At 34.3% G+C, this 68,030-nt stretch overlaps 6 protein-coding genes and 1 long non-coding RNA gene across 12 annotated transcripts; 3 read left to right on the plus strand and 4 right to left on the minus strand.

The window, feature by feature from the left end:
* Nucleotides 1-5,174: 5,174 nt before the first annotated feature.
* Nucleotides 5,175-12,000, plus strand: LOC118063237 (BEL1-like homeodomain protein 2). Its single transcript, XM_035077222.2, has 5 exons — nucleotides 5,175-5,417; nucleotides 5,657-7,163; nucleotides 8,353-8,738; nucleotides 9,477-9,537; nucleotides 11,142-12,000. The coding sequence occupies exons 2-5, from the start codon at nucleotides 5,763-5,765 to the stop codon at nucleotides 11,763-11,765; spliced, it is 2,472 nt and encodes an 823-aa protein (XP_034933113.1). The 5' UTR covers nucleotides 5,175-5,417; nucleotides 5,657-5,762; the 3' UTR covers nucleotides 11,766-12,000.
* A 7,936-nt stretch (nucleotides 12,001-19,936) lies between these two features.
* Nucleotides 19,937-26,389, minus strand: LOC118063236 (BTB/POZ domain-containing protein At3g50780). The gene is made up of 2 exons (XM_035077221.2): nucleotides 24,575-26,389; nucleotides 19,937-21,170 (listed from the first exon to the last, which is right to left on the minus strand). The coding sequence occupies exons 1-2, from the start codon at nucleotides 25,208-25,210 to the stop codon at nucleotides 20,196-20,198; spliced, it is 1,611 nt and encodes a 536-aa protein (XP_034933112.1). The 5' UTR covers nucleotides 25,211-26,389; the 3' UTR covers nucleotides 19,937-20,195.
* Nucleotides 26,390-29,245: 2,856 nt separating this feature from the next.
* LOC118063235 (uncharacterized) lies at nucleotides 29,246-30,223 on the plus strand. 2 transcript variants are annotated; one of them, XM_035077220.2, is made up of 3 exons: nucleotides 29,246-29,544; nucleotides 29,811-29,972; nucleotides 30,081-30,223. In XM_035077220.2, the coding sequence occupies exons 1-3, from the start codon at nucleotides 29,460-29,462 to the stop codon at nucleotides 30,194-30,196; spliced, it is 363 nt and encodes a 120-aa protein (XP_034933111.1). In that variant the 5' UTR covers nucleotides 29,246-29,459; the 3' UTR covers nucleotides 30,197-30,223. The 2 variants fall into 2 exon arrangements, with proteins under 2 accessions (XP_034933111.1, XP_034933110.1); XM_035077219.2 differs by having other exon boundaries at nucleotides 29,248-29,544; nucleotides 29,649-29,972.
* An 835-nt stretch (nucleotides 30,224-31,058) lies between these two features.
* LOC118063234 (histone-lysine N-methyltransferase SUVR5) lies at nucleotides 31,059-41,807 on the minus strand. 3 transcript variants are annotated; one of them, XM_035077214.2, is made up of 13 exons: nucleotides 41,497-41,807; nucleotides 40,917-41,383; nucleotides 39,511-40,045; nucleotides 38,920-39,222; nucleotides 38,704-38,814; nucleotides 38,072-38,182; nucleotides 34,640-37,477; nucleotides 34,146-34,307; nucleotides 33,642-33,758; nucleotides 33,450-33,553; nucleotides 33,232-33,369; nucleotides 31,946-32,033; nucleotides 31,059-31,631 (listed from the first exon to the last, which is right to left on the minus strand). In XM_035077214.2, the coding sequence occupies exons 3-13, from the start codon at nucleotides 39,982-39,984 to the stop codon at nucleotides 31,524-31,526; spliced, it is 4,554 nt and encodes a 1,517-aa protein (XP_034933105.1). In that variant the 5' UTR covers nucleotides 39,985-40,045; nucleotides 40,917-41,383; nucleotides 41,497-41,807; the 3' UTR covers nucleotides 31,059-31,523. The 3 variants fall into 3 exon arrangements, with proteins under 3 accessions (XP_034933105.1, XP_034933108.2, XP_034933106.1); XM_035077217.2 differs by lacking the exon at nucleotides 40,917-41,383; XM_035077215.2 differs by lacking the exons at nucleotides 40,917-41,383; nucleotides 41,497-41,807 and having other exon boundaries at nucleotides 39,511-40,903.
* Nucleotides 41,808-51,907: 10,100 nt separating this feature from the next.
* Nucleotides 51,908-52,623, minus strand: LOC118063233 (uncharacterized). 2 transcript variants are annotated; one of them, XR_012170272.1, is made up of 2 exons: nucleotides 52,422-52,623; nucleotides 51,908-52,161 (listed from the first exon to the last, which is right to left on the minus strand). It is a non-coding gene; the product is annotated as an uncharacterized lncRNA (long non-coding RNA). The 2 variants fall into 2 exon arrangements; XR_004689880.2 differs by having other exon boundaries at nucleotides 52,342-52,623.
* Nucleotides 52,624-53,234: 611 nt separating this feature from the next.
* Nucleotides 53,235-58,566, plus strand: LOC118063232 (uncharacterized). Of its 2 annotated transcripts, XM_035077212.2 has the most exons (12): nucleotides 53,235-53,588; nucleotides 53,696-53,764; nucleotides 54,514-54,586; nucleotides 55,080-55,163; nucleotides 55,255-55,371; nucleotides 55,663-56,088; nucleotides 56,387-56,787; nucleotides 56,908-57,007; nucleotides 57,107-57,166; nucleotides 57,248-57,334; nucleotides 57,715-57,843; nucleotides 58,010-58,566. In XM_035077212.2, the coding sequence occupies exons 2-12, from the start codon at nucleotides 53,721-53,723 to the stop codon at nucleotides 58,310-58,312; spliced, it is 1,824 nt and encodes a 607-aa protein (XP_034933103.1). In that variant the 5' UTR covers nucleotides 53,235-53,588; nucleotides 53,696-53,720; the 3' UTR covers nucleotides 58,313-58,566. The 2 variants fall into 2 exon arrangements, with proteins under 2 accessions (XP_034933103.1, XP_073266399.1); XM_073410298.1 differs by lacking the exons at nucleotides 53,235-53,588; nucleotides 53,696-53,764 and adding an exon at nucleotides 53,790-54,321.
* A 1,010-nt stretch (nucleotides 58,567-59,576) lies between these two features.
* Nucleotides 59,577-60,125, minus strand: LOC118063231 (STS14 protein). Its single transcript, XM_035077211.2, has one exon. The coding sequence runs from the start codon at nucleotides 60,123-60,125 to the stop codon at nucleotides 59,577-59,579; it is 549 nt and encodes a 182-aa protein (XP_034933102.1).
* Nucleotides 60,126-68,030: the final 7,905 nt, after the last annotated feature.

The following is a 68,030-nucleotide window of genomic DNA, read 5'->3' on the forward strand; positions in this document are numbered from 1 at the left end:
TTGTTCGATCGGTACTTATTTGTCTAGCCCATGCTGGCTTCTATGAATTTATTTATATGTTGTTGGTGTACGGCTTTCGGTGACAGCACAGTTAAATCTTTAAATATATGTCGATATGCATAGGTTACATGTTGAAAAGACAGTAAACAATCTTCCTAATCAATCGTCATGTACCTCTCACCTCTTTACTGCGCCTTGAGGTATTTTCCATCTCCAAAATTCATCGTGCTGTGCTTGAAGGCTCGGGAGAAAACCAAAGAAAATTTATGAACACACAAATCCTAACAAAAAGTCTTTGGATATGGCAACACATCAATCAAAAGCAATCTCACATGGCAAGCGGCATGCTAGCCAACTTCTTCCCTCTCCCTCCTCCCTCCTTGCAGATAACTACATGCATCTAGTGAAGATGTATACATAAACAAAATTGAAAAAGATTCGCCACCTTTCACCCACAAGTTCTGAATCTGAAATGACAACGCCCCACTATCCCAATTAAGGATTGGAGATCGGTTTGTGTGCATAATTTGGAATGGCGTCTTGAAAACTATTTGAGCTATGAAAACTAGATAGTCAGTCTCTAGCCATAGATTGTCTAATTAAGTCTCCAAGTTAGCAGTATGTCTTTCTCATTTCTTAGTGATTTATAATGAACTAACCAGAATAGATTCGAGTTGATGGAAACAAATGTCTTTCTCCAAGAATCAGTCACTAGCTAGCTTGTCATGATTAAAATGATAATCCACTTTGCTAGTCGAGATATTCTAGGCAAATGTTGTCGTAATCAATAGTTGATTTATGACACTGTATTAAAATATGTTTTTATTAATTAGACGAAATTGGCTAAGAACTAAGTTTAGGTTAAATAATTTGACTATCACTAACTTTTTTTTTTTGGGGTAAATAATAGGTCTTTTCTTCCAGATTTCCATTTCTCTGTTCATTTTGATCATCTCTGAATATGACAGGTGTCTTTAAAATTAAATACAGGATTTGGAAGTAAAAAAAAACAAGAAGAAGATATCAAAATAAATTACAAAAGAAAAATTGCGATGAGTTTTGTTTTGATTTTGGAGATCAAAGTTAAGAGGATTTTTTTGAACATTTTTTCTGGACAATGCTTGAAATTTAATGATGATCTATTTTTTCTTTATTTTTTGTATATTCTTTTTATTCTGTTTTTTATTTGTTTCAAATAACAAGTTCGAGGTGGTGTTTTCATGACATGTGTCAAGTTTTTTCAACTACTGCACATGATCAAAATTAATCAGGAAACTATCATTTATTATAAAAAAAAAAATCTATAGTGTAATCAAATTAAAATTTCTAAAGATTAGAAGACTATTTCAGTTTGACCTAAAGTTCATGGTTCTTATCGATATTTTAGCTCTAAGTTTAAAATGAATAATATGCTATTTTAAGAAAATCAAATGTATAGTTAGGAAAAAAAAAAAAAAAAAAACAAGAAGAAGAAAGATAAAATAAAATTAGTGCATCCCATATCTCGTTTTCTACCAATAGGTTAGTTTCTTTCTGATTACTACTTTCCTTGTATCTATTGCTGTGAATAGCTAGAGTTTTGAAAATCCATATCTCTCTCCCTTTTCAATACATCACATTTAGAATTTATCAATTAGAACTTATTTCTTATTACTACATATATCCGATATCTCTTACACAACCTAATAATAAAAGTGATGAAATTCTAAAAAAATTCAAATAGTTTAAAAACAGGATAATAAGTTAATCTCTTGATTCTAACAATTTAATTTATTTTTCATATCCAAGATAGTTGGTGCTTGGTAAATCAAGGTAACTGATGGTTGATACTTACAAAATAATCTTATTTTATAAATTTAAGAATTCATCGATGCTTAAATAATATTTTTTTAAAAAAAGAAAAAAGTGCAATAATATTTTAAAAATATATATACTAAAAATATTGAAAATAAAGAAATTATGAACTTTGAATTTAAAAGATTCATATGGTATATATTTATAACACATTAGATTAGTATAAAAGTTCCAAAAACTACCAAGAAAGTATTGGGCTCAAGCAAGTTTTCTAAGCTTGTTAAGGGTGGAAAATAGGTTTAGGCATGCTAGGGATTTAATTAAAACTTGTTAAAAGAATCTCATCTTAATACCTAAAATATGATCTAGAATTGTCATTGAAAACAAAAGTGGAGTTTCAAAAATCCTATATATTTTGTTTTATTTTTTCCAAGTTTATCGTCTCCTTTATATTTCATCGCTATAAATTAATTAAACATGAAAAATGATTTACAAACTCAAGCAATTAATAGGTCCAAAGGTTACCAAAATTCGATCAAACAATTAAACACTTTAAATTAAAAATATTTTATGTTCATAAATTCTTATAATCACTTTTATGATAATGAAAATGTAAATTTAGAAACAATTAAACATTGTTGCGCCCCCTTGTTTCATGCAACAATTTTTTTTGTTTTTTTTTTCATTTTATATAATTTAAATTATTATCTTTATAGCCATTTTCTTAATAAAATTTTCAATTATTACAAGAAAAAAAAACTATTAAACATAAAAAAAAGCATCACAAAAAAATAAAACTAAAAATAATAAACACGTAAAATCCTATATGTTAAAGGAAATCAAAGGCCAAATGAAAAAGGTAATCAAACATGCCAATCTTGGCATTGCTAAACCGTAAAGCGGTTATATGTGCTTTTCATGCACATAAACCTAACTTTCCCTGAGCCCAACCAATAGCACGTGCCAACCTTCTCTCTTGCGTGTAGACTTTCCTTATTACTAATAAGATTAAAAAATAATAATAATAATAATAATAATAATAAATAAATAAATAAATAAATAAATAATAAAAATCTCCCTTTAATTTCCTCATGTGTATTAATTAGCAAATACTAGGTAATTGGCCCGTATTTCTCTGCGGATTTGAACTAAGAAAGATTTTAAATGTAAAACATAGCATTGTTAATGTATTTTTTTATTGTGAATAAAATCTTGATTATGAATTTAAGATTTAATGTATATAAAGTAAAGTTTTTTTTAAAAAAATTGAAATGATAACATCTTCGATCAATATGAGCTAACATGAGTTAAACTGTCAAATCTACAATTCAGGTCATATACTTAATTGGACTTAATAATATCAATTTTTAAATAAGTTTTATTTAATTATATAATAATAATATACACCATCAACATAGCAACTTTTTGTAAAAAAAATATAATGATAGACTCTAAAGAAAAAACTTTCTAATATTATAAAAAAGCTAGTATACTCTCATTCAAAAACAAAATAAGAATTAAATGATATTTAATAAAATAATATCTAAAATATATTCTTAATTAATTTAATATATTTATAAATTTATATTATTTTAAACTAATTATTTTAAAAAAATAATAATTTAAATTAAAGAAAAATTTAAAAGAATAAAAACACAAATAAGACAGGCCACGTGCCTAGCCTTATTTAAAAAGTCTAGGTATTAGGTCTTTTCCTAATATATTTTTATTTCTCATTTATTTTTATTTTAAAAAAAAAATTGAGAAATAGTGATACGTGACATGTTATCTATTGGACTACTTCCTCAAAATTTGACAACCACAATGATGGCTAAAAAATCAAAGAAGGTTTTGGTCTAAAAATCCATTTTTCCTTTTATTTTCACCTCATAAAAACCTCCATAAACTACTTATAAACCCCAAAATACTCTAAAATCACTTCAAAAAATAAAAATCAACTTGATTAAAATAAATCAAATGAACACCGATTTACTTTTTCGGTTATATTTCTAGGGAAAAAAACCACCATCATTGAACTCCTTTCAAGAAGATGAGCTCATTGACAAAAATATCCTCCTTTTTTAATGACTAGAAAGTGACCAACAAATAAATTTCTCTTTTTTTTGTTATTTTTCAATGATTTTATATCTTCTTTCTCAATCGAGAGACTGAATAATGAACAAAATAAGCTTTAAAATCAAAATAAAAACTAAAAAAACTTATAGATTTTTTTGGAAGAAATTGATATATATCTTTTAATTTTATATTTCTACTACAATTTAAAACTTCATTTCATGAAATTATGTCACAAAAGGATTAAATTAAAAACGAAAGTATTTAAAGATAAAATAATGATGAAATATTTCTTTATAAAAGAAAAAAAGAATAAGAACTTTATCAAAAGTGAAGCACCATAACAAAACTCATATCTTTGTATTGATAATGTTTTCTCTACCTCTTATGATTGTTTATCCATTTATATGGCTAGATTTGGTTGTGTTATCAATGAACAAAAATTACACCTTAAAAAGACCAATATGACCTTAATAACTTATATTGTCGTGGGTACCAAATAATCATATAGCTAGGGCATTGTGGTCATGGAAATCAAATCAAAAGGATGGTGGTAGTTAGGATATCATTGAGATGACTTTGTACTGACCTTATCTTTATTTTATTCCGTAGAGTGCGTTGGTTTCCTAAGGACTATGTACAAAATGACGTTAATAGCTTTAACATTTTGGTAATTTTATATGAAATAAATATAATTAAATTCACAAAAAAAATATAAATCATATGTAAAGTAAAGAATTGACCGTTTGATTCCTATAATTATTTTTGCCCGAAAATGTCAGTTTAGATACCCTTGACTTATAAAACCTAAAAGACTCAAATACCCTAAACTCTTGAGGGTTTGACGAGGTCATATTAGCCAAGTTGTAATAAACCCAATAAATTATACCTCAAGTCTTTGTTTTTAAATGTTTCATTTTCAAGTTTACTTAATAAATTCTGCTCTCTAATTTATTTCTAATTGTTATTTTTTCTTAAATATATTAGAAAAATGTATGAAATGAATATTTATATTTTAAATTTTAATTTGTTGTTGTGAAAATGTATAGCAAACAAAACAAATAAATGTTGTTACAAGAAAGCAAAAACAAATTGAAAAATAAAATAAAATAATGGTGAGTAAAAAGAGGAGGTGAAGAAGAAGAAGAAAGAAAAGCAAGAAAGAATAGCGACCTCTTGATCTCTTTCTTTCCTCTCTCTTTGGGGCTTGGTGTTTTTTTTTTTTTTTTTTTTTTTCGCGTTTTGAGAGAGATACCAGTCTCTTTAATCCTCCATTCTTTTCCTTTATTTTATTGTTAAGCTTCATCTCTCTCTCTCTCTCTCTCTCTCTCTCTCTACACTCACTAGCTCCGAGTGCTGCAAAGAGCAACAAAGAGAAAGAAAAGGAGAGAAAGAGAAAGAAAGAGACGAGAGACAGAGGACAACACATATAGAGATAGATAAATAGAAAGAGAGAGAGAAACTAAGGAATTCACCAAGCTTTCAATACCACAGAAGAGAAAACGATGTCTGAGAGCTTTCTCTCCTTACATACTCTGAAACTCCAAGAGGTACTTGCTTTTTTTGTGTGTGTGTATATATATGAGTATGATAAAAGTGAAACATATATAAAAAAGAATTAACCAAATTTAAGGCACGAACAAGGACTCATTTGATACTTGTTGCTCGATCTTTCCCTCTCTCTTACTCTTTCTTGGTTTTAGTATGTTTCTTGATATGTTAAATCTAAGATAGTACTGTTTATTTCTTGTGTTTTTTGGCCGTCTCTAAACTGATCCATATGTAGCAGATTTGATTGACAGAAGAAAGGAAATTATAAGGTTGTGACTTGTGAGGGTGCTACAAAGAAGATAATTGAAAGAGATGATGATGATGATCATCTTCAAGATATTGATATGGGAATAGCTACAACACCTCCATTCCCTCCAATACTTCCGCACTCAAGCTCTCCGATACTACAAAACACTAAGTCCAACCCTTCAAATCATAATTCTATGTCCCAAGATTACCATCAAGGTATCTTTACCTTCTCGAATGGCGGTTTCGAGAGATCCTCAGTATCTCACCAAGAACATAATCAGCAGCAACAGCATCAGCAGCAACAGCACCATATAGCCCAACAGATCCGCAGGGATAAGCTTAGAGTTCAATCAGGCTATGATCAACCTCCACCGGCATTATTAGGTATTGAAGAAGAAGAGTCAAGTGGCCTTCCGGTCTACGAAACAGCCGGTATGTTATCAGAAATGTTCAATTTCCCTCCTGCTGGCGGACCAGCCACGGCTGTTGATTTGTTAGATCAGCCCTTGCGGTCTAATTACCGGACTCAGCCACGACAACAACAACAACAACAACAACCGGTGACAACCAACGATTGGTATAACAGCAACAACACGCAAGGTATGGCAGTAGGAGCTGGTTTGGGGATAGGCAATTCAAAAAATCATAGTAATAATGATAGCCGTGAAAGTTTGGCTCAACATCAGCATCAAATTTCAGGCATTAACGCAGATTCAGCTACAGCCATGCAGCTTTTTTTAATGAACCCATCACAACCAAGATCACCACTATCTCCTTCTCTTTCTCATCATCAACCCCCTCCTTCAACTTCCTCTACACTTCACATGTTGCTACCAAATCCTTCAAGTTCTCTTCAAGGGTTTAGTACTGTATCAGGTGGGGGATTTGGTGCTACTAGTGTTATATCTCCACCACAATTCACCTGGGTTCCTGATAGTTCTCATGTAGGAGGCAATACTGGTGCTCCACTCAGTAATCCAACTGAGATTAGCGGTGTTGTTGAAGGACAAGGACTTTCTTTATCATTATCATCATCTTTGCAACATTTAGAGGCAGCCAAAGCAGAAGAATTGAGGATGGGAGATGGTGGGTTATTGTATTTTAATCAAGGAGCTGGTGGATCATCTTCTAGTCAATATTACAAGAGTCTGGGAGGTCACCAACACCATCAAGCATTACATTTACAAGGTGGAGTGGGACAAAACCACCACCAAGTTCAAGTTGGTTTTGGGTCATCATTAGGAGTGGTGAATGTTTTGAGGAATTCAAAGTATGTGAAAGCAGCACAAGAGTTGTTAGAAGAGTTTTGTAGTGTTGGAAGAGGTCAGTTCAAGAAAAGCAAATTTGGTAGACAAAACACAAACCCTAGTTCCAATAACAATCCAGGGGGCGGCGGCGGCTCTTCTTCTTCAACAAAAGATCTCCCTCCCTTGTCAGCTGCTGATAGAATTGAGCATCAAAGAAGGAAGGTCAAACTCCTGTCGATGCTTGATGAGGCATGTGATCTCCTCTCTCTCTCTCTCTCTCCCCCCCCCCCCCCCTCAAGAGTAAAGACTTTTTTTTTTTTCTGGGTTTGTTTATTTGAGTACGTACATCAATGATTTTCCAAATCACACGGACAAACAGAAAATTCCGGCAAGTTTCTCAACAGTATTATAAAAGATTTAAAGATCCCAAGTAGAAAAGCCGGCTGGTGCAATAAGGTTACATAAGATCTAGTTGGTAGAGCTAGCTAGATTAGTCATCATATTATTTTATTTTATTTTCAATATTTAGTTTTTTTCCACATTGATTGTAAGGGTAGGCGATGCGTTAAGGTTTTTGGTTCGGTAAGAAAATAATAAAAAGTCTACTATTATTAGAAGTACCTATCTATCTAGGCGTCCAACAAGAAACGACGTTCCTCCTGACTTGGAAGATGACTGTTAAGCCACCATATTACGTAAGGGAAGTTATTATGAAGCTACTGCTGCTAAAAAGATTGATACCCATCATAGTAATATTGCAGAGAAAGAAAGAAAGAAAGAAAGCCATTGATATTATATATTAATTAGTTGACCTAGGCGCAGCGAGGGTAGTGGTTCCTTTTCTTTTCTCCTTTTGTTTTTGTTTTTGTTTATGCATTACACAAGCAAGCCTGTCAAATTGGCTGTATTGGGGAAAGGCAGTAACGAAAGAAACACCAAGGATATTCCATGCTCCTATTAGCAATCATTTCAGTACTGTACCACCCTTTGGTTAACGCATTTATTCTCCTCCTCCTCCTCTCTGCTATTTGTGTTTTCTTTAAGAACCATGAAAAGTCTTATCAAATATATATATATTTGTCTTTCTTTGTCTATTCTAACCCTTATCCTCTATCAGTGTCATGAATATCAAATCATGTCGCATGACTTAGTCCTATCATGATTTATTTTCCTCTTTTCTTACACATCTGTTATGTATCTGCAATATGAGGAAGTAGAGAAAACAACCTTTTGAGTTAATTTTGTTTACTTCATGGGACTTGATGTGGCAATTTTTCTTATTTAATGCGTGCCTTAAATTGTGCTTTTTTATTTTATTACGGTGGTATCAATAGATCCTCATGAACGATATTTTTACAGAAGGAACATTGCGATTGGTGAAATTTAATCATTGTTTATATATTTAATATGAGGGTCAATTTGTTCTACAAAATTGCAGGTGGATCGAAGGTACAACCATTATTGTGAGCAAATGCAAATGGTAGTGAACTCATTTGATCTAGTGATGGGTTTCGGGGCGGCGGTCCCTTACACTGCCCTTGCCCAGAAGGCAATGTCAAGACATTTTAGGTGTCTAAAAGATGCAATAGCAGCACAGTTGAAGCTTAGCTGTGAGCTACTTGGAGAGAAAGATGGTGCTGGGACCTCAGGGATAACAAAAGGTGAGACACCAAGGCTTAAGTTATTAGAGCAAAGTCTAAGACAACAAAGAGCCTTTCACCAAATGGGTATGATGGAACAAGAAGCTTGGAGACCCCAAAGAGGCTTGCCTGAACGATCTGTCAACATCTTAAGAGCCTGGCTTTTTGAGCATTTTCTCCACCCGTACGTTACTTTTACCTAAATTTCACTATACTAGCTAGCTACTCGTATCATATTCACAACAATCTAGAAAATGGAAACCTAAGAGAGTTGAAAAATCAAAGTATAGGCACTTATTATTAGTAGTAGACATTATAGTAGTAGTCGTAAAAGTTTTTACAGCATATATAATGATACTTTCTAATTTGTTAACAAGATAGATACTAACACGAGATCCAAGTTCCCTTGTTTTTTTCTCTAGCTTTTTGTCCAAAATGTGCTTAAAGGAACAGTAATGCAGTGTCCTTGGATGTTGTCTGGTCAGCGAAAGCTGTCAAAGGGTTTCTATTTGGTTACTGCTTTTCCCTCTTATACATAAGTCCCCTGCTCCCTTTGCAGACCTCAGAAATTAGTTAATTGTGTCAAAAATAAAATAAAACTTTATTAAAGCATTATTCAACTGACCACCTTTTTCTTTTTCTTCACCTCTCTCTTTCTTTCTCTGTGAAATCATGATTTTTATGATAAGTAACGCACACAAAATAATAAGAGCGATCGGTGAGTGCATGCAGTTGTTCCCCTTTAAACTTCTCTGAAGCCCCTACTACTGCCTGCTACAAAACACTGCTCATCTTCTCTTCTCTTCCCTTAGATTCTCGTGCCCCATGTAAATATGGTACCCAAATAAAAGCTAGCAATATTGGTTTCTTTTTATTCGGTTTAGGTATTGACTCTGATGTCATTTTCTGAACTCTTTCTCAGGTATCCAAGCGATGCTGATAAACATCTGTTAGCTAGACAGACTGGTTTATCGAGGAATCAGGTTCTCTCTCTCTCTCTCTCTCTCTCTCTCTCTCTCTCTACATACACACACACGCCCCTTTTGATCTCTTCTTAAACAAAACAGTAAATATTAGAGTACTATTCATTTAACATGAAAATGGAGATCGTACTATTCTAGAGAGAAAAACAAAAAAAACAAGAAGGGACCATGAGTAAGTTCAGTAGATTTGCATGGTTCTGGGCTTTACTTTCTCCGGTTTATTTCTCATATCTTTCTGTTATAGAACGATATTATGCCATAAGGGTTTAGCATCTTTTTATTTATTTATTTATTTGTATTCTTTTATAAGTTAAGGGACATAGATAGACTCGATCAGATACAGACATCAAGGGAGGGAGATAGTATTATTTAAGAGCAGAAAAAAGTACAGAAGAGATGAGACATGAGAGTTTGCAGCTTTGATTGATTCTCTTTCTATGTCTCTCTCTCTCTCTCTCTCCCAACAAATGACACACCACACAACATATCGTATTATCCAACCACACACAAAGATGAAACATTAAAGACAGCGAACAAAAATTTTGTACTTGGGATCATGTTTTATAAACTTGTCGGTATTCTTACTTGCATCTTCTATTTTACCCCCTGCTAGTGGGTTTTTTTAACCTTTGTTACTGTTTTTATTTCCATCTTGTATTCTTGCACCTGCATCTCCTCCTTTCTCGTGTCATTAAACCCTAAAGCTTTATTTCCCTTTTTCTTTTTATACTTTAATACATAACTATTGTATTACCAAACAATATCTAATAATTCATCAAGTGTACTTTAATTTCTTATATTTTTTTTTTTCATTAACTATGTGTTATATTATTTGCATGAAAAGCAAGAACCCAAAGCTGCTTTGCTCTTTGGACAGGGAATAAAAAGAAACAAACATCTATATGTCTATGTCTTTATCTTGTATATACAATAAATAACTCAGAGTGGGTTATATAGGCTGATCATAAATGGAGTGCTTTTATTATTACCATTCTTAAACTGTTCATGGAGATATAGGACACTGTCAAGTGATTCAACAGACTACATCAAATTCGATCCTCTTTTTTTTATGAATATTACTGCATGCATCATCATCATCATCATTATTTATGTGATGTAATTATTCCTATATTTGTTTCGAAAAGCTTTCTGATTTATAAGTAACTAAATGAGATTTTCAATTTAAAGATTCCAAATTTGAATTATGTTTTTGGTTAAAGAGAAAAATTATAGAATATATAGCTAGAAGTTTTGAAATGGAGTTTATATTTATATATAAGAGAAGCTTAAATTCGAGACCAGTGTGAATACAGTAGTGTGTCAATGGAGTTACAAATTCATTGATGAAATGAAAAGATTGTTACTTCCTATTATTGCGTGGAGTCCAAAGTTTAATAAACTTCATTTTTAGGCAAAATTATCCAAGATACCATGCATAGATTTATACTTTAAGCACGAATTAGTATGGCATTCCAATGAATAGTGTGTTGCATAAAATATATAGATGTGCCCTAGCTATCATTCATTAATCATGCGCTTACAATATTTGTTACCTGTTTAATTAAATATTGAAGGTTGCTAATAATCCCATTCCATGTGTTTAGGTTTCAAACTGGTTCATTAATGCCAGGGTTCGGTTGTGGAAACCCATGGTTGAAGAGATGTACCAGCAAGAATCCAAAGAAGACGAACCAGGAGCAGAAGATAGAGAAAGGAAGCAAGCCAACAACAACAGCAACAATAGTGGGATTGCACAAACACCAACGCCTACCACAACAACGACAGGATCATCAGCACCAGCTGCCACAACAACAACCATCCCATCAGGCAAAAGATCCGAAATCAATGCCAATGAAAACGACCCTTCACTCCTTGCAATCAATAGACAATGTTTCTCGGAAAACCAAACAAAACTCTCCACCTCCTCCTCTACCACCACCACCACCATTATTACACCCATCAATATCACCTCCGCCACCGAGGCTGCACCACCACCTCATGCTGGACAGCCTTTCCATGACTTCGCCGATGACACATGTCGACACGGAAGCATTGTTACAGCTGATTATGGGACCACATCCAGCAATGCCAATGCTGGTGGGTCTACGCTTATAAGGTTTGGGACCACTACTGCTGGCGATGTGTCTCTCACTCTAGGGTTACGCCATGCTGGGAACATGCCTGAGAAGAGTCCTACTTTCTCCGTGAGAGATTTTGGGGGCTGTTGATTAATTACATAATCATAAACTTTTATATAGTACCTTTCAGGGGGGGCGGGGGGATTTAATCCTATTTTCTGTCTTTTTTTCTTTATTATATTTTTTTTATTTCCATTCTATGAAGAAAGAAATACATAATGAGATCAAAACGTAGCATATTAAAGCTAGCTAGCTGTACGGATTCTATCGCAATTGTATAGTAGATTGTTTTGCATTTTTCTAATTATGTACGTATTTAATTTAAGATTTTTCCCCCTTATGCTTTTCTCGAATAACTTGATGATAATCAAGTCATATATATATATATATATATATATATATATATATATATATATATATATATATATATATATCACGGAGGAAGCTATTGTCAAATGTGGGCATAAACGTTTTTTACCTCGAAAAACATCGATGCCTCCAAACCCTTTTTTTCCATCCAAATATATATTATTGTTAATTACCTTAATACACACACACACACACACACACAAATTTAAGAATGAAAATACGTAGAGATGGGCTATAAATTTAGGATATACCTTTGTGATGAGTACTATGATTGAGTAGTCAAAGCTGCTGGTCTGGTATTAGATATTTGTTATAATATTAAAAAAAAAAAGGGAAAAAAAAAAGATAGTTCATATAAGATCATGTGGTTGAAGCTATATAGACGGATCGATGGTAAGCTTGAATTTAAAGCACAACGATGTGTCACCATTATATATAGTTATGGAGTTGGTTTCTCTTTCCTTTCGCTTACCTCCCAACTAGAATTTTTCACACATAAATATGGTTTTCAATTTTAGCGTATTGTTGGGAGATAAGATGTTCGATAGATTCGATAACCTTATCTAGAAAAGTAAGAATATTTAAATATTAAATACTTTTAAGATTTGCTAAAGTTTATAGAGAAGCTAATTTGGTTGCATGGTTCATAAGTTTATATTTTGCTTAAGTTGTCTACTTTAATTTAGCAAGTTAATAGGAAACTCAGTTAAGTTTGCTTGGTTCCTTTTTACATTGTAAGCTATTTGATGTTATCTTTGTTTCTTTTCTTCTCTTGTTTAGCCATGTTTTTAATGGCTAATCAATTGCTTAATAAGGTTCTTGTCTTTTATAAATAAATAAAAAACTAAAACATTTGACGTTTGATATAGTGATTTGTTGTTAATCATTGTTCATATAAATAGTAAAGCTCCTAATTTGTTTTTAGTTTATAAATTTCTTTTTGTTCAATGTAGTCTCTCTCTCTCTCTCTCTCTCTCTTACCTAATTAGATTAAATTAACCTTCAAATTATGATAGACATGTAAAAGATAAAGAAAAGGGTATGAAGTATAAGATACAAAGATAAAATATGTCCAATCCAAAATTCTTGTAATTTTCACTTTGTTCCTGATTTTATTTTTTTTATTTTTAGTCTCTAGATGAGAGAGAGAAAGAGAAAGGGAGAGAGAGAAATTTACTTACCTTATACTAGAAAAAATGGATCTGCCTCCTTAAGTGGTTCACTTTTTATGTGAATAATGGAACAAGTTCCCTAGCTATAATTTGTTGATCTAAATTTAATAATAATATCAAAAATTTTATGTTATTTAAATATTTTTTTATATATATTTTTTATTTTACCCGTAGTGTAGCTCAAGCGGTACACATAACCCTTGTCTTGCTATGATCCCTTCAATGTAGTGTACTAATTAATTGTTCTTGTATTTTTTTTATATATATAAAATCAGCATCGTAATATAGGCAATGAAATATACCATATAATTTCAATTAATTAGCTAGCTACAGACTGGTAGGTTTAGTAGTTATGTTACCTGGTAACCAACACCGATTAGAAACAAAGGTTCCTTAAAACGCACAACAATAACATGTAAAGCAACAAGAACTCTTGACCTAATATGTTGCTTTACTTTTTGGAAACACCATAACTAACCTAAAACAACGTGTATTTGCGAAGGTGTTCTGCTGCAGCCATCATATTGCATTTGAATTTATGGTATCTAACTTCAAGGAAGAAAATTCTACAAGAAAAATAAAGAACTATTCTGGTTCGTGTATGATATGATGTAGCAGCTGTTAAATCGTTGTCTTGATAGGAAAAATACAAACAACCCGAGAGTGGAGCTCAATGTTTCACTTTCATGGATGTATATATCAAAGCAGCAATGCCATTTTCTTCTATGTAACATTCTTTGATTGTGAGAGTTGCTTGAAAAGTAGAAAAAGGGTTAAAAAAACAGAAAAGAAAAAATAACAAGACCCTGCAAGGATCAAGATTAATTAAAATGTCAGGATATGGGACCATCTCGTTTCAATCTTTTCTACTATCTTGGCACTCAAATAATCACACTAAGCTGCATGAGTCATAAATTTTGAGAGAAAGATTTAACCCGGGTCAATCAAAACTACATCATCTAGAGGGGGAAATTAAAAATAAAACTGGATTTTGATCAAGTTAACTTGTTTAATCGATGAGGTCAACTTCAATTAATCTTTTTTAGAATAAGGCCTGGGCAAAGGACTCGATCAACCTGTTGAGCAAATTTGAATTTAATAACTCTCCTAAAAAACAGTGATTAAGTTTTAGATTTCTTATCTTAACGTTCAAAGTTAATTTTGAGATGTGAGCATTTAGGGATTAATAATATCAGAATTTATAGAGTCATTTTCCTAGGAATTTTCAAGTGAGCAGAGAAGCTAGCATTCATGAAAGTGATTTTTCTCAAAATCTTTAATTAATTAGATTGGCTTACCTAGTCATACACACAGCAACCAAATATAGCAAGTACGTTGCAAACAAAAATGAAGGAGCTTGGACCATGAATTTGTTATCATAGTACAATAAATTTTGTAAAACCCAATGGGGACACATCCAGATACCCCTCTCTCTCTCTCTCTAGACTCTAGCTACTGCCTGCCTGCCTGCTGAAAGTTACGTCGCCCATTTTAGACGAGCATTGACTTCTCTATGCCTTGGTGCAAGAGCATTCTCACTCTCTGCAAAGATAAAAAAGAAAGAAAGAAATAGGGTTTAATTAACTAAGGTCTGATCACCGAACAAACTGCATATATATATATATATATATATATATATGAAGGACTTGTCTTGCTATTCTTTTGGTGATTCTTCTTTCCTGTAAATGTTGCTTTCTGGTGGGTCTGAGCAGAGTTCTTGAGCATCTGGACTTGAATATATAGGATAGGCGCGAAACCCTTGCTCAGCTACTGCTTCCTCATCGATACACTGCAAGACTAGTTCGATAAGTACCCCAGAATGGTTTCTTTGTCTTGTTCCAACACATAACTTACAAATTCAATGTCAAGAAACTGACAATAAAATGATATATGTGTTTTAAATTTTAAAAGTTTTTTTTTTTTTTGAATTAAAACAAGGCAAAGAGAAGGACCACACTCCCACGAAAGCATAACCGAGTGTGAAATTATGTGTGCAATAAAGGACACCAGCTTGGAGTGGACCCCTGGCTTCAAAAAAAATTGCTAGATTGAAAGCTACCCGTCAGATCCAATCCAAGAGACTGTCTACCAACCAGATACCTGTAGCGGTGGGTCCACAATGGAGATGGGACTCATGATTTCTTTTCTTTCTTTCTTTCTTAATTTCTTCTTGGTCATGGCATCGCATGGCAGGGCCCCATTCTTCTTAGCTCATGACAGTTTTACAGACAAATAAAGTGAGCTGCTTGGATGCAGCAAGAGGGTAGGGTTTTCTGTAGATAGCCTCTAATTCAGCCCAGGTGGGGGTGCTGCTAGGGCTTGGACAGGGTATGGACCTTGGAAGCCGAAACAAACCCTAATTATTACTAAATATTTCTGGTAAAGAAATAGGAAATTCTGATGAAGACAGCAATAATGGATACTTTCATAATTGAACTAGAATCTCTATCAAACGCAGGCATCCAGTCCTTTCTTTTCGAAATACATGGGGGGAGTATCAAGATTATATCTCTCATTCCATTCTATATTTCTTCACCGAAAAGTCCATCAAATCTTTAGTTAGGTTTAGAAAAAGCTCATAAGCTCACAAATATTTTTATGAATTATATCAATTTGTTGCCTTGATCGTCATCTCCTCAAAATTGTTAAGAAATGAGTAATTGACTATAGGCATGCATGGTGTTGATGAGTAATTAACTACGATGTATAATCTTAAGAAATGAGTTAAGCTAAACAAATAACAATTTGTTGCTTGTTAGAATACTCATATGCAACTCGAAATTAAGCTAATTAAACTATTAAATGATTGCGTCTCTTAACATTATAATCAGTCCCACACTCTTCTTTTGAAAAAAAAAAAATGCATGAATCCATCCTTTAGTTAATTAATTTCTAAGTGAATAATTGATAGGATAATATTTTTTACTGCTCTGGATAACAGGAAGACTCTCAAGCTTTCATGTGCATGTGGGTATAATTAATTGTTTTTTTTATTTCTTAATCAATGAAAATATTTTATTTTATCATGATTTATTCTTTATAATAAAATTTAATTTTTTTATTGTAGATGATTGATTTGGATTTCTAACATATTTCTCAAATAATAAATATGGTGTAAGAGATTGACATGTGTTAGGCTGAGGGATTTCCTACAGCCTTGGACAACATAAAATTATTGTTCTAACCAATATATCTTTGACTGAATCGAAAATATGAATTTAATATCAATATGCAAACGTTGACTTAAAATATACTGCTTGCCATTAAAATAAATAAAGAAAGAAAGAAAGGTAGAAATCAAACTTGAGATTTCATCCTCTTACTTCACAATAGTTTTCTGTTTAAGAGGAGTAATCATCCGCAAGAATTTCTATCGAGATGGTTAGGGATGGCAATTTATGGATATCGACCTGAATATATGAGTCTATAATTACCTTATTTTAGGTAAAATATAGGGTATGAATTTTATAAAATTCAACATGCATGATTTTCAACTCTAACCAAAATTATTTATATTTTTTTAATATATTTTTAATATTAATATAATACACACCCTGTGCGCATTTATGTATATATAGATGTACACACACACTAAATAATAAATTGTACTTGAATACCAAGGACCATATAAATAAGTTACCATGGATATATATATATATATATATATATATATATCCAAGATAAAATTTATAATATTTTTTAACATACTCAAATATCAAGTATCATATAAATACCAAAATTTTAATGAAAAACATATCTTTTAAATAATGAAAAGAAAACCAAAACTAATTTAAAAACTTTCAAAGATTTGAAAGATCATGATAAAAAAAAATATATCACAAATATCTTAATTATAGTTACAATGGCCAAAATTTTATAAAATTAACAAAGGAAAGGTAATTCTGCATCGAAAATAATGCTACAAACTTACTGTTACGCACTACTATATAATTATTCAAAAACATCACACTCTAAAGGAGGAAGAAGAAGAAGAAAAGGCATCTTGTACATCTTCTGTCTGTTGCATAAAGAAGTCTCATTGTATGCTAATGACTTTTTAGCACTTGACACTCATCTTCTGTATTATATATTTGGTATTGCTGACATTTTTATAATTTTAAAAAATTATAATTTTTTTCTAGAAAATTGAAAACAAAAGTGTGATTTATATGGTTCAACTAACATCTTAAATTTAAAATTGAAATAAAATACATATACGGCACCACGTAAACAAACAGAGACCGAGTCAAGAGTGGTGTCGAGAGTTAATTAAGAGAGAAATGCTACTCCAATTTCTGGGCCAAGTGGAAGCCACATGATAGTGATATTTAATACAACGAGGCCCAACATGGTGTTAGTACCAATCTAATTTTAATGACAAGGGAAGCTCATATGCCCCACGTCCCCGACATGGGCTGGCAGCAAGAACTCAGAGCACATTCACCACCTTCATCTGCAAACAAATTTAACGAGGACCACTGAAAAATTGAAAGCTTCTTCTGTTTACATCTCACATAGTGCAATGAAGCTATTCAATCATCATAGAATACCAACCCCACTGCCGTTATTGTTCCTTCTTGTTCATTTGCCTTAATGTTATGAACAAGATTTAGAAGGTATTTTTATTTTTTTTACCGGCTTTTAGTACATTGGAGGACCACAAGTCCTAGAAAAGGCAATGGTGAGATTCAAATTTGGGTTTTCAAAGTGGAAATAGTGTTAGCAACTAACCTTTTCATGGGAAGAAGATGCTTTACACATGAACAGTGGTAGTTTTTAGCCCTGGATTTGAACTTGGAACCTCATTTCTTTAACAGCGTACGTTCAAGGGGTTATACCAGAAGAAAAGAGGAGGAAGAAAAGTATCAGTTGGTGTGGTAGTGTTATTATTACTCGATTTTACAATGAGTACTTGTTTCTACACATTACTGCAACCGACTGTAATTGTCAAAAGATGAGTTCTTGAATTTGTAGCTATCGAATGAACAGAAGAAACCAACAGAAACAGTAGCATCAACAAAAAAACACAGCAAAAGACAAGATAACAGAGCTAGGTAGCAGGTCAGTTTTACCTCTGCGACAAAAAAACATGGCAAGCAAAGCATATTGGTGCTCTCCTCAGCCTCATCATTTGTGTGCACGTGCAGGTGGGGTTGAGGGGCTCAGTATTCAGTTCTGAGTGGTGATGTCCTCGGAAGCATACAATAAATTATAAAGCTACTCTTTTGGTTTGGTTCATAGATTCTTCTCTACTTTTAATCCATGTTTTCATTAAATTTTTACTTCCCAGAATGAAAGATTGTCCTAATTATATGCAGGATTGGTGCTTCCAAACTTCTACTGCAATTTGTGATGGTGTCAATTGTTTGTGCATGAAAACCAACTGACACATTAAAGAAGCAGGCGCCAGTATTTTCATGTGTTATTAGATTATCCATTGCGTCGTCGACGTCGTCACCACCACCATCCATTACCATCAAGCTACTGTAGCATAGCATTATACAGTTCATGGACTTGCCATCTCCTGCTAAAAGACTAGCACATGACATTTCTGGTGTCGGGCATTGATGAAAAGGACTCAGAGGGAGAGGAGACCAAGGACAAATATCATAGCAGTACCCTCTCTTTAAACATGACTGGTGTGACCTACATGAATATATGGTAAAGCACCACAAGGTGCTGTGGCCAGTAAAAGTCACATGACGAATGATGTAGGAATCATAAATCCAGGGAACTTGTTCGCCAGGTATCCTCATTTACCACAGCATATATGGTATAAAGCACCTTATTTTGACAAAACATTCTGTGTTCGATCTCTTCAGAAATTGGAATCAACTCAGGTAGTTACTGACTTACTGTTTTGTCAGTTGGTAAAATGAAAATGGCAACATCCGAATCTACGTAGAGCATTTGCTAAATTGAGCAGTTGAGCTAAGAGTGGTAAAATGGTGAAAGATGAGAGGCCCATTTAGAACAGTTAATGGGCTACGAGGCATTCTATTATAAGTGCATCCTTCTTCTTTTTTCAATTTTTTAGAAATACAGGGATGGAACTTTGGAAACCAAACTTTATTATTGGTATTTTTTAAAACTCAGAGAAAATACTCGGGAAACTATTTTAAGCCCAAGTCCAGGTGAATCTGCGAGCCATCAGAGCAATGACCTCACAGTAGAACAACTGGAGGTCACCAAGGTCATCCAGGCAATAGGTTTGAAGGCAACAAAGGTAATAAAATCAAAACCCAACTTCTTCATGACAGCATAGCATAGCAGAAACCAGACAAAACAGAAGTAAACCCTTTTGATAGCAGCAGCAGCAAAGCAGTTCATACCAAATAATATCAAGGGAGGATAAATCCTGGGTTTCCAGCCTTGATTAGAAGAGAACCAGAACCTACATAATAGTTATGCCTGGGAAAGCGCTCCCAGGCCATAAGCCAAGCACTCAAACATAACAAAAGATGCATCAGGAAACAAAGAAGAACCTGAGATGGCCAGAATAGAAAAGACTCTACGTGACCTGACCACAACCTGATAATAGAACAGGAGAAAAATAAGCAAGCTCAAGTGTGACCTATGAGCAAAGACCAGCTCCTGTAAACTGACTTCAACTATAAAGAACTCGTCAATAAGATTCAATTCCGTTGAATGGCGCTCCTTAATGTAGAAAGTCTAGCAATGACCATCAGCCAATTACTTGAAGGTGTATCTAAAGATAAGTAAGGGAAACTTCCAATTCATTTTTTTAAATGATTTTCACCTCAAGAAGCCAATCTACATTCATCAATTGAAATGGAGTTTTACACACCTATAGCACTCTCATCAAAAACACTAGTAGCAGTCAACACATCACACCATTGTTTGCCTCCCCAGAAGGATTCTCGGTGTTAGCTTTTCTTTTATATTTTGAGTTGACACAAGTACTCTATATAACAACATATCATTTAAAGTTGCTGCTCTCACTCAGATTTGCACTCTTTTAAGTCTCCTGCCTTGATGTCATTGAGCTATCTGGCTGTTGTGGACTTCCTTGTGTTTCCGTGTATGGTCTAATGAAAGTCCTTCGCCACCAGACCTCAAAGGCTCTCTGAAGATTTGGGCAATTATCACCAGCCTTTAAGAAAGTGCCCAACCAAGCAAGCAAAATGCTCCGTTGGTTCTCCAGGGGTAGTGTGAGAATCGTTCTCCCGATACCTTCCTCCACTACCTTTCTATCAAATGACCTGCACCCATGTTGTAACCAACTGTAGTCATTGATCAATGGCTGCAACCAAGTTTGTAACAACAAGTGACGAGTGTCTTTTGAAGGTAGCAGCTCCCCTCTTCCAATTCCAACGAATAACCTGGATGTGATGCAGCTAACATGGTAACGAGACACTATAGGTAGCTTTGAATGCAGGGCTGCCAACTCTTGCTGGCTAGACCACATTAGAGCAAACTCATCTGCTGCTTGTCGGTCAGCTAAAATCTCAAGCAACCATGAGAGATTGTCAGCTTCAAGAGCTATTTGCTTTACCACAGGTTCCTTATTGTCTAGAGGCTTATCAGAAAATTCAGGTTCAGCAGCTTGCTTAAACAAAGATAGAAGTGAATTCAAGCAACTTCTGCAGGAGCTATAAATAGTATCATTGCAGATGTCAGAGGAATCTGTGTAACTTGGAAGGCTGTTATTCTCCCGAAGGAGCTTCAGGACTACGGATTTCATTTCACGTCGGCCTTTCTCCTCATTGCTTTTGAGAACTAGCTCCATTATGTGAGAAATTGTATCTTTAGGTGGGTTAGCAACATTAGAAGAGACTCGTTTCAAAACTGGAGTGACCCCAATACCTTCATTCTGGAGCCTTATAACCGAGGACACCACTTTCTCTTCTTCTTCATCCCCAATCCATGGAACTGCTTCCAAATATTCCAAGCATGACTGGATGCATGTGTTGAAGCTAAGAAGTTCAGCAACCTGCAAAACAATTCCATTGATGATGGACTTTAATGGGCGTAAAACAGTTTCACAAACTCCCAGAAATGTATTAAATGCTTAGGGGAGCAAGGGAGGGTATCAACAAAGGTTGAATGAATACATGAAAACTAGGCTCAATTGTCCAGTAGAAGCCCTATGTTTGAAAGGAAGGAACTAACACATGGACATCAAATCAGAGTCTCAACAATATGCTGTTCCTGGATATAGTGATAAAGCATGGCGAGAAAGCATACAGTGACTGAGACATGAGAGAAAAGAAACATGTGAAGGAACTAAAGCGGTCTGTCATGGAAAGGCAAGAGAAGATCACTTAACCACTACCAAACCACAACTTTTTACCTTCAAGGCGTAGATCTAGCCATTTATAAGATCTGGAACATTGTGACCATGGTTAAGAATGGTATTATTCAACTTGAGAAAAGAAATTAAAGGGCAGCCCAGGCTTAGTGTATTTGTTAATATTAACAACATATTTACCCCCTTTTTTTAATAAAACCACTTGAGCTTTCATCTTTCTCAATTTCAAACTCGAATCAATTTTGCAACTCAAGTGTACCATCGTTGGCATTTGAGAATCATTCATAAATATGACAAATTATAAGCCAAAATTCGGTTCAGTTAAATAATGGGCTTACACTGATGTCTCAAGTTACAAGTTACCCCCAAACATTCTGGTTTCCTTGACACATGCCAAGTTGTAAGGAACATGATACAATGATAGTGCTACAGGAAGCATTTTGTTAAGCATGTTATATGTTAGAAATCAAGACAGTAAAAAGATTAGAGAATGTCAAACCACAAGGTTAAGCTATGCACATCAAGAAGTCAAGTCCAGGAATGGTAAATGTTTATGTTCGACATATGACGTGAAGCTCTAACTCCTAAAAGAAGGCAGTTAGGTAGCAAGACACAGGCATACAGACCCAGTCATGGTAGTGTTCTAGTCAAACTGAAAACAGAACAAAGAAGAACATGTGGATTATGGCTAGCTCAGAGCAGCAAAGGTTTCCAATGTCAAATGTAATTAAGTTAGCCTTTTGTATCTAGTATATGAAAATATAATAATAATGAATGCATCACATACCTGTCTACCATATACATTTGTCCATGTTATTTTTGGTTTTGGGAAGCAGGACTTCATGCTCAATGTGAAGAACAGATAATTGGAAAGTTGAAAGTAGTGAATAGTCTAATGGGAAAAATTAGTTTGTCGGAGCAACCAAAAAAGGAGGTGCAATGTGGAAGAAAGAAGCAAAGTTCTTATTTGTAGTGAAACAAGTGAAACGGCACTTTGATAAAGGGGCTGTCCTAATAATCCCAAAGATCCAAATTCAATTTGGTTGGTAAAATGCTAAAGATGGTTAAGGGCTCAAAGGGTTCTTAAACAACAACAACATGTCCCAAAACGGAGGATTATCCTAACTAATGACAAACTCAAAAGCAAAACTGTATTGATTCTTGGAAAACCTCCAAACAAATCATATACTAGCAGAAAGATATATGTGTCTAGGCTCTACCGCTTCAAACAGTGCATGAAGTGGAGCTTCCTAGATAGAAAGCTATGGCAATTTTCCTCTCAAGTGAGCAGGCTATCAGGGAAACCGAAATCTCTCCCTACCATTAATTTTAACTTGCATGATTCTTCCTCCTTTGCCAGAAAACATCACATCAAGCTTTTGGAATTGTTATTTGCAGGTCACTTACATGTGGAAAGGGCCTCCACAGCCAATAAAATGGCCAAGATTTTGCCAGATACACACAACTTAGACTTGAAAAATAGGTGCAGATGGTTGAAGATTTTATGTCGAAAAATCTTACACCTTGAAGATTTTATCACCTAGTAGATGCTACAAGTTTGAATTTCGTGTTTAGATATAGAAGTGTAGGTTTTGTTTTTTTCTTAGCTAGGAGGGATTGTTCCAAGTATAAATAGGTTAGTTTTTGTTAATGTCTAGGGAAAGTTAGCTTGTTTTTGGTTCTCTCTCTTTGGTGGATTCCACTGAGTGATGATGAGCTATCCTAAACTCTTATCTCCTTGTCGTGTGACGAGATTTGTGACTTTAACCATTGTTTATTCTCCTTAGAGTTGTGATTTTCTGTATCTCTAAAAGGTTGAACATCATCTATCCTACATCTACCCATCCTCCAAACTTCCATTCCCATCATCCATCTTGACCATAATTTTGTTGGCACCAGCCTTTGAAATTTTTCCAGTATCACACTTGGTGCCTGGTTGTAAGCAAACTAACAAAAGCACTTAATGGCACATCGATAACATTTTTAACTGTCTTGTATTTCTATGAGATTTCTCTTCTTGCAATTTTTGAAGAACAAAACTTATCTGATATTAACATAGGTGCAGCAAAAATCTTAGGTTTCCACATTCAATTCTTGTTTTGCAACTTCTTGGAAGTGGCTTTAACTGCAACTTATTTTGTAGAATTACATACCCTGCGTCTCCACCCAGTTGATCAAAAGAGTGATTCTCTTTCTAGACGTATCTAAAAACACAATGGTGGCTGTGAACATTTCTAGGATGTAGTGATGAACAAACACAGTAAAAACTTGAAGCTGAGAAATGCAATGTCTAGAAAGGATTAAGCCTTCTAGAATAATGTGAAAAATAGTGTAAATTTGAAACTATTAGAATGTATATGGTGGTTAAAATTGGCTACAGGTAGGCAGCGGTGCTATTATGGAAAGAAAAAGAAAAAACTAGACACCAAGCCTTGTATACCATTACAATGAAAGTAAACATTATTTCTCTGTTCTCAAGTCCCAATCTTTTTTTTTAACCATCAAATATTTTGTTGCTCAAAGTAGCCAACAGAACTTTCCCAACTAATTAACCACCTACACCAAGTACTTATCAACAATTACAATACCAACTATCCTTAAACTCAAAACTAACAGTGTTATCATAACCCAATTGATTCTGGTTCTTAAGACAAACTAGTAGGCTGAACACTTAGAGAGACAAAGAGTTGTGACCATGCACTTGGTGCGGCCTAGTTGATCATGCATTAAGGCACAGAAAGAGAGATTGGGACATGGAGCTTATCCTAAACCCTTCCTCACTAACCCCATCTTTTAACAGCTTCAGCAAAGGTCACTGGATAATGGATGCAGTGGAGGAGGGGGTGCATGGTCTAGCCAGATCTTCCAAGGTAACAGGTATGTTCTTCATTACATGCTAAATTATAATCCCACAAAAAAACTCTCTCCTGAACTACCCATGATGTAATATAGGTTCTTCAGAGCAACAAAAGCACAGTCAATTACCATTACAAGCTCGACATTAGCTACATAAAAGAAAACAAGATGTATACAGAAAAATTACAATAAACATAATGAAATGAAGGAATCTATTGCCAGTAAAATACCTTGAGAATTCGAAGCACGCGTGAGACACTTTGCTTGATCAACCTCTGCTTCATCTCCTTGCAATACATCAGTCCCACAGTTTCAACATATATCTCAACATCCTCACAATCATCGATCTCAAGACAGGACAGATTAGACTCCTCTTCAGAAAGCTTATCTGCAAAAAAGCTGCTATTCTCCACTAGAACATTCTTGTGGACACTCAACTTCACACAAAAACCCTGCTTTCCAAGTAAAACTACCTTCATATCACTGGTTCCAGGTTCCCCAAATTCAATTGCCACCTTCCTTGGCAAGCTTTCTATCTTGGGCCTCGGAGTTCTCTCGCTAACAATAGAAGCACTAACACCAGGTGTATCAGAGCCACAATTTCGTTGATCATCAGAAACAACTGATGATCTTAATGGAGTTGGTGGTGCCTTTCTCTCATTAAATGGGGTTCGTTTCTTTTGGACGGTGGTCTTAGGTGGTGGTGAAGAGGGTTTGGTTTTGTTTAAAGGATTTTGAGCTTTAATGGTCTTTTGAAAGACAACAGGAGAGGGACAACACCAAAAACCCTCTGGAGTTACGGCAATTGGGACATTTCTAATCTTGGTTTGGCCTTGTTCTACCTTTGTAAGTCTAATTTCAGCCATGTCTCAGAACAGCTTACAGCATTTACTCAAATCAATATATGATTAGTTTTACAAGGATAATAAGATTACAGCAACCAGCTGTTTTTTCTTCAAAGGGACTCAAGGAAAAAAAATTATTGAAACTGAAAAGCTGTAATTCAAATCAATCCTGGGAATCCCAAAGTCAAAATGTTATTTTCTAGAGAGCAAAACAGCACTACAAAACAAAAAAGTTAGAAGCAACTGATAAGTTTTTCTTGGAAAATGAACAACTTAAAATTCAATATACTCCAAATTACAACTTCAAGAAAACTAAACACAGAAAAATCTTAATCTAAAGCTAGTAAAAAGATAAGAACACAGTTCCAAAGAGTTCGAATACAGCGAAAAAACTTGTGCATGCAGAAATCGGTACTCCACAAAAGCACAAAAAGCCAAAGAAAAAAAATTATACAGGTTCTCCTATCTACTCAGAACCTAAACTAGATCGGGTAGTGGACAAAAATTCATAAGAAATACACAATAAGGAACCATAAACAAGCTTGAAAGTTAGTAACTTTGGAACCCCAAAACACTAGAATCACACCAAAATTTGGAAATTTAGAGACTTCCTAGAAAACCCATCTCTTATCTCTTATTTTTGAAGGCCACAAGTGCCTAAAATGATTGAAAGATAGCTCTGCTGTCAAGCATCAAGGAAACCATGAACAGAGAGTTGCAGGGTGGAATAATGAGTGTAATGTCTCTTTTAACTGTAATAAAAACGGAAATGAAAAAAACCACCCCACAAAAGTGACAAAACACACTCACACTCCCCCTCTAATGAAGAAAAAGAAAACTAAAGTAGTTATGGGCTCATTGGTTTGTGTCCATCTTATGCTTTTGATGATTGTATGAAATGTGGGTCTCAGACACTCAGCCTGTGCATGTCTTCCCCTTTTTCTCTCTATAAATATTCTCTTTCTTTCTCTCTCAAAAAAAGCACTTTCTCAGTGACCGGAACATGCTTGTCTCTCATCATCCTTTCTCTTTTGATGTTTTTTAATACTTTTATTTTTGGTTTCTTTATGTTTTATTGCTTTTGTAGACCGTTGAGGATTAGCTGAAAGAGACCACAGGTTTCATCCTTCGTGTGGTTGTGCCTTCATGAAATGACATGAATATCCTCATGGGACTACCAGATGAGGTGTAAAGATTCATGAACGAAGGTGATTTGATGAGCATTTAGAGGAATCTTGATGACTCCAAACAGTTGAAGTATAACCAGCTTGGATAAAGTTAGGGCTAAGTGAAAATGATGGATGGTCCAAACTCTAACTACTTGTGTTTTCTTCTGTTTTGGTAGGCCATAATTTTGATATTCTTATTTGTTTTTTTTGATTTGATTTGATATTTTTAAAGTATCTAGATATTTTTAAGAAAATAATAAAGGTTATTTTTAAAATATTTTTTATTTGAAAATATATGGTATTTTATTTTTTTTTTATATAGCACATCCAATTAAAATAAAAATATAAAAATTAATAATTTAAAACTAAATAAAATATAAAAAATTTCAAAAACATATTCGCAATTTCAAAGAGTCCACAACAGTGGACTACTCATGGAAGAGATTTTACTGAAGCAAAGTAGATGAGTTTTGCTCATCTCCAAGAGAGGTAATTGACGAATTGGTGGTAAAGATCAAATCAGAACTTAAAGGGAAGAAATTTAATTTGTGGGTTCATGATTAGCTTTGACTAGTGAAACAAAGAGATGCTGACAAAATTTAGGACCACTGATCCAAGACGGATACAGACATGTGTTAGGTTATGGCATGATCTTGATGGATAATCAATGTCTCGTTAGCCATATAAATAACCTTGCTCCATGGACATCTAGTTTGGTGAATTGGTTGGAAAGAATATGTCATAATCCAAAATAGATGATGGGCTTGTTCATCATACTGATGGAGAATTTTCACTTGAGAAAACAGGTCATAAGTAAAGATTATCATAATTTGTTGGCGAAGTAGCCTATTACAGATGAAAAAAATGCAGAGTGCTACTAGAAGAAGAAATGTTCAATCCATATACAGCATCTTTCATCAATGATTAATATGCCACAGCAAAATCTAATTCAAATCGCCATCATGGTATGAATGGGTCCAGTTCATGTAACAAGAGGAGGATCGCTCATCCTGCTCGGAGGACATGTTGCATCCTCTCTGTTCCTTGTTAAGTTTCCATCGTGCTTTATCAAAAGGAGAAGAAAACATCATTTCCCAGTGGCGAGATTGCATCTAAGACAGAGAGAGGGAGGGGGGGAATTGCTAGGGAGACAAAATATTCGAGGGTAGTTTTGAATCTTTTGACGTGGCCCTTTCTTTCTTTCTTTCTTTAGAGGATTTCTTTTGCATTGATTATAAAGCTAATAGATCTTGCCATCTGGCTTGTTGTGCGATATTACAGAGATTACAAATGATGATGCTGCGTTGAGAAAAAGAGAGCACGTTTTCATCATCAATGGCACCAAAAAGAAATCCATGGCAGGATGGATCTTGCTGGAATTTTGGCCCACCATTGCATCACCCTTCATGTGTCGGTCTTAGAATTGTGTGTCAGAATTCTGTTCTGTTCATTGACGTGAAAAATGGACTCCCTGGCACATGCCAGTTTAACTATGCAATATTCAAGTGATTCTACAGCTCTTTAAATCCATGGCAAGATTAATCATGCCTTGTTTGCACAAGAAGCAAGCTCACAATGAGAGGCTAAGCAATTGTGATGGTGGAGGAATTATAGTCAACAGACAACTCTAAAGTTTCCTCTCTTTTCCCTGGATATCATATTTCTAGTCACTTTTCATTAGTGTGCCTCCATTTTTCTGGCTAAAATTTCCTCCCCAAGAACGTGTTTAGCCTTGACCAATTTCATCAGTTAATTTTATGTCCAACTACCTACAATCTTACACCATGTAAACATGGGTAGCTTTGTACTATAGCATTGATTCAGTTCAATTATTTTGATCAACTATCGGTTCTCTTTCAAGGGAGAAAATGACCTTCAGCTGCCCGCTGCTGTGCAGCGTAATGTGCTTCTTATTCTCAATCAATAAGCTTTGGCTCTCATCATCTACCTCACTTAACATAATAAATGAGAAATCCAAATAAATTAGTTAATGATGCATAAAAGCTCCTCCAAGTTTCATGTTGTAGGCTGCTGTAAGGATCATAAAACCATTAATTGCACTTGGTATAGGCTCGTTATGGATATTCTCTCATCTCTACTGATTAATCACTCGTTTATGGAATACACTCCATGAAAATTTTCAAAACTTGAGTAGAATTGAGGGGCTCTAGCACAAAAGAAATTCAATTTGTCAAAAAAAAAAAAAACACTGTTATTGCAATTGATATTAATTTGGAAAGAGGAAAATAAAGTTTTGCTTGGAATCCATCTTTTTCTTCTTTTTTTTTGTCTTTTTTCCCTCTGAAAAATACCTTGTCGGAAGTGTTGGCTTCAGTTGAGGTAACTGACAGACAGCAACCTTATCCATGAAAACAACAGAAGCAGCACAATGTTAATATTAGCTCACAAGAACTCCATGTACCGAAGTCCAGCAAGCATGCAATGCAATGTCTTGGACAAGGCAGCTAAATTTCTTGCAATGCCCGCGTCTTATTTGTTCTTTTGCTACCCAAAATCAGGTTAGCCATGTGGTCATGCTCCTATCATCCTTCCAGTCAGCTTCTTAACATAAACAAGTCCTGCCAAAAGTAAAATAATTGAGCAAGTCTGAATCTGCCAGTGCCTTTTTGTGTTTTTCAATTTCTTTTTGGAATAATCATGGATTGAATTATTTATTTTTCAGATCTACTCTTATCTTTTACAAGATTATTTGTAAGGTAATTAGGGCAGTAGGACTCGAATTTGAGTCTTCCAAGTTGCATCCTTTCATGCTTTGAAGTAGAAAGCACCACTGGTAAATGCCTGTTGACAGTGGCCACTACCCTTAAATAGACCAACCTGATCGTCAAGTTGCAAGGCTTTTTCAGCCTGGAAAATTTTAAGGCAGTAAAAGCAATCTTGCATTCATCAGTGAATGAGAGGATGGTCAACAAAATAAATTAATGGTTAAATTGGTTGGACCTTGTGGTAATTGCTCCAAATAAAAAGAATAAATAATGTCATCTAGATATAATTAAATAAATGTATAAGAAGGTGACCATAAAGGATTAATCCCCTCCCTTGATCCATCACTTTGATGCCTAGCTTTGAAAGAGAACAAAATGGCAACAACCATGGCATTCAGCTGTTCTCTACTAATGGCTGCACTCTTTGGTTACTCTGCATCAGTCCAGCTAAATGACCCTGGTACTTTGCTTGCTTTGATGATCCTTTCAGCTATATGCGTTTCAAAAGCTAGTTTTCTTCAATTTTTTGTTCATGCTTGTGATTTTTATTTTATTTTTTAAAAGATTGGTACTTTTGGCTCCCTCTTTATGCTTGTGCTTGTGCTGTTAATCTGGTGAACTGGGCAATCTCCAATACAACAATCAGGCAAATTGCCAAGGTGACATTATGGTTTGCTGCACTCTTGTTTGTAAAGGTTGTAATAGAAGATTATTTGAATGGAACAGCTGGCTTCTGGTCATTAGATCTGAGTGAGAGGGTTATAAGGGAGAAAACTGGAAGTGGGCTGGTTCTAATTTCCATGATTTTGCATTTGGAAGCATCATCAGAACCTCACCATTCCAAGATGCCAAGAAAGAGAAGGGAGTTCCCAAGATCTGTTGAATATGGTAAACGCGTTGGACCTCCTTTTTTCTTCTTCTTTTGTTAAGACATTAGACCTGCAAAATTGATTGTTGGGTTTTATTTGACACTAAACTAAAGAAATGTCAATGCAGGGATGGCAAGCTTGGTGATCTTCAGTTTAGGACTTCCTTTTGTTTTCTTTGTGATTCATGATGGAGAAATGAAGTTTGATCATATCAAGGAACAAAACAATGTGAAATCCTTTTAAAATGGGACATTTCTGATTTTGCTTGCACACTGTAAATTTGTTCCACCAGACTCAATTGCTAACTTCCTCCTCGCAAAGTTTCAATTTGTAGGGCTGCAGTGGTGGGATCACAGCACTTTGTTCATTTTTAACTATCCTACCTTTACCTAGTCTAATTTCAGCCATGTTCAAAAACTCGTGACATTTGTTAAAATGAGACACCTAACGATCACTTCACCTGCATTGCTTCAAAAAACCTATACGAAAGAGAAATGTAATCTAAAGTTTGCAGAGAAAAACAATTTTATCCAAATCAACTCAGTGTCTAAACTACTAAACTAGATCATGTCTCTGACAAAAAGTACAAAAACAAAGAATTTATGACAAGCACATCAAGAACAGTGCAAATAAGTAAATGTTTAACAACTTCAACACCATCCATTAGAGTTAGCAAGTTTGATACTCTTACGCATGAATAATTATAGATGCGAGGGAAATAAATGGGAGAGGGAAGAAAAGATGAAACTGAACCTTCCAAAAAAAAAAAAAAACCTTGCAAATTACAAATTTATCTCTCAAAATTGGTACTTGACTGATCCCTGTAAAGCTTTTACATCACATGGAAGACTATGCTAGAACCCCTATTGATTTATACGGATAGCAGAGAAACCCAGATTTCACCTGCAACGAGTGGCAATGACTTTTAATCTATTTTCAATGCAAGCCATCCCAGCTCATGCAAACCAAAATGTGCTGGGAAAACCACGAGCATTCTTAAAATCAACTCTGGTTACATTTACATGTTTTACAGAAGCTTAGTTTCTCCAGTAACATTTACACCTTGATTATGCGGAAACTTGGCAAGCATGGTTATGGAGCATCATTTGAAAACTAGTAATTTATGTATTAGCATGAAAAAATAGCCACAACAGGCGAGCACATATACCTACAATCTTAAAACGGGGGGGGCGCTAAAACCTTCTACACTTTGCACTAAACTCCATTACTAGCAAACAAGCCAAGATACAATTACGGACGTCCTCTTTTATGGATGAAAGTCAATAAATGAGAATAAACACTTGCTACTTGGCCGGGGCAACTAGGAAAAAAAAATTCATCACGAAGATGATTGTAGCTCCAAGGACCGTAGGCCTCTGCCTCCATTGCTCGGGACTTGGCCAATATCTTGTCAGTTTGACGCCAAATCCACTCAACCTGCTTATGATTTGATCAGCCAATAAATGCCAGCAAGGAATAATATCCTTGAACAGATCCGAATCTGATTCTCATGTTAGGATCTCCACATCCCCTTATTTCAAGCAGGGTAGGGCAAGATATAATTTAGGATTTAATAGAGGCGGCCTCGGCACTTGGAAGCTCCACAATGGCAAGGATAGCCTTCTCCAGGCAGCAGCTCATACCGATAGTTGTATGTTAGTTCTTCACCAAAAGATATCTGCACATGATATGGTTAACCAAATAAATGAAATGTACTAATAATCTACCTGAACACAGTACTCAGTCAATAAGTTCTATTACAAATAGATGCAGTATGCCTTGAACTACATCGACGTAAAGATAAATCCCAACTACATCAGGCACCATGAACGGGCAAAGAGCCCAAAAAGTATCCCACAAAATACCCTTCCCTTGAACTAATAAGGAAGTTAATATTCTTAAAAGTTTCATGTAATTTTTTTAGAAAAACGTATATAGATCCTCCACGTGTACAACAATTGATATTCAAGAAGGAATAAGGAGATTACTTACATCCCGACTTGCATAAAGACCGATATGAGCACGCTGAGAATCCATGCTGTTGACCAGAACTTGGTGGTTTGCAAGATTTGGCATGCAGCTGCCAACATAAACACATGTCCAGTGTAAATCAACAAGCACAGCCTCATGCAGATAAATTAACAGGCCAGAAAAGACTGGAGACAACTAATCAACTACCGAACCCTGTTCCATCATCTACCTCACTCTCGAGGCTTTTCTTCCCTTAAAATATAGGATAACACACTCTCTTCATATCTTGATGCATTTGAAAGTTTATACGTTAAAATATAAGCCAATAGATAAGGCTTCTAACTTTGATGAGCATGTTGTGAATTGACCCCACTCCTTAAAAAGGAGAAGCAGGTGAATGGTAATGTGTTTTATGGCTATTATGAAATTATCACCTCCTTTTTTCCCTTCTCGCAAAATCTTAAAACCATCCCACCATCAAACTAGAAAAAAAGAGGCTATAGAGATGTCCTTGTGCAATCATTAGGATGTTGCTAACCGTCACTTAAAATAACAAAATGTCTAGCTATACTTCAAAAGCAAGAACCTCACATGTAGCGCCCTCTATAAAAATTCTTTTTAATATTTTGTTTACTGGTTCAATAAAAAAATTCGTTGGATACATCAACAAGGTATCAGGTTCACTGGTTTGCAGTTCTGGCCAAACAGCTAGCTACTGCATGAGATAAAGGCCATGAAGGTACTGGTTCCATGAATGGTCCCCCTCGGTTCCTGATTCGACAAAGTCAATCAGGTCTTTTAAGAACTACCTTCTGGAGTTGCTTGATGTTTCTCATATGTTAGATCTTAGCTGTTCTTATGCTTCTCTTCTATATAACTGGCAATCTACTTTAGCAATCAATTATTAACATTTTCATCCATTAAAGATAACATTAACCTACGTATTATCATATCACAGAGACATCATTTGAATTATGAAATTTTTTGAAGGCATTGATAATTTGGTATTGCCTTTTTTCATATGAACAGAACTCAAGCTTATAAATGTATGTAAGTGCATACATACGGAAATCATCAAATCTAAATCCATTTAACATTAAGGCATCAACCTAATGCCTGAAACATCTAAAGAGAGGCAGCATTAAACCTAGCCAACATCTTCACCTTACAGAAAATCCAAGTAGTTAAGTCAAGCATGGGGCAATTTTGATTGGTTCAGATTGATAACTGATACATTTGCATACAAGAAGCAAATTTCTCGAACCATAGAGAAGACTACTGCAAGGAATATAACTAACTTTCCCTACCTGTGGTTGATGAACCGTGAAACATTCCCATACTTGGTGGCATCAATAAAATAATGGGACTGTCCTTCAACCATTCTGCTCATATCATTGGTATGAGCATCAATTTTGTACAAATAGCTGCAACCTTCTTTACCATACCTAAAAGCCAAACAAAGCACGTTCAAAACATAGCAAGAAAACAAAAAAGAGTCAAAATTGCATCTTCCAAAGTTGATAACCTGTCACGTCTATCGTTTGCCTCCTGTTCATCTAAAACCTCCCCAATGTACTCACATATAAATGTACCACGTAGGATTGGTTCCCCTGCCCTGACTGCCCAACCCTGTATTTCAGCAAAGACAGAAGTTAATATGGCACTATAGAAACAGTGAACAATTGAAAGCAAAACTCTAATTGGGAAGGTTTGTTACCTTATTATCTGTTTTAAAGACTTCCAATTTCACTCGTATTCCATTCTGCAAAACTCTGTTTGGGCAAGTTTTATTGCAGCTGCACATGCTATTACACTCATAAACAAGGTAACCCTCCTGCACGATTTTGCAAGAAATGTTTAAAATGCAAGTATCACCAGTAAAACATGTATGCCTCACACACAGAGGCAGAGAGAGAGAGAGCCAAAATAAAAGGCCATATCCGCTTGTCAAATAAAGCTTGTGCACAGAAATTAAACATGCAGAATACAGAATCAAATTGGCAAGTGATATAAAAGGGTGAAACAATAGCATGTATCAGTCACCATACTAGACACTCTTGAAAGCAGCAGGCCAAATAAAAAATCTTGCAAGAAAATAAAAGTTCAAGGAATGAGGACCATATGCAGCCAGTCAATCATCCATTCTTAGCTATCAAAAGAGCATCAACATTGGAGTGGTAATTAGTAACTATTTGCAAAAGTAAAAAGAAAATAACATTACCTCCAAAACAATCCGCCCTTTATCATCGTATGGGAATCTGCCAAGCATGGAATTCCCATATATGTCTCTCGCATCTTCATAGTCATTGTCAAAGAGATAAACATGATCACAAGTTTCAGGACTGCACATTGGATATTGGCAAGAACACCCCAATTGCAAACTCTACATAAAAAAGGATGGTGTTGAGGGAACAGGAAAAAGGCAGTGCGTTTAATACATAAATCCATTTCCAAAATTATATGGATATTATATGACATGCATGAGCATATTTGCGAAGTGTTTTTCTTCCTTTCCTCTCTATCTTTATGTGTATGCATGTCTGAGTGTATGTGTTTTATATTTTGAATTGCAGCGTCCTCAGTAGCCAACTAGGGTTCAATCATCTCCAAGGTAGGAGAACAACCAACAAGTGCATTCCACATTGATACAATTGGCCATAATCAAAATCAAATTGAATTTAAAATTAAAAAAATAGATAACCAACCAAAAGATACCTCAATGTCCAGACTATCAGATTGATCAAGCAATGGCCCTGTTACATAAGTAAAAGTTTCCCAGGGCCTGGGGAAATTACTGATTTGACCATCAGAACCATCTGCCAAGACATGGAGAGAATCCAGGGGATCTTCATCAACAACACATGCCACTGGTATCGTTTCCTTCCCAAAGCTTATGTCATTACACAAGACAGTAGCCTTTTGCTTAGGCCCTTCTCTAACATCATGCACATCAATAACATAGTGGCACTCGTCCACTTCCCACTCACTGTTTACATGATCAGATGAATGTGTAATTTGTTTACTTATTAAACCATTTGGAAGAGCCATCAAAGGAGAGAATAATCCTGGGTCCTTGAAACTCTTACATCCCCTGGAACAGATAAACCCCTCCTGGTGCCACTGTACTTGAATGTTATGCTCACTGCAGAGCTTGGCTGCCTTCAAATAAAAACGCTCTGGCAACACTCCATATTTCCCCTCCAGTGATGCTTTTAGGCTCACCTTGCAGCAAGCAGAGCGTGCAATAGCTAAGATATCAAGGTTATTAGGCCGAGGTTTTGTTTTCTGAACCTCAGAAAACAATATCTTTGCGACCTCTGAGCTTTGAGATTCTGCTAGTCTACCAAGAGTACCTGCCTCAGTTAAATTAGACTGTATGCTTAGTCCCTCACTGCCAAGTGACTTTGATGCCTGGATACGTTTCTTCAGACCAGCAGTCACACTGTTCCTGATGCTGCTATATGGTGGCCCCAGACCTTTCTTAAATCTAGGGCGGCTAAGTCTTCCAGATTTTAATCTATATGCATAATACCGAACACCTCTCTTTGGGGGACGAGAGCTGAATAGATTAGGTCCCATATGAGCAGCCTGATGGTGGCGGCCAAGATCAGGCAGCAAATCAAACTTCAGGCCACAGAACTTGCAAATGTACTTTCTGACACCACCTAGATTCTCAGAGTTATTTACCACTGGTGCTGCATTTTGTAGCTCGAGTTTCTGCAGAGATTCCTCTTTCTCCTCACCCATAGACAGATTAAGCTGCTGATCACCTTTTGACAGCCTGAAATCAGCAGGGTGAACAGAGAGAACATGCAACCATAATTGCTCAGTATTCCCAAAGTGGCTGCCACAAGGAATGCACCGTAGAAGCATGCATTGTTCAACAAATTCCACATGGTGTCTCTCCTGCACATGGGTTTCCAAACCTTTTCTGTTAGTAAAAGAATCCAGGCAGATGGCACAAGCATGACCTCTGAAATGCCACTGTGCTTCCTTTTTATGATTGTCCATCCAATGGTTGCCAAGCTCTTTATCATCGAGAAACTCTTTCGAGCAAATTTTGCACCTAATAGATTTTTCATCATCTTGGCTGCCATCAATAGCCAATGGCAAAACTGCTGGTTCTTCTATGACAGAGGAGGAAACTTTTATATCTTCCTCCACGGCAAAGCCCCATAACTTTTTGAGTCTCTCCTTTTCAGTTAAAACCAACTTCAACAAGAGTTCCCCAACCTTAAAATCTTTAGAAGCTTCAGAGAGGGCCCACTGAAGTTGAACATCCATAGGAACTGGGTTTCTTAGAGAGAAAATACTTTTGAAAATCTTGTAGAAAAGCTCACATGCTTGATGTAAATGCAATTTCTGCTGTGATGAGCTACAGTCCTTCAAAAGATCTATAAACACTTCTTTTGATATTATCCTACTTCTACCATTTCTAGCACGCTTGAGCCAACTAGGAATGTGTTTATCACAGTACAATGAATAGCGCTTTGGACTATCAGGACAAGGGATGCTACTATCAAGGGAGCTTGAGCCAATGCAGTGCAGCATCTCAGAGTTATTGCAATCATGGTCAGGATGCTCAAGCTTCTCAGTTAAGCTGTTCCTTCCATGAAAGGCATCTCCATCCATGACTGAGACAGGTTCCATTCGAAGAGGATTTTCAACTTGTCCAGCCAATTTTATCTCTTTGCAATATGTGATGTCTGAACTGGGAAAGACCTCTTCATGTTTTCTCTTATGGGGATCCTCTGTCAAAGTTGAGGTCTTCTCCATGTCCGGCCAGGGTCTGTGTTTCTTACAGAATGCAGAACCTGGTAGAGACCGATGCTTGCATCGAGTACCTAGAACAGTGGTACCTTCACACAATGGACCATGAACCGGAGGACTTGCCTCTCCTCTTGTGGAGCTTCCAGCAAAACGAGAGGCCAGATGCACACAGCAATAAACATCACCATCATTAGCCCACCTCACGCACTGCCTTCCCTTAGATTCAATAAAAGCTGTACACTGGCGATTCTTACTCCCATGTTCTATGCTTTTTTTACCCAAAACTTCATTAACAGGAGTCATTTCTACACCTTTGATCTGTACAAGCTCAGAATTTCCTGCTTCAATTACAATTTCATCCCATCTATCAGCCACGCTACAAGGTGATTCTAAAGGTGCAGCTACCTCCCTAGAATCCTCCTCTTTTGAAATCTCTAATTCTAAAGTATGAGCATTGACTGTGTCTCGATTACTGAAAAACTCAGAGTCAATTTCAACAGTCATAGTTTGAAGTGGACTGCTTGTCTCCATCTGGGAAGCATGTGTCTCTGCTCGGCGAACTTCAAGCTTTGGCCTCTTCCTGCTAGCTTGAAGACTAATGGTTGGGGAGAGACTGTCATAGTTCTGCTGCTCCATATCTCCGCCACTTGTTATGGGATGAGAGGTTGAGAACCACTTCATAGCTTCATGCTTCCAGGTTTTCCATTCAGATCCCAAAGTCGATTGCACTGATGCATCCCGGAGAGAGTCAATTTCATTCCATAGGATAGAATTGGACAATTCCTTGAATCACAGAAAACCAGAATCAACAAATGTTTGGAGACAAAAATATAAGATGATACAACTTAGCACCAAAAGGAAGGTGGGCAGCACAGGTGCAAGCTGAAGCCTAATGGCCCAGCAATCCACCATGTATCCTTGCATGAAAAAAGCAACCTATGAGACAGGGTTAACCTAAAATAGGGACAGGCTTACTTTACTGAAAGTTTATCTGCCCACAGGTTGAGTGGCATTCACTTTCTATGAAATTCAATCAGATACAGTTGTGCAAATCATGCAGCCCAGCTACTATAACAAATAAATTAAATATGCATCAACTGGTTACTGGTTAAACATTCCAAAATTAATCACAAGAAGCAAAAACATGAATTGGATGTTTCTGCATTATAAATTAATTTTAGTTGATTTAGGTAAGTTGACATTAACCTGCCATATTGTTTTTCAATTTTTGTGAAATTCTAACGCGTAGATGGATATATCACATACCATATCAAGGAACAAAATTTATTCTATTATAACTTTGGCATAATGCGTATCACACCTAAAGCACAACCTGTAGTCAAATAAACATGTGTAGACAGCCAAGTTAACACATACCTCCCTTAGCAATTCAACTGATTCAGCACTACATGCAACCTGGCATTGCTGTACCCAAGATTGAAAAGAATCCTGCAGCCAATCAGAATTTATGTACTGTTGCAATATCATCTGCAGCGAAGGAGAAGTGGCATTACATCATCATTAACAAGGGGGAGGGGGGGAGAGAAGTTGTTCAGTGTTTAAATTAATCCAAAGGAAAAAAAAATTGGTAAATACATGCAAAATAAAAACAAATCCTGGTTCTAACATGTGCCAGGTGAAAAAAAGTCATGAAATGACCAAATTCACCTAAATTTTACAATCTACAAAGAAAAGCACATTGAGCATGGAAACTTGGCACATAATGAAATAAGACTAAATTCATAAACAAAACAAACAAAGAAATGCAACTAAAAGTACTTAATTTCCAAGCAGTAAAGTGTATTCATAACTGCTACCTATCTCCCCCATCTATATGAACACATGCATCAATGCATAAAAAACCAAAGAAACAAATGCAATGCTGTATCAAATAGTGGGGGAGAGGCTTGCTTTTATAAACTGCAAGTTTTAATTGTTGTATTAGAGAAAGAAATAGGAAAAAATCTCAAGACTTAGAACCTACACTATCAAGGGGGAAAGGAGTTTACATTTTGAAGTTTCAGAAGCATTCTTCCTAGATCAGAATAACCAGTACACCGTGAAGCCTCCATGGCAAATTCCTTCCAGACCATCACATCATGAGCTGTGTCTATTAAAGCCTATGACAAGTTTGAAAGGACCAAAGAAATTTCAAGGAAACAGGAACAAAGGTATGAGTTTCCATCAGAGTTCGGAAAAAAACAGCAAAGCAGTAAAAAAAATACCTCGGAATGAAACTGGTCGACAATATTGAACATGGCAACAGCCAACTTTTTCATTATAAAGCGTCGTGCAACACTCAAATCTTTAACCAATTTTAGTCCAATTTTGTGAGTCCTGTATGCAATAGGCTCTGGAAATTCATTGATCGGTTGGACGAGCATCATATCTGCCCAGGAATAATTCCTGGTGTGCGGAAAAAATATCACAAAATACTGCTTTCGATCATGAGTTGGTTTGGCTCTCAAAGTTGATAATGGCCAGTCTGCCCGTGCACATCTGATTCCTGCCTGCCACTTCCCTCTCCACTATACTTGGAAAATCATAGAAGTATCAGCATGAAAATCAAGCTCGGCACAACAGATAAAAACACTTCCTTTTTAAAACGAGCAAATGAAGGACAAAACCAGGAGAGCCCCAAAAAGGATTGTGCTCCACAATCCAAGCCTCAAGAAAAATTTTCAAGCACATGGCATGTGATGTCTTAAAATCAACAAATTCGATCTTTCAATGTATAAAGAAACTGCAGCATTTGCTAAAGAGCGTCTTTTATTTCATTTAAGTAAGACAATACAAATTTAAAAAAAAAAAATCACCTTGACCCATAGTGCCACAGATTCATCATGTTCTAGCCATTGAGGCTCTGAAAGAGATGGCTCTCCATATTTACAGTCGTTTGGTTCACTTTCAATGGTGTCAACAATTAAATTAGAGTTTTCGGAGGCTGTACAGGGTTCTGTGCAATAATCCTGTACATTTATGCCATCTTCTTCAAAATCCTGAGAATCACAAGATAACCTTTGGCTCTCTACCTGAAAATCAGAACACGAAGCTCCACCTTTAGAGATGGATAATTTGTCCACCGTCCATTGGTCCTCACCTTGTCTTTCTATACGAGACTCTTCTACATGTTGCAATAAGTCATTTACTCTACCATCATTCATCTCAACTTGTTCTACACGTTTAAGATTACTAGAATCCCCATCATAAGTAAAATCTGTCCCTGAACTCTGTAGAGCACAATCAGATTCTCCAACATACTGAACACCGTTACAAGGAATCACATCCATAATTTAAACTAGAAATCTGCAGCCACACATAGCATGTAATGGTCATTCCAAACTCATTTCCCTGTTCAAGTGAAGGCCAACACATCAAACAGTCAGAAGAACGTTTAGAAAAGAAAAAAAAGTTATACTCGTTTCCCTATTTTTCACTGTTGCTATTCATTCCCTTTATATTAAGTGAACATCCTTTAAAAAATCACGACTGTAGTTATAATTTCTCTCTAGAGTTAATAAAACTCAAAGACATTGAGTTGCCTAATGATTCCAAATCCCAGACCTAGTTACTTGCAATTTCTACTTCTTTATCTTTTCGATATTAGTCCAGTAAAATTCTATCATTTCATAAAATAATAGAACCTGTCTGGAGAAAGTCACTTCATTCTGTATCTCATCCAGGTCACCTGATGTGCATAACTTACCATGGTTGCTTATTTGTAATAAATTTGCCAAGTGTTATCATTTCTTTCCCTAAATCTAACCTCATTAAATGAGCATAATCTATGCATATGTAATTAGTTAAAAAACAAAAAACAGGTGCTGATATTAATATAAAAGAAGAAGAAAATCGTCTGCAAATACATTCAATTAAAAATTCCATCAAGTCAATTATTAAAAAAAAAAATGATTGAATTGGATCTATCAAATTAATAAAATGCAGAAAATAACAAATACAGAATTCATCAAAATCTAGGGGTTTCTGCAAAATTGAAATCGACATGCAATCGCGCAGAAACATGTACATTACAGAGGCCTATTAAAGAAAAAAATTGAACTTTATTTCACTGTTTGCAATTATAAATCTGTAACACATAGCTTCTGCTACAGTACCAAGACAATGCAGCGCAACAAGACAACAAATTAATCAAAACAAACATTATAAATTAATTGATAACAAAAATTAAAGAAGGCTCAGATCCTTGAAATCAAAAACCCACCTCAAAGACTCGATCTTTTTGCAGAGATTATCAGCTAAAACCCTAAGCCACCAGACCCAGATACAAAATGTGCCATTGAACCCTACCTTAACATCATTTCACCATTAATCGTTACGGTAATTGTAAAAACCCCATAATGGATTCACACTATCCAAAACCCACAACCAGATTTTGCACACGATCAACATCACGTGAAACATGCATGACCTAGAAGGCGCGGTCTATCTGATCCAAAATCAAATAAGAACCCCTTAATTAATTAAACCTAAAATCCATAAACAGAAGTCATTAAATCAAAAAGGGTTTGTTTTTAATTGCATGTCTATTATTTTTCTCGAGGGTATTGAGGGTTTTTTCTTTCTTTTCTGCCAGGACCAGCACCAGCAGCTGTATACCAGGCATACATACCAACAGCTATAGCTAGGTCTTACAATTGCTTGCAAGAAAATAAAATGTGACACACATACCTACATAACAACAACCATAATAATAAGTCAAAAGACAAAATAAATAAGAGATGGGTACGGCACTGTAATGTAGCTTTAAAGAATAAGAGAGTGTGTTTGCAAGGAGAGATGACCTTTTTTTTTTCCCAGGAGTGGTGTTGTTGCGTTGACAGGCTATGGCATCAAGGGCAACAAGGTTAGCGGGGATTTGTGTGTGTTTTTTTTTTTATTTCTTGGTTGCAATTTCCCATGTCTCTACCAATTTCGGCTAGGGTGGTGAGATGTCTTTCTGCGGGCAATTGGGCTGCTACAGGTCCCGTGACCAAAAACAAAAACAGGGAGGAAAGGAGAAACATATGTATATATCTAGAGAGAGAGCATCAAGAGGATGTGTTTACGAAGAGTTTTAAATGGATTGGGCAAGGGAAAGTGCTATTCTTTAGGGCTTTTATGGGGTATCTTGGCTTATGTTTATGGTGTCCATGGGGAGAGTGAAGGGGTAGAAATTCGTGGGCTTTATGCTAGAGACCATAACAGAATTATCAACAACGACGTCTTAGCATATCTTTGGTTTTTTCTTTTTCTTTTTCGCCATATGATTGAGTAAATTATAGTTTGGTCCCTGTTGATAATGATTTTTTATGTTAAATTTTTTTTTTTTTTTTTAAATCACCATTATCCAATGTTAATTGTTAATTCTTTTTTAAATTCTCATTTTGATCTCTTCAAATACAATTTTTTAGTTTGTTTATAGAGATGGAATTGGAAATTTTGATTAGAGATAAAAGGCATTTTGAAGAAAAAATAATTAATTGTCATTAAAAACTAATAAAAGGACTGAATTGCAAACAAATATAGCCTCCTACAAATTGCAAGGCCAACAAAACTACATTATACTTGGAGAAATGGAACAGTATTACTAGTCATATTTAATTCAAGATCGTATTAATTGATTTTGATGGAAATAAGCCTATATTAAATGTTATTCTTTTTTTAGAGGATATTAAATGATTTTATATATGGTTATATAAAAGTGATGCTGAGGGGAAAATAATATTTTACAATAAAGTATTTGGGTCTCCGTAATCCATTAGGCCATTTTTTTTTCTCTCAACTCGTGTTATTAGTTATTAATAATGTGATTTTTTCCTAAAATCATGGCATAAACTATTTTCTTCCTGATAAACTGCTTTATTTTTTAAACAATGTTCATGCTAATAAAACTTACTCATACTCTTAAAATAATAAATTTGATTTGTGTAGAAATAAAGCTCTAATAAATTATTATTCTTCTATTTACCTCATAAATGGATAGTGTATTTAATGAAAATTGTTAAAATATTCAATTAATTAAGGCAACAATATAATATTAGTTTTGAAGTGAATTACTTTGTTGAATTGTTTGATTATATAATCATCAAAGAGATAATTAATTTATTTTAAAAAAAAATTTCAACATTTAAAAAGTTTTTCCTGTAAGCATTTTGACTTTTTCGATTACCTAGCAATTGCAATAGCTTGCTACACCACAACTGAGATTTAAAACTATGGTATCCACACCGAGGCTTGTAGCTCAGTGATAGCAAAGCCTTTCTAGCCTCTACATCCTGGGTTCAAATCTCAACGTGTATGGTTGTCATCCTCGCGGTGCCTTACATGTTTACTGGATTTGCAGGATGTTCAATGAATCATGTGATTAGTCGTGGTGCGCGCAAGTTGGCTCGGACATCCATGTAAATCAAAAAAAAAAAAACTATGGTATCCACCACATCATCTTTTCACCGTTATCACTAGAATGTTACCTAGCACTAGAATGTTGATAATGCATTTGGTTAGGGGTGATTTTTTTTTAGTTTGGTTTAGTTTTTATTAAAAAAAAAAATAAAACTAAAAAAAATTAAAATTGGTTCAAACCAATCAGTTTCAGTTCAGTTCAGTTTTTTAGGACAAAAACTGGTTCGGCTCGGTTTTGGCTTAGTTTTTATGGTTTGGTTCTGTTTTTTTTCAATTTCAAGTTTATAAAACCAAATTTTTTAAAAAAATTTAATCGGTTTTTTTCACAGTTTGATTTTTTTAGTTTTTTTTTTTTCAAGTTTTCTCGATTTAATGGGTTTTTCAGTTTTTTTGTTCACCCTTATAATACACACTTTATTTCTTATCCTTCAAACCTAGTTGCCTCTTAAAAAAACACAGAGTAAAATTTAAATATTTTTAAAATAAATAATCAAACTAAAAAAAATATTAAAAAAACAAAATCGGTTCAAACTGATCAATTTCAGTTTTTTAGGACAAAAACCGGTTTTGCTCTATTTTTTTTTTTTTTTTTTTAAATTCGGTTTTTTCGGTTCAGCTTTTTTCAATTTCAGGCTTATTAAATCAAACTGGTTGATTTTTTCAAAATTTTAATCGGTTTTTTTTTCACGATTCAATTTTTTTAGTTATTTTTTTTTCAGTTTTCTCGGTTTAATTGATTTTTCAATTTTTTTGTTCACCCCTATAAAAACACAGAGTAAAATTTAAATATTTTTAAAAAAGTAATTTTAAGCTTGAGTTTTTCATATAAAAATGACATCTTTTTTAATTAATTGCTATCCTGTTTGGGAGTAGGTATTTTTTTTTATTAAACCCTTTTAAAAAATATTTTTATTTTGAAAAAATATCAATTTAATATTTTTTTTAATTTTGTTATGTTGATATTAAAAATAAAAAATATTTTATATTATTTTTAAATAAAAAATATTTTAAAAAAACTTTCTACTAAACAGCATTTAATCGTTTCTTTTGATAAATTAGTGGTTGTTATTATTGACAATGGTAATGGCCAAATACAGGAAATGAACTCATTTAATTTTAATTATACAGGTAATCATTATAGCTGACCATAGAGGGAGCAAACGCTCCTCCTATACTTTCATCGCGTGAGATCCGTTTTTGATGACTTTCTCTTTTCTTTTTTTTTTTCTCACCATCTTTTCCATCTCTCGTAAGAACAATAATGCTTATGTTTTAATTTTGAAGTTTATAATTTAACTGTTATATTTTAAATTTATTTTTTAAAAATTAATAAATTTAAATTTTATAAACCTTAGAAATATTAAAAATTTACATAGATTATTAATTTTAAAATCGTAAAATTAATTCAGATATACGCAAAGCGGTTGACTCAGATCTATATATAATAAAAAAAAAATTACTTATGTTTTTAATTTTTTTACTCATTCTAAATCTTGTTTTCATCTTTCATTTTTTTTTCCCTAAAGAATTGATTTCCTTTGATTTATCGCATCATCTTGTACATGACAGTTAAAATAATTCATATCATAAGTGATACCTAAACACTTAGCAACGATAGAAGACATTCTCTTTTAGAATTTCAAATTTCACTTGATTGTCGAGTTTTTAACAATTTGACAACCTATTTTAAAAAATTGAGATACTTGATCATTAAATAAAAATAAAACTAAAAAGTTGAGGCACTGACTTATTGTAAATATAGTTTATAACTATAATCAATTTTTTTCTTATATTACTATTATTGTAAATCTTAATTATATTAAAGTCAAATTATGATCGACAAAATAGAAAATATAATTCTTCGTATTTGTAAATTTAGTTTCTTGAAATAAAAATCTTAATGATCATTATTAGCACAACGAGGTGATTCGAAACTTTTCTAAGAATTTTAGCAATTAACAAGAACAAAATTGTAAGATAATAAATCTTTAATTTCCTTAAAAATTTTCTAAAAAATGTGTCGGGTGAAAAATCCAAGAAAAAAAAGTATAAATGAAAAGGCTACATATATAATCAAGCTTGTTGTAAAGTTTTTTTTTTTTTTTTGAAAAAAAGATGATAATATATCTTCAAATTCATTAAGTTATTTGGAAGAAAAACTTAATAATCTAACAAAATATCATAAAACTTATAAATCTCTTATCTTTAAAAAATGAAATTATCCATCCTCTTTCCAAGTTTCTTCGAGTGTTACTTCTCTAAACTCCATTTCAAATGGCTGGATTTACTGGGTGTCGATCGGGGATTTGGGCTGCCACCTCTTCTTCTTTGGAATGATGCTAAAGTCATGAAGGTTGTTCCATGCCCTAGAGATTTATGGGCTTGGACATAGTTTCTCCATTCCTACACGAGGGACATGCACTTAGGGCAACTTGAGCTAAGCCCAATCATGCCTTATAAAATACTATTTATTTTTATATTTTCAAAATATTTTTTTTAAAAAGTAAATTTTTTATTTTAAATTAATATATTTTTAGTATTTTTAAATTATTTTAATGTGTTAATATCATAAATAATTTTTAAAAAATAAAAAAAATATTATTTTAATATATTTCTAAATAAAAATCACTTGAAAAACAAACCAAACATATTCCAAAATAAGCTCTAAATGCTTTGCTTGAATAATAATTCCCATTCCTTAAGTGGCATAAACGAGGTATCTGCAATGGTGGGTTCGAGTTTTGTTTCCATGTTATTTAACTTCTAATTCCACTCCTTGCTTTTCCCCATATCAGCAATATGGGCTTTTGCCCCTTTTTACAACCCTTTATTCCATTTAATTTCTTCGACGAAGTGAAGTTCAAAGAGAGATGATCTACTTAAAAAGGGTTGAAAGTTGCATCAGATTTTATTCCGCTTGTTTTTATTAAATATTGTGAAGGCAAGTTCTTGCTTTAATCACTCTCTTTAATTCGAGCTTATTTAGAGCATAATCATCCATCGTAGTTTGCAGCAACTGGACATTCAAACTTTTGCCCATTTAGCCTAAAACAATCATCCAACTTGCTCTTGCAGCATAAAATCTGAAAACTCGCATGCATTCGAGTTTTGCATGTGGACACAATTACAGGTCCCTTCTCATCGACTGGAAATCATTTAATCTTAACAGTCAACCATTAAACAGAGTTAACAGGCATTTTATCGAACACTTTCGGGGCATTTTTTCAAGAATCTTGTGCATTTAATGGACAGATGATATCCCTTTAGCCGATCTCAAGAATTCAAAGTTTTCGACGAGTGATTTCGGGAAGAATGTTTAGTTAAGATAACATCATCTTTATACTTTATAGTTGAGGCAGATGCAAGATTTGGTGGGTAGTTTTAACCACATAAACAGTCCTCCCCTCATACCAAATGCAAACGCAAGATTTGGTGTGATTATCTCAAGGAACGGGGACCCAGAAAAAAGGATGCTTAGAGGAGAGCAAATTTGGCTTTTTTCCCCTTGAATGGTGGTGGGTACTTGAGTTAAGAGACACTGAATAAGCTAAAACTAGCGTACCAGGTTGTTGAACTCACATGCGACTTTTTATCTCTTCAACATACAGACAGCACACATACTTACTACAAGACTGGGCCCGAGGCCGCGCTTCGCTGTTGATCGATCACAATCTAGCGACTGCTTTTAAAAAAAATAAAAAAACGAGTGTTGTTGTTTTATTTTTGCATTGATAAAATATTTAAAATGAAGATAACTTAATCAGTGTATTAGATAAAATTAATTGTAAAAAAATCTAAGGAGTAAAATGTAAAGATAGCCACATATTATATTGACTGCATCAAAATTACTTAAGTTAATCCGGTTGGATATTCTTTTTTCTTCTTTTATTCTCCTCCCAAATGGGTTGTGCTCAGGTTTCAATTGACCTCATCTTCAATTAAAGAATGGATAGGAGATTTAAGAAACAAATAAGTATTAAATAGTGAAATTGAAATAATATTAATTTAAAAAATAAAAGGGGAAGGGAATAAATCTAAGCGAATCTCTTGAACTAGGATAATTTTTCAACCTCGCAATCAATAAAATCTTAGATTTGGGTTTAATTCAAGTAATTTAATTTTCCAACTAATTTAATGTTAGAGAATGAAGTTGTAATAAAAATCTAAATTTTTAAAAAATTCCAAAGCAAAAAGAATTGCAATAAAAAAAATGATAATGAAATCACATAGAAAAAAAAACATTGAAAGATAATGAAATTGTAAAAAAACTTCAATTCTAAAAATCATCTAAAACAAAAAAAATAGCAATTAAAAGAATGAGGGCTAAATGTGACAAATAAAAAATTCAAGGATGATGAAATTGGAAAAAAAATAAATGTTGAAGGATGAAACTAAAAAAATATTAGCTTAAAAAAGAAGAAAAAAAAAACTCAATCAAACCCGTGTGAATCTTCTAAACCTAGGTTAATTTTCAAACTCGCAATCCATGAAATCTTAGACTTGGGTTCAATCAAGAAACTCGATTCCCTACCAATTTAATGTTGGAGGATGAAATTGTAAGATGAAATTCAGTTAAAAAAAAAAAACTTGCCAAAGCCAAAAGAATGAGGATATAATTACATAGGAAAAAAAAATTAAAGGAGAATAAAATCATAAAAAAACTTCAATTCTAAAAATTGTGTAAAACAAAATAAATAAAAAAAAAAATATGAACCACATCTGATAAAAAAAAATTAAATGAGGATGAAATTAAAAAAAATCATTTCTATAAATCATTTTAAATAAAAAAAATAATAAAAAGAACATAAATCAAATATAAAGAAGAAACAAATTGAAGAGGTGATTTCAAATTTTAAAATGTCATGTGTGGAAACTAAGATAAAAAAAAATAAAAAATAAAAAATAAAAACTCATCGAAGCCAAATCAAAGATCATAACACTCATAAAAGAGAGAGACTACGAATATAAACCCAACCACACCAAGGAAACCCGCCCTTGGTTGTTGTAAGTCTCCACATGCACTTGAGATGCTTGTGCATATTAACAATTTTTTTTAATAAATATTTTAAATTTATTAAAAACACTAAATTACCCCTAAAATAATATAAATATAATAAAAAAAGAAAAATAACCTCTAAATGATAGTTCACCTCTTCTCTCTCTTTTCCCTCCCTTTTAAGAGTATTATCATCATTTACTAATGGATAGAATTACACCATTGGCAAGTTAATTGTTTTTTTAGAAAGGGCAAAGCGTTAATTATATTATATCAAAAAATTGAAAAATAAAAAACTCAATACAGAGTGGACTGTAAATATGTGCAAGGTGTTTTTCACTGTGGAACTTCACCCTTCTGTGTTTTAATTAATGTGAATATCTGGATAGTTTATATATATCTTGATTAATTTTACGGATTCTAAAGTTAATGATTATGTAAGTTTCCAATGATTGTCATATTAGCAATCACAAGAGTCGAACTTAAAATAAAGAAGTAAATTTCTTAACCCTAAACTCTTACCATTAGACTATCTATTAGATGGTTTTCACCCATCTGTTTTTATTATATTTTGTTATTGTTATATAATGTACTTAAATAATTCAGTGCCTAGCCAAAGGGCTCATGATCAGCCTTTGTGGATTAGGAACTGATCAACCATGTTGGAGTTCGATTGAATGGAAATTAAGTCACTAATCTTAACAATTAACAACAGACACACCAGATAGAGCTGGATGAGACAATATCATGGTCATGGAGCTGGTTTACTAACTATCTAATTCAAACTGGTTTTCTGGCAGCGCAGGTGCTGCTACGAGAAGGGGAAAAAAACCAAGTGGATCATGCTTACAAGCCATAGGCTAGATATATAGATTTACCTAAAAGTTTTTGGCAAGGCAATTAGGACTAAGAAAAGGGCTGCAACTTGCAAGGGATTTGGTGTAAAATAGAGACCTCCTTGCAGTGGTACTGGTGTGGGGACAGACAAGGAGGAAGAAGAGAGATGTCTTTTGCGTTTTATGATTGGCATCGACTCCTTGTCCAAATGTCTTTGGAAAGTTCGCCTTTGCTGTCCCAATTGTGGGATTCTGCACCTTCTCTATAGCCCGAAACGAATGCATCCCTCTCCCATCTCCCCACAGCTATGGTCACTCCAGTCCAATTCGAGGCGCTGCCTTGTTAGTCCCTTTTTCACTCGTGATGTATAGATGTATGTGTTTATCGGTGTCTCAGATCAAGAAGCATTCGTTTTGGTACACATTTTTGGTTTGGAACCATGTTTGTCATTTCTGCACCTCACGTTTGCATCAGTACTGCCACCGTATGCATGTCTCTGTTGATTGTAATAATTGTGGTCCTTCACCTCTGTGGCAAACCAAGATGTTAAAAGCTGGCGTTCCTGGTTAGTTCGTGCTGCAATGTTGAGTTGAAATGACCGTGTTCCTATTTGAACTTCAAATTTCAAATTAAACATGGAATCCAATTTCTGTTCTTGAGGCACACAGTGCTGTTCTTGGGCATGAACAAGACATGCCGTAACTATGAAATTCATCAGGTTGTTGAGTAGCACCTCACACTCTGAAAACTCCATGGTTGGACTCCAAGTTTTGAAAGAACATGATTGTTAATGAAGATTTATGCACTTACGGTTTATTGCTAAGCAAATCTTTGTGCTTTAAAGAAAGGAAAAATACACAGTAGAATGCCACAAGAAGTCAAGAACATGGACTCATGCTACACTTCAAATCCAATGTTTTGGAACTTTGCAAGCTTCTTTGAACTTCATACAGTTTATTATACCAACTTCTAAATTGTCTTCTATGATAATTTCAATTGAACATTGTGCACGATTACTGAGAATTGCAGGAAATTGGAACCTGCTTCAATTTTGTTGCCTACTGAGCATCTTTTTTTTTTTCTTTTCAAAACATAACTGAATTTGCTGCCTTGAATTGAAAATCAATTTCATGTTTTCACTAGAGATTACAAACATGTCAGAACCCTATGGGATCTTGGCATTGTTTAACCATTCGTTTGGTGTTTTTTTTACCAGGCTTCAATGAAGAGTGAGTGGACAATTAAAAAAAAAACGATATTTTCTTGATCTAAAAATCATGGAGACACATGGGTATCTAGCCTAATCTTGTGCTTATAAACAGTCAAATTTTCAAGAAAAATCTAAGCACCATGGAACTCTGTGTTAGATTATTAATTACAATGGGGGATGTTGTTTTTTGCGATTCACAATTAAAGAACATAATTAATGCAACTAATAATTTCATAAATCTATGAAGTATGTCTGTCAGATTCCTTAAAAAACTCACACTCTGCTCAAAATTTGAACAAATATACATTTTTTTTTCTTGATGTACTTGAATTTCTGTTATTGAGAAAGAATCCAATCTGACTTGTTTAAGATAATCATAATAAGATAAAATAGAAGTTTCATTTGTTTATTTATTGGAACTGGAAAATTTCTAACTTCTTCCAATACAGAGAACTTAAACTAACAGATGTGTCCAAAATAATCCTGACTTGAGCTTGATCCCCAAGAGAAGAATCACTTACAAGCAAGCATGATATAAAAACCATGGATTCTTCTGCTGTATTGGGTGAATCCAAGGTTATATCTGTCCCTTCAAGTAATCTTGTCGTCTACAATTCTGAAGATTAAATCCAACAACTCATGCACTACATTACTTGCTTTGTGGAAAGTAGTACCTTTTCTTGCAAGGCTGGAGGAAGGAGCAGGGTCACAGGTTTGTCTTTTACTCGATATTAGAGTATTTTCAAGCTAGGGTTTATATATATATATATATTATATATATATAATGAGACCAGGGAAATTTATTTTTTCATTGAGAATTTAGGTTGGTGATTATGGTAAGTAGTTTCTGAGTCATGTCCTATGTGACAATGGCTCAGATTTTTAGTGTTCTAGGCAATGCTATAGACTCTATGGGATTTTCTACAATCTCTAGAGAAAAGTTTCCAATTAAAAAATGTTTTTAGAAAGTTTTCAAGGGACAACCTCTCCATCTCTGCCTCTCTCCACTCCATCTTTCTTTTCCTAGTTGCAGTGAGAAAATAAACTCCTTTTTTTGTCAGCAGGTGAGTATCACGACAAAAAAGAGAGGCCTGACCACCTTACTACACACACTCAGGTCACCTTTTCTCTTGTATCGATATTGGAAAAGGTCAAGCCTCATTACCATAGTTTACTGGAGGATTCTGTGACAAAAACGAGTCTCTCGGATACTGAAGGACAATATGAGGTATCTGCCTTTAGCCTCATTTCTACAAAAAGAGATTTAAGACAAAGAGAAAACCCCACAAAACCTCAATTACTTTCAAGCATCCAATGTCTCCTTTATCCCTCACCTTTCATCCCTTTTGAGGCGAGCCTGCTTTTGTTGCTTGTAGGCTAAAACTCTTTTAGCAACTTACATTTGGACTTAACCCCTTTCTTGATTGGTGCTCAATATAGCTGTTATATTTGGATGGACTCACTCGAGCAACTTTCGCGTTGTTTTGGGATATTTCTTCTCCATAGATTTATGTTTCTTGAGCACAAAAATAACAAATTGGTAGATAGAAGAACAAAATAACCTCTTGGTTTTTCATCTAATACCTGGAAGGCATGGGTTCCGTGTAGAACCTGGCATTACTATTAACACACAAGTGCAATAAAAGTGGGGGGGGGGGGGAGTCCTTGTCAAGAGAACGAGAAAACTAAGTGCAGAAATCAAATCAAGGTTAACATTGTGTTGCAAGAAATTGAAGCTTTTTGACTTTAGAAACTCCATGTCAAGAAAAAGAACAAAACATCTTAGCTTGTAAAGTGAAAATTTGGTAAGCTGGTCCATCGATTCTGTGATTTGGCAAACCCCAATTATTACACATGCAAACAAGATCGATTAGCTACTAGATAACCCTGTACCATCGTATTTCATTACATGAACATACTTGGATGTTATTTTCCTTGTATTTAGACACCTCCTTGTTCTGGGGAGACAGCACCATTGGAGCATTCTCCTGCCTATCCTTGTTCTTCAAAATCCAAATAAGCCTGGAAGACAGAAACAGCAAATAAACGCACAATTTTCAGTGTTCTGCGTTTAAGGGATGTAAAGTTGCTCCATGAAGACTGATCAAAGGATATATACTTCAATTAAAACAAGGAAAAAAAACGTACATATCCGTTCAAAAGAAAGCATGCTAGCTAGGTATTTACAAACCCAATACATACATCAGAGTATAGGATACTGTGTGTAGATAAACAGTATAGGACAAGATTGGAGGGGCGGCCACCCACTCCCACTTGCTTACCACCAAGAGAAGAGAATGTGGGAACTGGACTTTGTTGACCTTTCTCACTTAACAGTCATAGCCACTATTTATCTTCCCCTGCTCTCTCTCTTTGGATCTCTCTTTCTCCATGAAAGAATATTGTTCACTTTTCGACACCTTTGACATTTGAAGGCGCATGGGTCTACTCTTTACTATAGCATCGACACGAGCTGGTTTACATCTTTTGATGCAAAAAGACTCTTAATTTGTAAAAGTAAACTGATTTATAGACTAAAGTGATGTTGTAACACTTTATGCATATGTGTTTTTATTAAATTTTATTTTTATATTTTGAGATTGTTTTAATGTTATGATATTAAAAATATTATTTTAATATATATATATTTAAAATACTTTTAAAAAAACATTAATTGGTAGGTAAACTCATAATATCCCCATAAATTATTTTAAAATTGCTGGTTATACTTAACTTCTACAAAGACATAAAATATAAATATAAATTAAAGATGAAGATTGAAGTAATTATTAATTTTCTAGCAAAAACAACTATTATTTAAATATTTTTTTTCAAGTTTATTAATTTTTTATTCTTTATGGCCCAAATAAAAATAAATTATGAATACCAAATTTGTACTTAATCTTTATAAAAAAAAAAGGAGAAAAAAGTTTTGATAAAAAAAGTAAAATAAAATTTTTTAGAAAAACTAGAACTTTTTTTAAATAATTAAAATCTCGTAGAATTGTCTCTATGTATAAGTATATACATAAACAATTGTAATGTTAGTTTTTATTTTTTATTTTAAAAAACATCCTTATGAAAGAGCACAACTCCATCACTTCAAAAAGACACAACTCTATTACTTCAACAAGCACACCTTTTCTTTTACCCTCTCAAAGGTGGAGGTTCAGTGGTCAAAAGCACAAAGGTCTTATCTTTGTGAACTATTTCGGGCTCCCTATGTTCAGACACTGCGACAGCTGCTAATGATCACTTTGCGGGTACTTCCTGGAACCTCTGGTCAGCTACATTACATGAAGAGAAGTTCTGTTTTTGTAGTCTAATTAGACCTCAGAGGTCTGTGAAGTGTGAACTCATTTGGACTGGTGGCTCTGGTTTCTCTGATTCATCATTTGTTTAAAGATCTTATCTTGGGTACTTGCTTGTTCGGTTCTTGAAGTTTAATGGTAACTGTCTTTTCCTTTGTTTTCATGTTTCTTTTTTCTTTCTTTGTTTATGGGAAATGATGTTTCTTTTACTGAGTTACTGTTGTTTGGGGTATGTTTTCTCTCAGTTCTGAAGGAGGTGAAGATAGTAAAATGTATGGACTGAGAGTGACTACTAGACACAAGCGTTCAAAGAGGTAGCTATTCATTCATTTTTTTTGTTAGTTTGCAATTATTGTGCTCGTTACTAATTTCAATTTATCGTTATGCTACTTGATGAGTTTCTTTAACTGGAATGGCTTCTGCGGTGGGCTTCATGAGTAAAATGGAAATTTGGGGCATCATCACAGCTGCTCAATATTGTTCTTTACAAGTAAAACCAATGAGACTACAGTTGTATGAAACCCCATAAAGTCTTTGGTTTTATTCTCTAGCTATTTTCCAAGCAGAAAAGACCACGAAGTTTTTGTGGTCCAGATGAAATTTTAGAGCTTCAGGAAAGAGGAATTGCGGGAGAGCTTTTTCTAAATCATCAAAAAGAAGAGCTTGAAGATGGGGTTTTAGGGATGGAATCCTGTGTGTTCCCAGCTTAGAATTTGGAGAGTTTTCTTTCTGATTTTCTTATTCAATTTCTCCCAAGCTCTTTCCCTTATAAAGTTAGTAATTAATGAGTAATAGATGTGTTGAATGTAACTGAAAATTGTTTAAGGATGGGTCTTGGGAAAATTATTGCTAAGTGGACCTTTGGTAGGAGGTAACTGTTGGTATCTCTGACCATCTTCTCCTTTCCGCTTTAAAAGAAAAACAAATCCAGTAAATATGTTGCAGGAGCTGTGCACATTATATAAAGGCAGCCAAGAACTATATTGGAGGCTTTTTTATTCTTGTTTTCTTCTCCAATATATATCTACTTCCATCTTGATGTTTGCTATTTGTGCTGTGGCAGCTTGCCAGATAAGAAAAGAGTTGAGGAAGATGGCTTAGATAGTTCCTTTGAAGCATCAGGCCGCATAAAGCTAGTAAGATTACACTTTTTTTTTCTTTTTTCTTTTTTTTTCTATTTTGCTTAAAGGAAAAGGAAAAGAAAAGAAAGAAGTAGCTCGCTATCTTATTTATTCTTACAGTAAGCCCTTCTTCCCCATGTTGTACAAAGACCTTAAGCATAAAGCCAGCCTAAACTCATCTGTAAAATGACTTATTTTTCTTCTTTTAAATATGATCAAGGTTGTTTCCTCCGCTTCAAATTATTTGTTTATTTTCTTATGGTGGGCCAATGGGATGAAGAATTAGCTTAATACATTTGAGCCAAATTTCACTTGTGGTCCCAACTGTGTTAGTGCAGTTGAATGGAATAAAATATTCTAGTGTTTTATTGTATATAAAATTAACAAAAAAAGTTAAGTTGATTTGGTAGCTTTTCCCAGAACATTAATTGATCAGGAGAATCCTCCTGGGGCATAATTCAAGAAGCAATTGCTAAGTATATGATTTTTGGTTACAATCTGATTGCAGAATATGGGGCAATTGAAAAACTCTGCCAAATCCAAGAAGAAACAATCTCCTAAGACTGAAGTGCAAAATTCTTTAAAGCAAGAGGTATGCAACTGAACTTCTTCACTTTTCAAACCATATCTTATGCTGGTCTTTCTTGCTCGGAGCTAAATATTATTTGAACGTGTTTATACAGATTCTACAGCTTGAGAAAAGATTACAAGATCAATTTCAGGTCCGTCGTGCTCTGGAAAGTGCTATGGGTTACAAAACTTCTTCCCTTGATAGCACGACGGAGCTGCCAATGCCTAAGGTAAATTCTTGACATAATGATTTTATGGAAATAGAAATAGTTTATCGGGCATGTCACTGTCATTCAGAGTGAGTATCCAGAACTGGGGCTTTTCCACAGAACCTGTAACCATGTCATCTGTTGAGTTGCTGAAATCTTATCATTACTTTGAGAAACTCTGCTGATAATTTGTAATTGCAATTTTTTGCACTGGTTTATGTAACTTATATGTAAAATGGAATTATAATGCCAGAGATATCTGTTAGGCTCAAATTTTTGACTTACCACTTCCTGTGTTTTCTGCAACTCCAGCCAGCCACAGAATTAATTAAGGAAATTGCGGTACTGGAGTTGGAAGTTGTACATCTGGAACAATATCTTCTCTCCTTATACCGGAAGGCATTTGATCAGCAAACATACTTGGTTTCTCCATCTAAACAGGATCGAAGTCTAAAAACCCCTGTCACAACCCCAAGACGAAGGTTGTTTGATGTTTCCAGGCCTGAGACATCAAAGAAGGAAACTTCAGCAACTCAAACTGCTTGTCAGTCACATGAAAATACATGGAAGGAAACCAATATTATTGGAGGAGAAGAGAAACTATTAGATTCTGGAGTTCATCGCTGTCACTCTTCATTGTCACAACGCTCAGCATTTTCAAATAGAACCTCTCCTCCAGAAGAATCTCTTGGTAGGGCTGTACGTGCTTGCCATTCCCAGCCATTGTCCATGATGGAGGTAATTTTGAGTGCTAGCACACGAACCATTAGTCTTTGTGGTGTTGTTTTTTTTTTTGTTCTCTGCACAAGGTGTTTAATTTACGATTTGTGTGCCTAAACAAAATGCTTGGAAATCATGTGTTTCCATTGACTTCCTTCTTTCCTCTTCTTTCTTGGAGATGGGGAAGAGCTCTGTAATTGGCTATCCATTTCCAAGTGCAACAATAATAGAAAAGTAACAGTAGGGCGATCAATTTCTTCACATGACAAATCTGTCAGCCTTGAGTTGAATATAAATTTTGTGCCTTTTTATGCAGTATGCGCAGAGTGCTTCAAACATTGTCAGTTTGGCTGAGCATCTTGGTACTAGTATTTATGACCATGTTCCAGAGACACCTAACAAGCTTTCAGAGGATATGATAAAGTGCATGTCAGCTATATATTGTAAACTTTCAGATCCACCTTCGACGCATAATGGCCTTTCATCTCCCAATTCATCTTTATCATCAATGAGTGCATTTTCCCCACGAGAACAATGTGATATGTGGAGTCCGGGATTTAGGAATAACGCATCCTTTGATGTGCGATTGGATAACCCTTTCCTTGTTGAAGGCCTGAAAGAGTTCAGTGGACCATACAGTACAATGATTGAAGTGCCATGGATTTATAGAGACAGGCAAAAGTTAGGAGATGTTGAAAACTTGCTACAAAATTTCAGGTGAGTTCTTCTGCCATTTAATTAATACCAGAAAACGTGTTAATAATGTATGTATCAAGTAAACAGCAAGTATTTTTTGTTCTCTAGAGATTTTTCTATACTTATTAGGTTCTGCTGCAGATCACTTATATGTCGATTGGAAGAAGTCGATCCTAGGAAGCTCAAACATGAGGAAAGACTAGCTTTCTGGATCAATATACACAATGCACTAGTGATGCATGTAATGGCTCTTTTCCATAGAAATACTTGCTTAAAGAGCTAATTCTATATTTTTTTCTATCTTTGACATGAGTTTCTAATCTTCACTGCTTTCTAATAGGCATATCTGGCATATGGGATTCCACAAAACAATGTTAAGAGGCTCTTTCTACTTTTGAGGGTATGGAAAACTCTTTTGTGTTTCCTTTAAGGAAGAGGTTTTGTGAAAATATACTTGTGCTTACACTATTGCTCTATGCAGGCTGCATATAATGTTGGGGGTCATACATTTAGTGCAGACACGATACAGAGTTCTATCCTTGGATGCCGGATGTCTCGTCCTGGACAGGTGGATCTTAAGAGATCATATTGAAATTAAGAAACCAGTCATTGAGATTATTATTAATAACTTGTCCAAGGGTTTTGGTGTTTTCGGTCATCATTTTTTCATGCCTTCAGTTGATATCCATGCAGGATTTGGCATCTAGAGCTAAACCATTTATCATGAAAGGTCTTCTCAAATAGACAGGGGCACTTGTTTTTGTTTCATCAAAAGAAAACATGCATGCTCTTACAAAAAGAAATACGATAATATATCTATTTCCAATAAGCATATTTGTGCTTAAAATAATTCTTGCGGGATAAAACAATGCGCTTTGATTTGCTGTCAGTTACATAGCAAAATTCTTCTGACTCTGTGGTCCTGACAAAGCTTGTCCCTAATTGCAGTGGATTCGATTTTTACTTTCATCAAAGTTCAAATTCAAGACTGTAGAAGAACGGCAAGCATATGCAATTAACCGTCCAGAACCTCTTTTGCATTTCGCGCTCTGTTCTGGAAGCCATTCTGATCCTGCGGTACTTCATTTTCCTTTTACCTGTTACAAAATTTTCAAAACATGAGTAGCACTCACAAGTAAGACACAGTGCAGCATGAACATGGCTTGCATATAGTTTGTAATAGGTAAAACTAACGAGGAATAACCAGACCATGCTAAGGAACTTGTACGAATATTTTTGCCAGGTTCGTGTCTACACTCCAAAAAGAGTAATTCATGAGCTTGAAGCTGCGAAGGAAGAGTATATCCGAGCTACCTTTGGTGTGCGCAAGGGCCAGAAAGTCCTACTTCCGAAGATCATGGAATCCTATGCAAAGGATTCAGGTTTATGTCCAGCGGGTCTTCTTGAAATGATCCAACAAACTTTGCCTGAATCTGTAAGGAAGTGTCTCAAGAAATGTCAGCTAGGAAAGCCTCGTAAGACTATTGAATGGATTCCGCATAATTTTACTTTTCGGTACCTGATATCTAAAGAGCTTGTAAAGTGATCACTTACGTGTGTTAAATGTTTCTGGCACTCGATCTCATTCGCCTAGTTCTTAAGGTTTTCATATTGAGATTTTGAAATTTTTTCCTTGTACAAATTAGGAGATGAAGCCGGAAATGGAGGGATAGAACAATGCTATATTTTGTTTTGTATAACGTACTCTCCATTCTGCTTGTTCCAGTAGTGGAAGCTTTCATGATTTCTGTGATGTTTGGAAAGGAAATGAAAATGTGCATTGAGTATTGTACATGTACCTACTGCGTTTTACTTGTGATACATGTGGAGTACAATTCATTAATTTAGTTATTATATGGTTCATTATGAGTGCAAAATCTTGTATGGGCCATTGACACAAACCAATCCAATGAAGAAAACGGCGAGAATCAGTTGTCTGAGTACTGATGATGCGGCCTCTGAGACTCGACTCTTTGCTAAAAAGATCCCTAGCACGCTTGTTTACACCAGAAACTGAACCTTTTGTAGAGCAATGTCCCATTCCAGGCAAGATCATCGTCTCTCACCTTGAGAACTGAAAAAGATCCTACTAGCTTGATGGTGGTATAGAAGTGATTGTGGTTATGGCTATAGCTATCGTTGTGACTGTACTAATGCTTCGAAAGGGAACTTCTACAAAACAAGAAAAGCAGCAGCTGTAATTAATGCTATTCATCCAAGTAAGTATGCCAAATATTATCAATTACTTGATGGCTAGTTGGTGTCATGTGGATCCATGGCTCAATTGTTAATAGATATTTAGGGATAAATAGAATCACTCCTATTGGGTGGGCGAACATGTGACGGGCAGTCTCAGCTCAATTATTACAACCTTTCAGGGAAGATACCGATTCAATTACTGCGGGGTGGTTCTGTTCACAGTGAGGCAGTACAACTCGCCTATGTTCACAATTGTCAGTGAAGATCATCTATAGAACAAGCATCTGGAAGCAGTACAATCACCCTTTCCATTAGATCTATGCTTTTGGAAAGATCATTTTGGCGAAAACCAAATGCAAAGCCTTGAAATTTTGTAGCACGACTCTTAGGCCATCAAAAGACCTGCACTAAGATTGAGACAATTGTGCTTATGAACTTGTATGCGTGCAAGTTCATTCTTTGCTAAAAGCGAGAAAAAAGACAAGGAAATCTGCACGTCCACTACTCACCAAACATAAGTGCTGAGATCTTCATTTAAAAGAACACTTACACAATACAGAACTTGAACAAACACAGATGACTAGAGATTTATTTATGTAGCTACATCTTGTCTAGTATGGGCTTTCCCCTATAATATTCCCAGGTGGGTCATAATAACATACAGTTAAGCTAGCTTGCTCCTTCACACATGTTGCTTGTGCACACCCCACCTCCAGAGATTTCCTCCACACCACCTGTGTGTAAACACCACAACTATGATTTGGCGCACAGGAATTGTCAGTGTGGTTATAGTAATTCTTCTCTTGCACCCAATTATCAACAGCCATACGTGGAGTCACAGCCATGCCACTAGACCATAACTGATTTCCACCATACTTACTGTCGCTCAAGTTTGCAAATTGGCAACCCATTTTGTTCCTTTGGTACCTGACTAGTCTGCTTGTGGCATTGGCTAGCATTTCACTCCACTTGAGAGGGCCAACACCGACTGCTGCTCTTGCTTGGTTGTGAGGTTGTAGAAACTCATTAGCTACATTTGGTGGTGGTGTTGGGGTTGTTGTGACTTGGGTGGGGTTGTGGCTTGATGCCGGAGCCGCACCATGGGCTGAGCTGTGGCATAAAGCTAGAACCAGAACAATAAGGAAGGAGTGGGAAGCCATTTCTATAGCTAGATTTTGACAAGGTCATGTGATCTCGAGCTTGACGATCCAGTTTATTAATAGATTTGCTCGTGTTGATGGGCTGTGCTTAGGTGAAATGACTAGTTTGGCCTTCCCTCTAGCACCCTCACTTTTAAGGATGACGAAAGAAAATTAGATTTTTATGTTTTATTTAATGGTTTTTGAATAGATGTATTGGTATATAACTTTGTTATTTTATATATATATATATATATATATTTGATTTAATAATATTTATATCTTATTTATTATTTATCGATAAGTCATTCAAATCAATATGAAACTTGGTGGGCATGGAGACAAGGAGCCTTGAAACAGAGGGAATGGTCAGACAATGCCCACCAAAATGGGGTTGGAGATCATGCCTTGTTACATTGTTTATACATGCGAACACAGTAAGAGATCATGGGATCTGTGAAGCTGATTTTTTTAAAAGTTAAAAGTATTTTTAAAATATAAATTACTGTATCTTTAAAAAATTTAAAATACATATTTTTTTATGGGTTATATATATATAAAACCCAACCACATCTCTATCCTAAACATATTTAAGTGAAATCTTGTATTTCCATGTGTTCTATGCAATTATAATTTTAATCTCGTTTGGCACTGCAATTCAATTATAATTTTGAAATAAATTTGAATTTTTTAAGCTTCGAACTAAATTTTATTTTGATATTTTTAAATAGTTTTAATATATTAATATAAAAAATTAATTTTTTTGAAAACATTATTTTTATATATTTTTAAAAAAAAAAAACTTTTTAAAAACAAGAGCCGTCATTGAGATAAATCTTGATTCTTGACACGCGTGGTCAGATTGTTATTTCGGAGGCAACAGAGGAAGTGAGCTTGGCATGGGTTAAAGAATTCTTTATATATATATATATATATATATATATAGAGTTAAGGGCGACTTTATTGCCATGCCCCATGATCCCTGCTTTGCTCGTCGTTGCAAAAAGCTTCGTGGAGGTGACATGTTAGCTGCAGCAGCCAGCAAGGGATGGCTTCATTTATTATTGTGACTTTCCGTGAAGTTCAATGACAATATTCATGGGAGCTGGGCTGATCATTTGTTTTCTTCCTCATGATTCAAACTTTTGGTCAGGAAGTAGAGATATTTATCAGATTCAGAAGAACTCACTGCAACCCATGAATCTACAAGAACGTGCTTCTTTGATACTTTTTTAAATCAATGTTGACTTAAAGACAATTGATTCAGCGTTCCGATGCTTTTACAGGACGACTACAGTCACTGCTAACGAACTTTCGATTTGAAATCTTGCTAAAGAGGATCTGTGCACCATATTGAGGCTGCAAGCTTATAAAAAATGCTGGAGCATGAGCGTAAATAATAATCTTTGATGATCATGGCTAGGGCAATTTTTGCCTCAAAGATGGCTAGATTTTGACCAAGGCAGATCCTGGGGCCTAACCCAAACGGAAAAAATGAAGCTAAGCGCTTTCGGGACTCATTAAATCTCAAGGGGATGAACTATTGGCATCATCTCCACATCTATCAGTGTTCTGATGGACAACAGTCAATGGTATGGACAATTGTGTGCCAGCAGGAACTGCAAGGTTCCCCAGTTCTTCAACCTTTTTAGATGTTTGTCTCCCCAATGTCGCAGCTGGAAGATATAGTCGAAGCGTTTTGTTGATTATCAAGCCCAGCTGTTAGAATTGAAACACTAAGATGTAAGTACGTGACAAGCAGAATTCCTCATGTAAGAACATGGAAAACTCATTTTCTTGATGTTGTAGAACAAGGTATTAAAGAAATCAACTTACTATCTTGAGATTTCTTGATGGTCAGTCAGATATTAAATGGGTCCATTGGATTTGGGTCAAGTTTTTTATTGGGTTAATTTAAACTTTAACTCGCTCCAAATCAAAAGCCTAGTTTGCGATTCTCCTATGGAGAGCCCATTTCTCTCCTTCAAGCACAGCAAGCCCCTCACCGAACATAATTTTACCTAAGGGTTAAGTGCAAGTTTCTCAAAAGACCCTGCGATATTATTATTGACCAGAACTTCCTCGATCATATCCAGGTCGGATATAACCACCCCTGATATCATGCCGTGCTTCCTTGACCACTCATGTGAAATGGCATTGACTTTGACGACTGAGCTGCAGCATATAGCCGGCGGAGCTCGCCCAAGTTGCCTGATATTGGACGGTAGCTAGGACCGGTTATTCCCTGCTTCTTGAAATGGTACTGGATTCTTAGCGGGATCCATATGATTTTGTGTATAAACTTCAGGAAGCTAATGAGCAGCAAGAAGCTGATCACAGCAAGAAAAGGAGGAGGCATGGTGGAATCTAACGAGAGCAAATATTTATGGAATTTTCCTTTTTCTTTTATTTGGTTACTCCCCAGTACCTCAAATGTGGCAGCTTCTATGGTGGCATGGACCAAATAATAGAGACATTCTTTGCATTATGTTCATTCCACCTGGCCAATGGCCATTACAGTCAAGGTCAGTTATGGCTCCCATGGTGGTTTTTTTTTTTTTTTCCTTTCCAAGTGTGTCAATTACATATTTATTCGAACTATTATTTGTGCCCTAGTGTTGCTACGTACAGGTTAGTCGATTTGATTTATTTATTTTTAATTTTGTTTTGAAGATAAAGGAGATCCTTCGAAGAGTGGTTGAAATTCATGGCTCCGAATTAAGAACGGAAAATTTCAAAACATTTTGTGAGTCTTCGTCGTCGTCGTCATATATATATATATATAAAACTTGTGAGTTAAACACTATATATGCACTGTGAATAAAAATTAATAAATTGAAATTTAATAATAAAGGATAAAAAAAAAATTATTGAAAAAAACTAAAAATAAAGTAAATAGTGACCTGTGAGGTGAGGTAAAATAAAAATTTATTATCTTTTAATTTTTTTTAATGTAATAAATATCTTAATACTAAATTTGCACATTATCAATAAATTTGAAACTTGATTTTCTTTGTATGGCGATGATCATATATATATTAATGTGTGCGTGTGTATAATTTAAGCTGGAACTTCGGTCTGAACGGAGCTCAAATAATGGTTCTGTCAGTCCCAAATAGCGAGATTAATCTTGAGCCTCCTATATACGTATACACATACATATACATATACATATATATCAACAAAAAATGAAATTAACGTTGAACCTGTGATCATGACATAAAACAACCAGCTTATGATATAAATTTATCATCTTACGATATAAAATCCAAATCCTTGGTACAGGCCAAGTGATGAAACGTTAGTGATGTATCAATTTCATTATTCAATCTGGCGTGTCGGTTTGGCTTTAAGCTAAGCCATTATTACACGAAGAAGAACCACAGGATCACCACAATTTTCTTAGCCAAAAGTTAGAAGAGATGAAGAACATATGGCTAGAGCAGGCTAGGTCATTCTATGTCGTAGGGAAAGTGGATCACAAGATTTTACACGCATTGATAAAAAAACAAAAAAGATAAAAAAAGAAAGAAAAGAAACGGATAAAGCCATGCAATATGCCAAAGACCTTTAGTAAAGCACCTTAATTTGATCGTAACGAGAGCGACTGTTCATGCATACTTTATAATTTCACTTTAATATATTATTGCCTATTCTATGAATAATGAGTGAATCTGTGAATGGCCATATGGACAGTTGAATTGAAGAGTTCTAACAATACTTAACAGTCTTCCAAGTTCTCAATTTGATTCAGACAACTGATGATGTTTATAAGGATTCTTGTGCTGATTCATTGAACAATAGCATCAAACAGAAGTTTTTCTTCTTCTTCTTCCTTCATAAACTTGGAAAGAAAAGAGATTAATGTTCGAAAAAGTGTTGAAAAGTCAAGAGAGCAGTATTGTGCATGCATCTTCAACCTTTCGAGAGATTAATGATCACAAGGTTTGTATAAGGTGGTCTTTTCTTTTTAAAATTTTGCAGGTAATCATTTTTTTTTTTTTTTGTCAAACAACCATCTTAATCTAAAAATTTAAATTGTTAGGTGAGATTTTAGGATATGATATATATTATTCTCTAATACACCCTCTTAAATACTTGAAACTGACATAGGCTCATATTACCTTGTACTTGATTTTATCAAATAAATAGGGATGATGAGATTTGAATTCATGATCACTAGATCATTAAAACTCTAATATCATGTCAAAAAATCATCTCAACTCCATAACTTAAACTGTTAAATAAGATTTCAGGATATAATTTATATTAACTTTTTAACCTTAAATTTATACCACAGTCAAGAACCCATACGTGCTGGGTATAGTAAAACAGGATTCGCAAGATCCTGATCATAAACCGAGAAAACCATGCCATCACCAGATATTCACCGCACTACATTTTAATATTGTTCAACTCTACCTATAAGTGAGAAAAATTGTGCTCTTGGGAGACTCAATCAATAATGAGACAATATATTAGCTGGGAGTATATTTGCTTTCCTTTCCTCTAAACTTATTTAAAGAGTTTTACCCAAGAATATATGAAGATAAAACTCGTTCTTTGAAGTAACCCTAACCTAAGTATCTTGAAATCAAATTTGTCAGTGCATCTAAAAGAAGAGAAAGACAGTGCACATCACATGTCGGTGAGTGTGCCAAACAGAAACTGATGCTATCTAATTCTACATTTACAGCTAGATCCATTATCGAGCTAATGTGGGTATGAGATCTTGAACTTTGAAGTAGAAAGGAAAAACAAATTCTTTAATCATCTTTTAATCGGTGATATAGACTGGAGGTCTGTGGCAAAGCGGCGATAGGACGTGATGTTTTGCACTGACAAAATGGAGGAAATAAACAAGCACACAGCAAATACTTTAACATCCATAGTAATTAAGAACTCTTCTTTAATGGAAGTAAGAAACTTGGAATCTTCCTTTCTCATGCTAACACAAAAAGATGAATTCAGTGGAGGACAGCACGAGGGCGGATTTATATGAAGTAGGGTTCATACCTATCGTCAAAGATTTTGATGGTTTCATCTACGAGTGCTGTAGATTTATGAAAATGTGGTGTCTAGTTGTAACTTTGACCAAGATTCAGGAAAATGTATGAATGTGGAGGACCCCACTCCCTCGTAAGGCCGGCTATGGCTTAAAATGTACACGAAGGAGGTGTCCCCACCTAAACTAGTTAATTTAACCAGTTTAAAAAATAATTTGAATAATTTTAAAAAATATAATTTGATTTTAAAAATATTTAAAATTATATTTTTTTTAATATTAAAACAATGATATATTAGATTGATTAGGATTTCATAGCTCAACTTGCCAAGTCCATAATCTTAATCATGATTTCATTAGGTTTGACAACTTTATTTTTTTAAATTATTTTTACTTAATTATATGATAATAAAAATAAATGCTCGCAAAATTTAGTGTTTTTTTGATACTGTAATAACTTTATAGAAAACAAATTAAAAATAAATTATGAAGAATAATTCAAAATAGATGAAATGGGTAAATAAAAAAGGGCCAAAAGGATTCAATAAAAGAAAAAAAAAAAAAAAATGGAAGAAGGCATGTTAAAAGAAAAAAAAACTATTTGGCATTGTTATTAAACCTGAGCTAATAAGTCAACATTAAAACCTTTTGACTTGATTTCTTGCAAAGGCCGAATTTAATATTAACTTGTATAAGAGTTGACTCTTATAACCATGTTGACTTGGTGGTTAAACAACTTAAATGATTGATAAAAACATGACTTGACTTTGAAAAAAAAATATCAAAATGAAATCTTATTTTTTAAAAAAAATTTAAGACAATGATATATTGCAACAATTCGAGGAAGTGAGGCCTAACTAGTAAAACCCACAACCAATATTATGGACTTTACAAGGTTTAAAATTTTTATTTTTATAAGCTATTTTTTATTTAATGATATGATAAAAAAAAAATAGACGTTTGAAAAAATTGAGCATCAATCAAATAACCAGATGTTTTTTTTAAGATTGTGATATCTTTATATAAAGTAAACTAAAACAAATTATGAATACCAATAAAAATTAATAAAATATTTAAAAATAAAATCGGAAGAAAAAGAATTTGAAAGGTAGGATTTCAAAAAAGGGGAAGAAGTTTGAAAAAAAAAAAGTGATTCATTGGTCCTATAAACATAAACAGTGAAGCACCTCTAATTATTTAGTAGAGATAGTTTTTAAAAAAAAATTTATATAATTTTTTGATAATTAATTTTTTTTTAAAAAAATAAATATATTTTTTCCTTTTATATTCATGTATTTGTTTTTTGATTTGATGGAAACGTGTGTTTTTTTTTTAATTAGTAATAAGTTTTTTGAATAGAAACTAATGGAAGTTAAAATGATTTTAACTCAATGATTTAAATTAAGGAGGAACAAATTTCAACACATAAAACGATACAAGCATATCTTGAGATGATAAAAAAGCAAACAAACAAACAAAGTTTGATGATAAAAACATAAATAAAAAAAATATTATTCCATGAACATGGCCAATCTATAGAGCTATAGTAATGCACAATGTTTTCCCATGTTTTTGTTTATTAGTAGCAATAATCTTCTCCTTTGTTGCATATTGGTTGCCGGAATCTTAGAAAAAAAGGGGTCTGAGATGGTAGATTTTTGAAAGGCGGAGGAGCTTATGTTAGTGTTGAATTGGAGGTTCGTTGAGGGTTCCATGGAGGGCTTGGCACCAAACCCAAAGCATAAGATCTAGGTTGACAGGATCGGGTTTCGATGAAACCTGTTTTTTAAAAATTTTTATTTTTAATATGTTGATTTTAAAAATAATATTTATAAATTATAAAAATATTATTTTAATAAAAATATTTTAAAAAAATAACTAATATTATATTTTCAACACCCTGATAAAAAGAGATTGCATCCCTATTTTGTATTTCGCATTCATTTAACATTAAGATTGAAAAAAAATTAATTTAAATTAATTTTTTTACATTGTTTTAATATAATAATGTTAAAAATATTTTTTTTAAAAAAATATATTATTTTAATAAATAATTTAACAACGTTGGAGTTCGAGCAACAATCAGCTGTCACTCACTGTCAAGTGTCGATGGCCAGAGTGATATCTAACAACATGGAGAAAATTCACAATTATTTGGGAAATTGTAGTGGCTTGTAGTCAGTGACAAGTGACAACTTTAGAGTCGTTGCTAGACATGGACCCATGCAATTCAATTATTATTTTCTTATTAGATAGCTCAAAATTTCATGTCCTCACATAATAAAATGAAATAAAAAATATATTATTGGACACAAACTTGCAAAGTATTTGTCCAAAGAATGCTTCTTTTTATATAGATCAGTTTGGCTTTAGGCTACAAAAAGTGTTGAGATTAAAGTTAAAAAATAATATAAGATCAAAGAAACTATAAAAAGCTTGAAAAGTTTTAAAAATGAAGTTTATTTCTAAAAAAAAGCTAGTTTTTAAGGGTTTATATATATATATATATATATATATATATATATATATATATGGTGTTTATGCTATAACTACTTATATATTTATTGCATAGTAAAGAAATATACATAAAAATTAGAGAGAGATGAAAAAGAAATTTTTTTTAAAAAAAATCTAATATAAAAGAGAATTCTTATTATTTTTTGATGAGATCTCTTGAATACTGTATGTAACCTGTAGTTATATTGTGAATGCAATAAATTTTTTCAAATAACTAGTTTTTTTTTTTTTTTTGGTTTAATGTAGGTGTCTGGGATCAGCTTGCACGCACCTCGACTAATTCCACAAGTTCTGAAGTTAACGACCATGTAAGCCTCCAATGACTATCATATGAACAACCACATGGCTTAAACCTGAAACCACAGAAAAAATAAATCTTTTGATCCCAAATTCTTATCAGTGGA

Source organism: Populus alba, chromosome 7 (assembly GCF_005239225.2).
Source record: "Populus alba chromosome 7, ASM523922v2, whole genome shotgun sequence".
Taxonomy (NCBI): Eukaryota; Viridiplantae; Streptophyta; class Magnoliopsida; order Malpighiales; family Salicaceae; genus Populus; species Populus alba.

Coding starts and splice junctions, on each gene's coding strand:
- LOC118063236 (XM_035077221.2), bottom strand. CDS start 25,210: ATGGCTGAAATTAGACTTACAAAGGTAGAACAAGGCCAAACCAAGATT. Junction 21,171..24,574: donor GCGTGCTTCGAATTCTCAAG/GTATTTTACTGG, acceptor ATTGTTTTGCAG/GTTGCTGAACTTCTTAGCTT.
- LOC118063232 (XM_035077212.2), top strand. CDS start 53,721: ATGTATGGACTGAGAGTGACTACTAGACACAAGCGTTCAAAGAG. Junction 57,167..57,247: donor GGCTCTTTCTACTTTTGAGG/GTATGGAAAACT, acceptor TGCTCTATGCAG/GCTGCATATAATGTTGGGGG. Junction 57,844..58,009: donor GAAGCCATTCTGATCCTGCG/GTACTTCATTTT, acceptor TATTTTTGCCAG/GTTCGTGTCTACACTCCAAA.
- LOC118063234 (XM_035077217.2), bottom strand. CDS start 39,984: ATGGATGTGATTCCTTGTAACGGTGTTCAGTATGTTGGAGAATCTGAT. Junction 33,759..34,145: donor AAGGGCGGATTGTTTTGGAG/GTAATGTTATTT, acceptor AAAATCGTGCAG/GAGGGTTACCTTGTTTATGA. Junction 31,632..31,945: donor GTCTTTATGCAAGTCGGGAT/GTAAGTAATCTC, acceptor TATCATGTGCAG/ATATCTTTTGGTGAAGAACT.
- LOC118063235 (XM_035077219.2), top strand. CDS start 29,460: ATGGCAACAACCATGGCATTCAGCTGTTCTCTACTAATGGCTGCACTC. Junction 29,545..29,648: donor AGTCCAGCTAAATGACCCTG/GTACTTTGCTTG, acceptor ATTTTTTAAAAG/ATTGGTACTTTTGGCTCCCT. Junction 29,973..30,080: donor CCCAAGATCTGTTGAATATG/GTAAACGCGTTG, acceptor ATGTCAATGCAG/GGATGGCAAGCTTGGTGATC.
- LOC118063237 (XM_035077222.2), top strand. CDS start 5,763: ATGGGAATAGCTACAACACCTCCATTCCCTCCAATACTTCCGCACTCA. Junction 7,164..8,352: donor TCCTGTCGATGCTTGATGAG/GCATGTGATCTC, acceptor ACAAAATTGCAG/GTGGATCGAAGGTACAACCA. Junction 9,538..11,141: donor CTGGTTTATCGAGGAATCAG/GTTCTCTCTCTC, acceptor CCATGTGTTTAG/GTTTCAAACTGGTTCATTAA.
- LOC118063231 (XM_035077211.2), bottom strand. CDS start 60,125: ATGGCTTCCCACTCCTTCCTTATTGTTCTGGTTCTAGCTTTATGCCAC.